Raw genomic sequence first — 60948 nt, forward strand, 5'->3', positions numbered from 1 at the left:
GACCACCATGCCACACGAGTGCAGGAAAGCGTTCACCGAGCTGAAGCAGACCTTCCACTGGCCCATAGCTTTTTGCCCCAAAGTCATCATCACCTGCCTCTTCCCATCATGCAGTTAAAATCAACCAAACCTGACTGAGAACCCTAGGCTTCAGGGAACACTCAGTTTTAAAGGACAGGGTTCTTCCCCTCCAGGAGTTTACAAATTCAAGGCCATCTTCAGACTCACACATTTGAGGAAGCCCATATTCCATGCAGGGGTTCCTCAAGGCCAAATTTAGATCTGGTTCCCAAAATAGATTCACCTCTCCCTATAAACCAATTCTGGGCTCATTGTGCATACCCTAGTCTTGTATAGGTAGCAGGAACCTGCATCAGTCCTGAAGACAGTTCTTGCATACATTCACTCAACAAATGTTTATTAATTGCTGGCAATGTGCTAGGCATTGTGATAGGCACTGGTGAATACAAATGTTTTAAAAAGATAGAACTTAAAGTATCAGCAAAGCAAGGGCATCAAAAAATTAAGAAGGAAAGTCTTTTTGAAGAATTTCATATTTTATATCCCCCCTTAAAAACCATACAAGTAATCATAATAGCAAAAATTGAATTTAGGGACTTCCCTGGTGGTGCAGTGGTTAAGAATCCACCTGCCAATGCAGGGGACACAGGTTTGATCCCTGGTCCGGGAAGATCCCACATGCCGCAGAGCAACTAAGCCCATGCACCACAACTACTGAGCCTGAGCTCTAGAGCCCACGAGCCACAACTACTGAGCCCACATGCCACAACTACTGAAGCCCACGTGCCTAGAGCCTGTGCACCGCAACAAAGAGTAGCCCCCGCTCACCGCAACTAAAGAAAGCCCACACACAGCAGCAAAGACCCAATGTAGCCAAAAAATAAATAAATTTAAAAAAAAGAAAATTTCATATTTTATATCCCCCCTTAAAAACCATACAAGAAATCATAATAGCAAAAATTGAATCTAGGGACTTCCCTGGTGGCACAGTGGTTAAGAATCGCCTGCCAATGCAGGGGACACGGGTTCGAGCCCTGGTCCAGGAAGATCCCACATGCCGTGGAGCAACTAGGCCCATGCGCCACAACTACTGAGCCTGCACTCTAGAGCCCACGAGCCACAACTACTGAAGACCACTCACCTAGAACCCATGCTCTGCAACAAAAGAATCCACCGCAATGAGAAGCCCACACACGGCAACGAAGAGTAGCACCTGCTTGCTGCAACTAGAGAAAGCCCACACACAGCAACGAAGACCCAATGCAGCCAAAAATAAATAAAAATAAAATAAATAAATTTATATTAAAATAATTGAATTTAAAGGGTATATTTTCAGTACTCTGGGTCTCTAACTAGTCCAAGAAAAAGACATTAGTCCCCAGTCTTTATGGAACTGGATGAAATATATGTTAGAAAATGTTTGAGCATGGTAGTTTTTGAGTCAGACAGGACTTGGTTCAAATCCCATTTCTGCTACTTTGCAGCTGTAAGACTGTGGACTAGTCCCTTAAATTATGAGTCTTGGTTTTTCCATCTATATAAATGTGAATAGAAACAACACGCTCTTAGACTTGTTATATGGATTTCATAGAGTAAAGTCAATAAAGTGTATGGTCTAAATCAATATATTTAGATTATATATTTATATCTCTTTTTATGAGATCTTCCTTCTCCATGGTTGTATTAGTTATCTATTTCTGCATTAAAAATCACCATGAATTTAGCATCTTAAAACAGTGCACATTTATTATCTCACAGTTTCTGCACATCAGGAATTCAGGTATAATTTACCTAGGCTCCCTCTTTTGGAGTCTCTCACAAGCTTGAAATCTAAGTATTGGCCAGGGTTGGGGTCCCATCTGAAAGCTCAGCTGGGGAAGGTTTTTCTTCCAAGCTCACTTATGTTGTTGTTGTCAGGATTCAGTTCCTTCTGGGCTATTGGGTTGAGAGCATCAGTTCCCAGCTGGCTGTTAACCAGAGGCCACCTCAGTTGCTTGTCACATGGGTCTCCCCAACATGGCAAGTTGCTTTATCAAAGCCAGCAAGGGAGAGAGTCTGAACAAGATAGAGTTTACAATTTTTTTTCCCCCAAGAGGGGCAGGAATTCAGATGAGATGGCTTTCTCCACCTCTGGCTGAGACCAGGTTGCATTCCAATATCAGACCAGAGCATTGGAACCACCAGCCTTAGGAATCATGGTACATGGAAAAGCAGGAGATGGAAGTAAGCTGAGAACACAGGGCCTGGAGCAGGGGGTGGCAAACTTCTTCTGTAAAGAACCAAACGGTACATATTTCAGCTCCACAGGCCAGACAGTCACTGTGGCACACAAGTGGCCATAGGCAACACAAAAACAAATGGGTATAGCTGTTTTCTAATAAAACTTTATTTACAAAAATAGGCAGTGGGCCAGATTTGGCCCCTGGGCCATAAGTTTACCAACCCAGGATCTAGATCCAAATGGAACAGCTATGAAATCCCAGCTGCATTGTGCTGTGTGTCCTTGTATATCCCCTAAGTCTCTTGAGCCTTAGTCTCCTCATGTGAAAATTCAGAAAAATAAGAGTACCAGCTTCACCGTGTTGCTGTGAGAATTCTCACATTTTAAATACAAAGTATTTCACATCATTCTGGGAACTCAGTACACCAGGATAAAAGTCAGCTGTTACCACTGTCTGGTCTAGACTGCCAAGGTTCTGAACGTGGCTCCACCCCTTCCCAGCTGGGTGACCTTGGGCACGTGATGAAACCTCTCTGTGCCTGAGTTTCCCGTATGTAAAGTAGGAATAATAACAGTCATGAGAATTAAAACAATTAATGCAAAATATTTAGAATAATACCTGTAGAAGCACTCAAAAGTTAGCTTGAGTTATTGTCTTGTTATAATATGATAAATTATAAATTATTGTTTTATAATGTTTCTCACAGAGAAGAGATTGAATCAACAGAGTAAGGGGGAAAATTCCTTCACAAGCAAAGAAAACAGCACCAAGAACCTTGCCTTTCCCAAAAACTCTTTAAGACTTGAGCCTTTCACCGAAGACACTGAGTGTAAAAATGTCTTTCTCTGCACCCACAGGCCAGCCAGGAGAGAGCCACAGTGAAACCAGCAGGGTCAAAGCTGAATAGTATTTATCACACTTTGCTTTGCCTCTAAATTCCTACTAAAGATGAAACACAACATTTAGAACCTTCGTGGGAGCTTTGAGACAAAGTTATGGGATTGGGGGGGTGGGGGGTGACTATTTTACTAAATGGATTATTTTCATCTGGTTTTAATCTTAGTTTCACATTTGTTTCAGCTTTTATTTAGTCTCCAGAATTTGCCGTCAGCTTGTCAAAGACAAGTGATTCCTCAGCAAATATGTTCTCTTTTGTTATTCATATAATATATATGAATGTCTCTTTGGATGGGGGTTTTCCTACCACACACAAAAGCCAACACAATTAACTTTCCTTAAGGAAATTCCATCACCTCTGAGAAAAATGGTTCTTGATCCTCTCCTGCGAGTTGCTGCTACAACACACACACACACACACACACACACACACACACACACACACACACACACACACACACACACACGTCCAAACAGCACTAAAGTAATTAAAGCAGCTGGGATTGATTGGGGTTCTGAGTGACCTTTTGGTAACTTACCTACGCCTGCCATTTAGAGAAAGAATAATTTATGATGCAAGTTGAAGTGCAGAAAACCAAGGCAGACAGAAAGAGAATTCTGATTAGCCAAGAGGGGTGAACTGTCAGGAGGAGCCCCCGGAGCCCCTTGTCAAAGCAGGGAACAAAAGCAGTAAATGTCCAGGTTCGCCCAGACACAGACGCCTGCGGTTCCCAGGGTGCGTCTGCTCCTCTGGTTTGTAGAATCCAAGAATTTCAAGGCTAGGAAGGTCTTAAAGGTCTGACCAAGCCCACTCATTTGACAAATGAGGAAACTGAGGCTCAGAGGAGGGGCTGACTTGCTCCAGATTTGACTGTAGGTCACCTGCTTGTCGGGTGCTAAGTTTCCCACTTTATCTGGTTGCACCCAAACCAGAGGGATCTTCAAACTCCAAAATGCCCTTTAATTGTAAATTATAAATAAGTTTGTGATTAAGATTACAAACTAAAGTTGCAGAATGAAAACTTGACAACACCATGGATTATTTTCTGCTTTCTTCAATACCGTAACCTCAGCACCTAGAATAGCAGCTGCTATGTGGTAGATAATACATTTCTCTGGAATAAGCTTTCAGGAGCAACTGTCCCTGGATTCAAGAGATGCATGTAGTGCCGAGTAGGCTTTGTATCCAAAGTGGTACCCATTTGGGGTACCAAGTCAGGAAAACAAGAGATCTAGAGGCCCAATGTATTTCATTTGCATTAAGATTATTACATGACTTCCCAATTAACAGTCCCAGAAGCAGGGATGACCCCTGATGAATCTCTGCAGCTAGGAGAAGAGACTAAATGGTTGGGACTTCCCTTAATGCACTCCCACCAGTGCCCTACCTTTGTTTCCGCTGTTACTCTCACCTGGGAAATGCTTCACCCACCTCTGAATCTTCACATCCCACCCACATTTTAAAACCCAGCTCGCATGCAACCTCCTCCATGAAGCTCTCTTTTCTTTTTCCTACACAGAAGCAACCCCTCCCTCTTTTGAGCTAACTTCCACACAGCTTTTGGGAACTTAGTTTAAATGCTACTTTGTCAGGGGAGCCTTCTCTGACTTTCTGGATGAGGTTAGATTTTCCTACTTCTTATACTTTTACTCTCATATCACTAATTATGCTTTCTTTATTATCTGTCTTCCCCTTTTGGACAGTAAGTTTCATGAGAACAGAGACTATATCTGCTCTGTTTCACTGCTGTGTCCCTAGAACCTAGCACAGTACCTTGACCACAGGAGGCATGAATGGAAGGATGAATGGATGGATGGATGGATAGAAGGATGGATGGATGGAAGGATGGAAGGATGGAAGGATGGAAGGATGGATGGATGGATGGATGGATGGATGGTTGGATGGTTGGATGGATAAATGGATTAATCAATGAATGGTTGAGTGAACCAATTAATGAATTAGCCAGTGAATGAAACAATGAACGAATGATGAATCAATGGATTAATCAAAGGAATCAATGAATGAATAATTTATATGCTATTTATCCAATCTCTACCATGCTGTTGAATTTATGTTTCAAAGACAGAATAATGCAGTGGTTGAAAGTATGGTTTCTAACAGACTCACAGACATAGAGAACAGACTTCTGGTTGCCAAGGGGGAGGGGAGTGGAGGAGGCATGGATTGGGAGTTTGGGATCAGCAGATGCAGACTGGCATATATAGGATGGATAAACAACAAGCTTCTACTAGATAGCACAGGGAACCATATTCAATATCCTGTGATAAACCATCATGGAAAAGAATATGAAAAAAATGTATACATGTACAACTGAATCACTTTGCTGTATAGTAGAAATTAACACAACACTGTAAATCAACTCTGCTCAATAACATAAACTGAAAAAAAAAAGTGTGGTTTCTAGAATCAGGCTGCCTGAGACAAAATTTTAACTCTTTTTACCACCTGCATGGTGCTGGGCAAGCTCATTAACATTTCTGAGCCTCCCTTTCCCCATCTATAAAGGAGAACAATCATACTGCCCACACCTCATGGGACGATTTTAGGTTTAAATGAGATAATGCACATAAAGTGCTGGGCACATCACAAGTACTCAGTAAATGTTAGCTTTATTGTTCTGATTATTATCTCACTTCAGCAAGAATTGTCAAATTCATCTTTCTAAGGCCCAACGCCTAGCAGAGTACACACATTTGGTGCTCAAAAATATTGAACACTTAGACAACCTAGAGGGATGGGATAGGGAGGGTGGGAGGGAGGCTGAAGAGGGAGGGGATACGGGGATATATGTATACATATAGCTGATTCACTTTGTTGTACAGCAGAAACTAACACAACATTGTAAAGCAATTATACTCCAATAAAGATTTTAAAAAAAGGAAAAGATTGACTTCCCTTTGCTGTTTTAAACTTTGAAAAAAAAAATATTGAACACTTCAATGGATATTTTAAACCTCTCTGCCAGGACACTTCAAAATTCTGAGACTGTCAAACATGTCAGCATCATGGAAGGAAGCTAAAGAGACGTGACAGCTAAATGTAATAGCTGATGCTAAGAAGGACATTCTTGGGTCCATTGACAAAGCTGGGCTACAGATGAAGATGAGATGAAAGTATTGTATCAATGCTAAATTCTCTGAAGTTGACAACTAGTGTGGTTACATGAGGCTATTCATATTCTTCGGAAATATACACTGAAATGTTCAGGGGTAAAAGACCATGATATATGCAATTCACTCTCAAATGTTTCAGAAAAATTATACACATATGAGAGAAAAGGAAAAAGCAGAGTAAAATGTTGACAAGTGACTCCAGGTAAAGGACTATAGGTATTCTTCATTCTATTCTTATTCTTGAAACTTTTCAGTAAGTTTGAAATTATTTCCAGATAGAAAGATTTTTGCAAATTATGGAATGAATCTGGAACCACCAAATTACAGTTCTGGGTTTTCAGATAATAGTTACACCTGAAGAACTATCTAGTGAGCTAATCTCCAGTAGGGCATCAGCAGATAAGCCTGCAGAGGAGGCAAACACATGACTCCCGATCCCTCTTTCGGGGTAAACATTACCAATCAAGATGGCATCTTGAATAGTAAATCCAGACAAACTCAGAATCCTTCTCAACACAGCTACTACCAAGCAAACGAGCTGACTCTCTGGATGAAATAGCCATGGACTTGACCCCTTTCTGAGAGTATTCGGTTCCAATGGGGACTTGTCAAAATTCAAAGCCTTTCTACACTTTTTTTTTTTTTTTTTGGGTCACACTTGCGGGATCTTAGTTCCCCAACCAGGGATTGAACCCAGGCCCTCCGCATTGAAAGCACAGAATCCTGACCACTGGACCACCAGGGAATTCCCAAAAGCCTTTCTAATGAAGGCGCATTAGCCCCTGGAACACCTAGGTAGAGGGTCTACAAACCACCATTCAAAACTTTATTTCCACCAAAACTTAGAATTGATTTTACTTTGGTGAAAGGGGGTTCTATGTGGTTGGAAGATTCTAGCAGTCAGATTTCTTTGTGTCTGATACCATCTCTTCCAACACACCTTCCAACTTGACAAGTTGCTTTAACCTTCCTGTGCCTCAGTTTCCCCATCTCCAATAAGGAACAGACAACCCCCAGGCTGTCAGGAGGACCAGCTAAGGTAATGATTGTGAGCATCTTGTACCCTTTACGGCTAAATTATATGATTATAGTGATCGTGATTATCGACATCATCATAATCATCATCTTTCCCCCTTTTTCTGCTCTCCAATTACCACAGCTAATGGAGTCCTGTTTCTCTTTAAAGTGTAGAAAGCAGCCTCTGCCCAGAACATTTCCAGCTTGGGTTCTTCAACAACCCACAGAGCTCTCCTGCCTTGAACCTGAATCATGCCTGAGTTTCGAGAGAGCAGTTATAGGTCCATTTTCTTCGATTATCAGTGAAAGGTTAAGTGCTCCAGCCCTCAGCCTCAGATGCCCATCTGGGTTTTCCATTATGAGCGGAGGTAGACCAACCGGGTCTGTGAGTTCATTCTCTGGCCCTGGCTCTCCAGCTAATAGAACCTCAGCCACTCTCTTGAATGTAAAGCTTTATCTCCAGGCAAAGCCAACCAATTTAAACGGCACTCACAGCTCATGCCCGCAGGTCATGGGCTCTGAGTACTCCAAGAAGCCCGGAGCAATAAAATCTATTAGGTCTCCTTTGTCCCATCTTGTTGTGAACTTATAAGAAAAAGGCACTAAGAGGATCAGTACCCAGAAAAACCTTCATAATTGTGGCTTCTACACAGCGAACGAGGACAATTACCAAGGCAACCAGCCAATCATTCTGGTTAAGGGCAGAGGGGGTTTAGTCCAGAAGAGGCTGTTTCGAACCTCTATGACGCTCTAATCAGAGAGGAACCAACATTTTAAAAGGCCCTTGTGTAAAAACAGGAGGGACAGCAGGGGAGGAAAAGAGGAGGGGGGGGGGAAATTAATTTCCTCTCATTTCCTGCCTGCTCCATTGATTGCGGTCCAAAGGCAAGGTGATGCACTCTACCCCGCACACCTGGGGCCACAGGGGCTGGCAGCCGAGGCGGCGATGTTGTCTGATTTTATGCGTGTGTTTATTTACTTATTTTCCCCTCTGGATCTGGCATCTGCAGTGTAGATCTCATGACAGGCGCAGCAAAGGTATCAGTAAGAATCTTTAAGGACAGTATATAGAGTCTCTCCCAGTATCTTCTAGTCCCCTGAGAATAAAAATAATAGCGCATCCTTCCTTACTCAGCCTTCATCCCCTCAGTTGCTGGTTTGGGCAGATCATTTTGCGACAGAAGTTGTTTTGCTCGTCAGAGTGTCTCCTATGAAGTTATGTGGGAAATGGGGGCATTGGGAAAACTCTGGAGGCTTCTCCATCTTGGGGACTCTGCAGAGTCTAGCTGATACTGAATTGGGGACTGACTTTTTCCTCCTGGGCCGTGCGAGGTGCCTGGGAGGGTTGAGGATTTGGGTGAGAATTTGTCTTTGGTCTACAGTGTCTGTGTTCTCAGCTCTGTGTCCCCATGATTCCTGTGTCCCCACCTCCAACCACCCAGCCAAGGGCAGCAAAACACTAGATAACCTGCCCCGTGTTTGCTCATCTTCCTGGTAAAATTAACAAAGCCATCCAATGAAATAAGAAGCTACCTTTTCCACTAGTGAGCTCCCCATGACAGGAGGTGTGAAAGGAGAGGTATCCCCAGTTGAAAAAAATTCATTGATTCACTCAACAAACAGGCCAGGTACTATTCTCCTGGCACTGCACAGGAAATTATTTCTATGGTTCTTTCCAACTAGCAGAGTCTATAATTCTAATTACACCAAGATGACAGTAATGAAAATAACAGGAGTGTGATAATGTGACAATAACAAGTGGACTGAGCGTTTGCTAAGTGCCAGCCCATGTGTCACGATCTCTCTGGGATATTATGGCATCTGTCAGGGTCCCAGTGGGACATAGGTGGTACATTCAAAGGGTTTAATTGAGGAGAGTTTAATAAAGGGTCTCTCTTTTTTTGTAGATGTATTGCCATGGTTTTCTTTTTCCCCAGCTTCATTGAGACGTAATTGACATGTAACATTGAATATGTTTAAGGTGTACAAAGTGTTGATTTGAGACATTTATATGTTGCAATAAGATTACCACCACAATGGCCTTACCTAACACCTCCATCATGTCACATAATAACCATTTCTTTTTTGTGGTGAGAACATGTAAGATCTACTCTCTTAGCAAATTTCAAGTACATAATACAGTATTGATAAGTTCTGGGGATCTAGTAAAGGGGTCTATTTTCACAGGTGCTAACAGGGTTAAAGGAACCAGCAAGGGATATTTAATTTCCTGGGGCCAGCAATGGGTGGGGAGCTGGTACCACCCTCAGCCAAATGAAGGGGTGTAGGGCTCCCTGGTGAGGGACCATGGGAGAGGGGCCACCCAACAGGAGCTGGGGAAATAGAATATGCCAGTTGTTCCCTCCTACTACCCTCCAGTCTCTCACCAGTGATTTCCACTGGCCAATTGACTGAGGTTGAATCAGTCGCCAATAGCCAATGAGTTAATCAACCATGCCAATGTAATAAAGCCACCATAAAAATCCAAAAAGGAGGGGGTTCAGAGAGCTTCCAGGATGGGGAACGAGAACACCTCCACATGCTACCATGCCGGGCTCCCATCCCAGGAAGCAGAAGGCAAGGGAAACTAGCCCATGCAAGTCAGTCCCCAGGAGGGAGCACAGAGCAGGGAGAGAAGGGTGGGGGGAAGATATGGGGGTAGGGGAGGGGCAGATGGATAACAACCACCATATCAGTGTCCCCATTTTACAGACAGGTATACTGAGTCCCCAAGAGAGGAAAAAACTAAGAGACAGAAATCCAGATTCTTATGTGGAATCTTGCCCTTTTTAAATGAAGGCAGCTAACACAATGAGCACCACGAAAATAAAGCAAAACAAAACCCCATCATGGGGGCCAGAAAACCTATGTGAGGGCCACGTGTTTGCAATCCCCACTGCAAGCAAAGCCATCCAGGATCCTCAGGTTCTGGGGCAAGTGCCCAGGACTTCAGTCTTGTGTGTCCTTAGGCAAGTTCTGTCCCCTCTCAGGAACCCCGCTTCCTCATTTGTTTCCCTGAGGAAGGTAGAAGATGACAATCCCAAAGACCCTTTTCTAGAACTTCAAGTCTCCTGATTTGACATGCTTTTTCCTCGGAAGTGAAGCTATTAGATCACCCAATCATTTCTGAGAAACTTCCATCGTTACCTTTAAGAGCTGCTCTCCCCAGTTGCCTCCTACCAATGCTCGCATCATCTCCAACTTTGATCACATTTCCCCCCTCTTTCCTTGAGAAGCAAGAAAGTTCACCAAAGGTTATGGAATAGTTATCAGGGAAAGCTTTTTAAGGGCAATCTAGAGCCTCTTCTAGTCCTATGAGAAGAGAAATAAGAGGGCACGTTACGTTGCTGCTTTGGCCAGGACGTTTTGTTACTGAGGTTGTTTTGCTCGTCACTGAATTTATAGAAAGTATGTTGGAAATCGGGGCAATGTTGGTGCGATGTTGTGATCTATAAAAATATATTTCTCATATATATCAATATTGGGTTTTCATCCACAGTTCTGGCTCACAGCTCCCAAAATCTTTGGAATTTCCTGAGAGATAAAAGCAATGGGAGCATCTTTTGTTATAATATTTGGTCTCACGCTCAGTTCCTTTAAAAAATGCTTCAGAGCCTTAAAGGTGAAATGGGTGTCTTGTTTTTCATAACTAGCCCCTTTCCACCTCAACTGGGCTTATGATAATGAAGGTGATTTTTGGAAGCACCTAAGGGTGGGGACTAACTGCCAAGTAACCATGTAATTAGAGGGTTGGAATTTTCTTTCTTTTCTTTTTTTTGAATTTTATTTTATTTATTTTTTATACAGCAGGTTCTAATTAGTTATCTATTTTATACATATTAGTGTATACATGTCAATCCCAATCTCCCAATTCATCCCACCACCACCCCCCCACTTTCCCCCCTTGGTGTCCATACGTTTGTTCTCTACATCTGTGTCTATTTCTGCCTTGCAAACCGGTTCGTCTGTACCATTTTTCTAGATTCCACATATGTGTGTTAATATACGATATTTGTTTTTCTCTTTCTGACTTACTTCACTCTGTATGACAGTCTCTAGGTCCATCCATGTCTCTACAAATGACCCAGTTTCATTCCTTTATATGGCTGAGTAATATTCCATTGTATATATGTACCACATCTTCTTTATCCATTCATCTGTTGATGGACATTTAAGTTGCTTCTATGACCTGGCTATTGTAAATAGTGCTGCAATGAACATTGGGGTGCATGTGTCTTTTTGAATTATGGTTTTCTCCGGGTATATACCCAGTAGTGGGATTGCTGGGTCATATGGTAATTCTATTTTTAGTTTTTTAAGGAACCTCCATACTGTTCTCCATAGTGACTGTATCAATTTACATTCCCACCAACAGTGCAAGAGGGCTTCCTTTTCTCCACACCAAGAGGGTTGGAATTTTCAATCCCACCTCCTGATTTCTGGGGAGGGGAGAGGGGCTGGAGGTTGAATCAATCACCAATGGCCAATGAGTTAATCAATCATGCCTATATAATGAAGCCTCCATAAAAACCCAAAAAGGAGGGGGTTCAGAGAGCTTCCAGGTTGGGGAACCAAAACACTTCCATGTGCCATCATGCTGGGCTCCAAGTCCGAGGAGGACAGAAGCTTCTTTGTTCAGGACCTTGCCCTATGTATCTCTTCTATCTGGCTGTTCCTGAGTTCTATATTCTTTTATAATAAACTGGTAATCTAGTGAGTTAATGGGTTTCCTGAGCTCTGTGGGCTGTTCTAGCAAATTAATTGAACCCAAGAAGGGGGACGTTGAAACCTCCAATTTGTAGTCAGTTGGTCAGAAGGGCTTCTGACCTGGGCTTACGATTGGATTGGCATTTGAAGTCTTGAGGGACTGAGCTCCTGTGGAATCTGATTCTATCTCAATATAGATAGTGTCAGGACTGAGTTGAAACCTTGTTGGTGTCTGAGAACTGCTTGTTGGTGTGGGAAAGTTGGAATTGGGTCCAGGAACCTAATTTAGTTGGAATGCTACTAGATGATATGCCCAGAGGATTCAGGAATATTGGAACCCTGCCCCAGACCACAGGAGGTCCTGAGGGAATTCCAAGGTGAATCTGCAGACTGACCATAAACTCTCACGCCTAACTCAAATGATCACACCTGGCCCGTGGAAAGAAACTTCAGTTACAGTAGCCCTAGAACAAAAGCAGACCAGAGCCCTTTCCATTTATTTCATCCCCTACGTTCAAGCTTACATTTCAGCATCACTACTTTTGATGCAGGGATTCACTCACTGGTCCCCTCCAAGTCTGCCCTATTTCCCACCTGGATCATCACAGCAGACTTCTAACTGGGCTTTCTGTGTGTTTTTCCTGAACCTTCTCTAATGTTTACTAATGCTTTCTTGACATCTTTATTGAGGTATTGACAAATAAAGATGGTATAAGGTATACAATTTGGTATATGAATACATTGTGAAAATAATCCCCACAATCAAGCTAATTAACACAGCCCCCATCTCACATAGTTACCTTTGTGTGTGGGTGTGTGGGTGTGTGTGTTGAGAACACTTAAAGATCTACCCACTTAGCAAAATTCAAGTTTACAATATGGTATTATTAACTACAGTCACCATGCTGTACATCAGATCTCCAGAACTTAACTGCATAATTGAAACTTTGCACCACTAGACCATCAACTACACATTTTCTCCTCCCCCGCCCCTGGAAACCACCATTCTACTGTTTCTATGTTTCTATTTAATGGTGTTTAAATAGTTAAACACCATTCTACTGTTTAACTATTTCAGAGTCCACATGTAAGTGAGATCATGCAGTATTTGTATTTCTGTGTCTGGCTTATTTCCCTTAGCATAATGTCCTTGTGACTTGCTTTGACTAATAGAAAATGGTAGGAGTGACATTTGGGGATTCCAGAGCCTAGATCTTACGATACTTTCAGCTTCCACATTTATCCCCTGGGAACCCAGCACTATGCTGTGAAGAAGCTGGTCCAGAACACTGGAGGCAGAAAGACCACATGAAGAACCGAGGCCCCCCGCCAAGAGCCAGACCAATGGCCAGTTGTGAAAATGAAGCCCCTCAGACATTCCAGCCCCAGCCATGCTCTCAACAGATTGCAGCCACATGAATGACCCCAGCCAACACACCGCAGAGCAGAAGTGAGTGGTCCCAGCAGAGCCCTGAGCCAACAAACGGTTGCTTGTTTATAGCAAGAGATAACTGAAATAAACATCCATCCCCAAGAAAGAGTCTCCAATCAGTGTATTAGAATCTCAGTTATGCAAATCAGTGATTCCTATCTCTGGGGTGGAGTAAAAGGGATTGGGGGATGGGAGGCCCCCTCTTCTCCTAGAAGGGGACAGAAGGACCAAACTTTTTATCTTTCAAGCTCATACATGCCGGTAAAACAGCTCACATGAGCTGTTGAGTTTTTTAATTGTGGTAAAATACACATAACATAAAATTTACCATTTTAACCATTTTAAAGTGTACATTTCAGCAACATTGGGTACATTCACCATATTATGCAACCGCCACCACTACCTAATGCCATAACTTTTTCATCACCCCAAACAGAAACCCCTTACCCATTAAGCAGTCATTCCTCATTCACTCTTTCCCTCAACCCCAGGAAACCACTTATCTACTTTCTGTCTCTATGGATTGGCCTATTTGGGACATTTCATATAAATGGAAACATACGATATATGATCTTTTGTGTCTGGCTTCTTTCACTTGGCATGATTTTTTCAAGGTTCATCCATGTTGTAGCATGAATCACTATATCATTCTGTATAATATTCCATTGTATGGATAGACCACATTTTGTTTATCCATTCATCCGTTGATGGACATTTGGATTGTTTCCATCTTTTAGCTCTTGTTAAATAGTGATGTTATGAACGCTTATCATACAAGTTTTGATCTAATTCGGTGGTTGTCAACAGAGGGCCCTTGTGCCCCAACCCCCCAGGGGGACATTTGGCCGTGTCTGGAGACGTTCTTGATTGTCACAAATGAGGCAAGGTGCTATTGGCATCTACTAAATAGAGGCCAGGGATACTGCTCAACATCCTACAGCGCACAGGACAGCCCTCACCACAGGTATGATCCAGCCACCAATGTCACTAGTGCTGCGGCAGAGAGACCCTGCTCTAATCCAACCTCTCCCAGCCTCCGTGGGCATATAGGGACTATACCACACTTTCCCTTTAGTGGGGATCCTTTCAGAGCCCCCCAATAAATGATAAACTTTATCTCCTTCCCATCTCAGAATTCACAGCCTTGTGGCCAGTTTAGAAACGTGTGATCCTTTTTTAACACCCACCATTTCCAAGAGGGAAATCAAAACAAAACCCTCCAAATCAATTTGCAGGAAAAAATAAAAGGATATTTCTGATGTTTTTCTAAGCTTTTCATCCTTTTTAAAACATGGGGGGGTCAAGTGGCAACTGAAGAATAAAAGCAAGTGTTCAAAAGCATCAGCGACCAAAAGTCCACAGAAAATCAAAACAAACCTGGCTCTCAGTGTGCGTAATTACGGGTACAACCCAGTAATGAAAGCTTTATTAGTTTAATGTGATTCCATCAAGTACCAAAAAGCGGGAAGGAGTGGGAGAAAGAAAGAAAATGGATATGAAAGAGGAGAGGGAGGGGGGAGACATGAAAGAGGAATACGAGAGGGCAGAGCCGGTGAAACTAAGATGCATCTGTAATTAAACTGCACATTCTGGGTGTTGGACCAGCATTTATCCAAAGGAGCAGGGGGAACAGACCTGAACACCTTCTCCAAAATGTGCACCTCTGCATTCAGCCAACAGATCACTTGCTGATGCTCTGAGCCTGACCCTGTTTTCAGTAGTGGGGATGCAGTGATGAACAAAATAGACAACAATCCCTCCCCTTTTCCCTGGAGCTGACACACTCAAGTGGGGAAAACAGACATTAAATGAAATAGTGAGTACAATGCATGGTACCTTATGCAGAGAAAAAAGAAAGCAGGGAAGGGGGATAGGAAGCGTCACGGATGGGGCAAGTGTTGGAATTTTAGAGCAGGTGGCCAAGAAGTGGGTGATAGATGGGCGAAGATCTGAAGGGAGTGAAGGCATGAGCCAAGGGTAGATCTAGGGAAAGAGCATTCCAGGCAGAGGGCAAAGGATGTGCAAATGTCCTGGGGTGGGACGTGCCTGTGGAGGAACAGTGAAGGGGCCAGTGTGGTTGGGGCAAAGTAGGGGGGCCAGTGGGAGAAGGGGCAGATCCCATAAGGCCTCATAGGGCACAGGAAGGCCTTTGTTTTTATCCTGAGTGAGACGGGGGTCCTGGGTGGGTTTTGGACAGAGGAGGGACAACAGGACCACTCTGATAGGGACTAGGGTGAGGCGGGTGAGGCCCTGGAACGAAGGGTCACCTACACCTTGATGCGAGGAATCTACGATGGACACCAACCACCCCCTCCAAGGAAGGCCTCGTAGCCCCACCCACCAGGGGGTGCTGCTGGCAGATGGTCTCCAGTTATTGAGCCCCATAGGGATGGCCCTAGATGCAAGGACCTGCCTCCTCCAGGGACCCACCCCTTCCCAGGGTGTGCTTTTTTTTTTTTTTTCCTTTTTGGCCGCACTGTGTAGCATGTGGGATCTTAGTTCCCCAAGCAGGGATCGAACCCGTGCCTCCTGCGGTGGAAGCACGGAGCCCTAACCACTGGACCACCAGGGAAGTCCCACCCAGGGTGTGCTTTTAAATCAGGATGCTGTTATCTTTCAGGTATGGTAAGGCCAACAGATCAGGAGATGATTGCCATTGAAAAGACAGCTTGTTATACTCACAGATTCGAAGAGAAGGGGCTTACCACACCACACAGGGCCACCCAGGGAAGCACCAGGGTTGGGCAGAGCAGGAGGAAACATGGACAAGAGCCTTTATTGTGGTTTCCACAGGAAGGAACATGGGCGAGGTGAGGCAGAGTAAGCAGGCTTAGGATTGGCTGGTCTGAATCGTTTTGGCAGGCTCTGGGGTGTAAGGGGCTGGCCCCAGTTGTCTGGTAACTGGCCCTGGGGTGATTCCGGCAGGTGGATAGTAGCCCAGAATGGGAGAGCCCCATAAAGGAAGTCCTTGGGGTGTGAACTCTGGACTGGTTGGTCTGCATAGGAAAGGTGAGCTCACAAGTGGATCATTTACTCTCCCTAGGGACTGGCTAGCCCTGGGAGGGACAGTCCCTGCAGGGTCAGCAAGGGCCCAGATGTCAAAACATCAGGATACAAAGACATGCTTAATACAGGGTGACCCACATCCAAAGACTGATAGACACCGGGGTATAAAGGCCTGGGCCTCCCGTTTTTATTGCTGTATAATATTCTTCAGCACAAAGATACCCAATTTTCCATTCTACTGTAATGGACTTTTGAGTCAACAGGAAGGTAGTAAAAGAATTTCTCCAGATGGCTAATAAATACATGAAAGATGCTCAACATCATTAGTTACCAGGGAAATGCTAATTAAAACCAAAAGGGGATACTACTACATGCCCACCAGAATGGCTAATATTAAAAGCTGGAAAATACCAAGTGTTGGTAAGGATGCGGTACCACAGCATTCCTCTTTCATCAAGCCAAGCTGTGTGGTAACCAGGTTCCTGGATGAGAAATTGACTGTGTTCACCAAAACCAAAGGAAACCAAGAACCACAGCAACTGATTACAGACTTCACATCAACCAAGGAGCTCTTCAATATAAACACAGACACCAGGCAAATTCTCCAGCCCTCCCTCTCCTCAAATTTACCATTCTCCCTCCTAAGCCCCTCATCCAGCTTGGTTTTCCCCATTAAGGCTATAAACCCAAGCACAGTTGAATAGGGGCATATATTTTGACCTCAGCACCAAACCAAAGGGGCAGAGATGGATGTGCCATCTCTGATACGGCTGCATGCTTGAATCTTGTGTCTGGAGAGCCAATGGGTACGTGGACAGTCATCTCTCTCTGACATATTGCCCGAACGCAGGTCTGGTTGTTTTGATAGGCATCCAAATGCCTTTCAAAAATAAAAATATTCTAAGAGGTACAGTGATGGATATTGAAATCCAAATCCTAAAAACCTTCCGACTACGGTGCTCCAGGTGGCTCAGAGATATTTTTTTTTCCTCTTTTTAATCTAAATCATGTTCCCAGACAGCACAGAGCCTGGTATAAATTCTCTTCTGCACTAATCTTTTATATACTTTTATGCTTGTCTGAGATGATTGAACATGACTCATTCATGGTTCCGTTTTCCACCACCACTGGTCGCTTCCAGTCGCAACATCTGGTTTTTTGCAGTAAAAGTTTCCCTCTGTCTGTCACATAACTCTGCGGTGTTCTTAGGAGAAGAGTCTACACCAGGGGCTGGTCAAATGCCAGGAACTGCCATGTACGATAGCAGAGCCTGGGTCATCTGCACTATTTATTGATGGTGATATGAAATTGAAAGTCAGCTGAATGAAAACTGCCAGCTCCACAGTGTAGACTGGTGGGTTTCCACCTTTTTTATTGTCTTTGCTGCAAATCCTTTTTTTCAAACAAAATTTCAATAAAATTGTGAAAAACGTTCCTGTTCTGGGGGAGACATACCCTCCCCTTTACTCTCAAGACAATTCCTGGGGCGCCTTCTCTGAAACACAAGTGCTCCCAAAAGCTGCTCGAAAACCACTACGTAGACCAAGTTCATGGCATAGTTCTGAACTATGTAGGTTATGTAGGTTAATGTAGGTTATCTCCAGGCGATTTTGATTTTTATTCTGCTTTTTCTGTATTTTAAATTCTCTACGATGAACATTTATAACTCCATAATCATAAAATAAATTGGAACGTCTCAGAGAAAACTGGCATTGTTTGATATTCCTTAAACATACCCCATAAAGCATCAAGTCAGTTTCTGGCAATCGGTCTGTAAGTATAATAACCAAGTGCTAAATACATGCCAGGTACTGTTCTTGGCATTGAAGATACAGTGGTGAATAGACAGAGAGCAGCTGACTTCAAAGGTCTGACAGTTTAACAGCAGGAAGACTGGGGCAGGACCAGCTCTGCCCACCACGTTCTCCAGCCACTTGCTTGAGGAATTCTCTGTGACTTGGAACTCTGTGGGTCTAGAAACACTAGTGCCCAGAGGGAGGATGCTTCCCCCACAGGACTCAATAACAATCCCACTCAACGCAAAGCTATGGCTGCCTCCTGGTCAACTGGAGTAACACGTGCCAGTCATCCAGAAGGCGAAGCAGACACCATGCTGGCATAGGGCATTGACCTCGATCATCATCAGGAGGAGGGGCTGCAGACACACAGTGGAGACAGGGAGGTAACTGCTTGGTGCTCGGGCAGTTTGCTAGGACATCTCTTGGTGCCTGCGTGCCTAGGAGTAACTGTACGTGGGCGATACAGCTGGTGTCACCAGGGGCTCAGAACCCTCCAGGATGAGGGTCACCTCACCAGGCCAGCCACTCAGACAACCAGAGGGAGAGGGGAACCTGGAATGAGTGGTGGTGGAGGAAGATGATGAGTATTCGTGATGACATGGACACCATCTGCAATAGTGGGGGCTGTCGTTCAGCCCACTACCCCTCCTCTTAGAAACGTCTTCAGAAATTGTGGCCAACCAGAGTCCTGGAGAAACCACACGTGGATGAAATGAACATATGTGAGAAGCAAATGGCTCCAGGCTGTGCTGGGGGTGGAGTGTGGGAAAAGATGTTGGTGCCCCATCCAGATCCTCTTAACTGGACTGTGCACCCATCCCCCAGCTGCACTGTTGTTGGCTCAATACAACTCATAGCTGACTCCTTCTCCAGATAATTGCCCTAAGCCAACATGGAACAACCTCTTCCAGGAAGCTAAGCTACCCGCCCCCCATGCGGGAGACTGACTAAATGACATGGGGGTACAAAATCCCAGCCCCCTTGCCATAAAGAGAGACCAACTCCATGGTGCAATTTATGTTCCAGAGTTCCCCCTGGGATCAGACTGAAGTTGTCTCCAGCTGTTATATTCTTTTGTTTCTTTTTTTGATGCTTCGTATTTTGTCAATTGAGATAAAATTTATATACAGTAAAAAGCACAGGTATTAAAAGTACAACTCAATGAGTTTGACAAATGTCTTCCAATGTAACCAACAACCCAATCAACAATTAAACATTCCCATCATCAGCTCCTGCCCCCTTCCAGTCAATCCCAACCATTGAACAACCACTTTTCTGATTTTTATCACCACAGATTAATTTTGTCTACTCTTGAGCTTTATATATATGGAATCACACAGTATGGATTCTTTTGTGTATATAGATCTCCATCAACATAATATTTCTGAGTTTAATCTGTGTTGTATATATCAGAGGTTCATTTTTTATTGCTGAGTACTATTCAAATGTATGAATAAACAATAATTTATTTTTCCATTCTTCTGTGGATGGAAATTTGGGTTTCCAATTTTTAGCTACTATAGGTTAAAGCGGCTATAAACATTCCTACACAAGATTTTCTGTGAGCACACGCTTTTATTTCTCCTGGGCAACTACCTAGGAGTGGAATGATTGGGTAATAGGTGGATGTATAACTTAACATTTTAAGAACCCTCCAGTTTTCCAAAGTGATTGTACCAATTTACACCAACAATGTATGAGAGTTCTAATTGTTCCACATTCTTGTCAACATTTAGTGTTGTCAGATTTTTTATTTTAGCCACTCTAGTGGGTGTGAAATGATATCTCATTGTGGTTTCAATTTGCATTTCCCTGATGGATAATAATGTTGAGCATCTTTCCATGTGCTTACAAGCCATTCATGTATTTTTCCTTCCAAAATGTCTATTCAAGTATTTGCCCATTTTATTGAGTTGTCTTTTTATCATTGATTTGTCAGTATTTTAAATATATTCTGGATGCAAGTCCACAACTGATATATGTGTTGTATTTTCTCATATCTGTGGCTTGCCTTTTCATTTTCTTAATGGGGTCTTTTGGTAAGCAGGAGTTTTTAATTTTGATGAAGTACAATTTATCTATTTTTTTATGGTTAGTGCATTTTGTGTTTTTTCTAATAAGTCTTTCACTACCCCAAAATTGCTAAGGTATTCCCCACTGTTTTCTTCTAGAAGTTTTATAGTTTAGCTCTCACATTTAGGCCTATGATCCTTCCCAAATTAGTTTTTGTGTATAATGTGAAGCAGAGATTGTGGTTCATTTTTTCAAACATTTATCCAGTTGTTGAAAAGACTTTCCTAATGAAATTGGGGCATTTGCTGAAAATTATGTGTGTGTGAATCTATTTCTGGATTCTGTTGCATTGATCTATTTGTCTATCCCTGAGGTCATATTCTTGCTTAGATTTTTTTCCCTGCTTTACCATCTTTCCCTCACCCCTCATCTCCTAAGAGAATTCTCTTAATAAATCTCTTGGGTAACATTCCCATCACAGGCTCTGTTTTCAGAGAACTAGACCTAAGACCACAGGCAACAGACATGCAAGTTAACTGTGAAATGAGATACTTTCAGGTGCTAATCAGTGCTGGGAATAAGGTAAATATGGAAAGGACTGGCTTGCGGGTGGAAGCTAGCTTAGAAAAGGCCTCTCTGAGAAAGTGACATTTAAGTCAAGTCCAGAGTAATGACAACATAAGTGGATGGTTGAAGGGCAAGGAAAATAATCACTGGAGCCAAGAAGGTCCAGGAACTGAGAGGGAAGAGTGTTGAGTGTTGATCTGCAATGTCATGGTTGAAGCCAGAAGCATGATGGTAAGAGAAGTGATGGAAAGTGTGACAGAGAACCAGCTGCCAAGACAGGCAGGAGTTTATTGCAAAGCCCTTCACATTATCTGGGAGTTTTTATGGAGGAAGGACTAGAGATCATTTCAAAGCGTCAATGGGAAGCAAAGAGGACACCCACCCCATCTCCAGGTGCGGAGTTCCTTGGGAGCTAGGAGGAAACCACAGCCTCCCTGAAGAGTGCTGTAGGGGGAAAGTATCCTCAGGGAGCAGCCAAGATTCACATGGAGCAAGAATTTGATCAGTGGTTCTTGAAACTGAGCATGTAGCAGAATCAAGTGGAGGGCTTGTTAAACTCAGATTGCTGGGTCCCACCCTAACATTTCTGACTCGGAAAGTCTGGGGTGGGGACCCAAGAATTTGTATTTCTAACAAGTTCCCAGGTGATGCTGATGATCGGGTACCAGGGACCACTCTTTGAGAACCACTGGCTTAGACAATACTCAGTCAGGAGACAATCAGTGGTTCAACACTGGCAAGACCACTGATGGTTTCTGTTAATAAAGTTTTATTGGCACACAGCCACACCCATTTGCTCACATGTCATCTACAGCTGCTTTCCTGCTACAATGGCAGAGATGAGTAGTTGCAACAGAGACTGTGTGGCCTGCAGAGACTAAAACGTTTACAATCTGGCCCTTTATAGAAAAAGTTTGCTGATCTCCATTCTATTTTATCAGTAGACTTCTGAAATTTCTTGATGGTGTGTCTGGAGGAGGAGGTAAGCAACGAAGTACCCGAGATAAGAGTCATGATCTTTTGTAACCTAATCTCTTCTCTCCTGCTCTCTTTGAACTTGTAGGTTAAAGGTTATTTAGGGCTTCCCTGGTGGTGAAGTGGTTAAGAATCCACCTGCCAATGCAGGGGACACAGGTTTGATCCCTGGTCCGGGAAGATCCCACATGCCACAGAGCAACTAAGCCCATGCGCCACAACTACTGAGCCTGAGCTCTAGAGACCACGAGCCACAACTACTGAGCCCACATGCCACAACTACTGAAGCCCACGTGCCTAGAGCCTGTGCACCACAACAAAGAGTAGCCCCCGCTCACCGCAACTAGAGAAAGCCCACACACAGCAGCAAAGACCCAATGTAGCCAAAAAATAAATAAATAAATTTTAAAAAAAGAAAATTTCATATTTTATATCCCCCCTTAAAAACCATACAAGAAATCATAATAGCAAAAATTGAATTTAGGGACTTCCCTGGTGGCACAGTGGTTAAGAATCGCCTGCCAATGCAGGGGACACGGGTTCGAGCCCTGGTCCAGGAAGATCCCACATGCCACAGAGCAAATAGGCCCATTTGCCACAACTACTGAGCCTGCGCTCTAGAGCCCGTGAGCACAACAACTGAGCCCGCCTGCCACAACTACTGAAGCCTGTGCACCTAGAGCCCATGCTCCACAACAAGAGAAGTCACCGCAATGAGAAGCCCGCGCAACGCAACGAAGAGTAGCCCCCGCTCGCCGCAACTAGAGAAAGCCCGCGCTCAGCAACGAAGACCCAATGCAGCCAAAAATAAATAAAGACATAAATAAATTAATTAAAAATATATAAAAGAGATTGCAAATTTACACTGAATAAGAAACAAAATGTACAGTCATAGTTTCATGTTTTGTTTAAATGCATAAATAGAAACTTATATTGCAATATACATTCCATGTGATTATCTTCTTAATAGAAGGTTGTTCTTTGGGAGGAACTCTTAGGTGGTGTAATTTAAAGTAAAACTCATCTAATTTATTCCAGCCAATTATTTTCATATCATTGACCGAAAACCCGTTTTCCCCTATGAATGTGAGAAACACCCACAGCACCTTCACTGATTTTTCAGAGTCTTAACTATTCTGGGCAAAGCTAAAAAAATGCAGGAACCAGGCCTGTAGGTCTCTGGCTATTTCTCCTGCCTTCTCACTTCAGGGCCTAGGAAAAAAACAGTGGCTACAGGTGTGAGTTCCAACCAGCAAGGGTTACAAGGAATACATATTTTTTCAACTGATTTATTTTTTTTTTAAATCTAACCTACTACCAGGCACTTTAAGAGCCTATTAAGGTCTCAAAACCGCCATGTGAAGTACATACTACAGCACCCACCTCACAAAGGAGACAATTAAAGCTCAGAGCAGTTAAGTGACTTGCGCAGGAACACACAGCATGAAAGGAGTGAAGACAGATTCAAACCCAGCTCAGCCAGATGGCCAGGCTCACTCACTCAGGATGCTCACTCAGGGCTGGTTCCCTTCTCGAATTTCTACTCCCGATGGGTCCTGCCAGGAGTATGCCAGCTGAGGGAGAAGGAAGACAGTGAAGAGACACAGGCCTGAAATCATTTGGGCTGGAAGCAGGGTCAGACACTGGCCCATCCTTGGACTTGGTGCTACTTCCAAGCACACAACCCGAGTCCAGCTGGGCTTCTCCATAAATACAACGCCCCGTCAGGCCCCCTGGTCCAGGTACCAGTGAAATCCAACCTAAAGAAATGACTCAGGGGACACCAGGCCCCACAGGCTTGATGAGCAGAAAGGGCCTCTAACGATACACGCATTCAAAACCCACTAGGCCAGGTCCCGCGTACCGCTCCCTCCACCCGGCCCTGAGCCTGGAAACCTCTTCTTAAATATTAAAACGTGGCCTCTAAGCTGGGAGATTAACCGAGACGCAGCCTTCTTATCTCAGGTAGGAGTTTCAGAGGCCCTCCTGGTGGAACCGAAACAAGATCCCTCCATGAGGGGAACTAATCACCGTGAAAGCTTTTGAGGGTGGAAGGGAAGCCAGGAGCAGAGAGACAGCCCCACCCAGCCCAGCCTCATCCCCCACAGTGACCCAAAGAAGGGGAAGAAATCTACCTGCTGCAAACCTGGGCCTCAGCCTCCCCGCAGATGCAGAGCCCGGAGCTGTAGACACGGAAGGCAAGCTATGGCCAGACCCATTTCACAGATGGGGCTCGTCAAGTAATGCTCAGTAAGCCATCCAGAGCCCAGGAAGTGCAGGGTCCTCTTGCAGTTGCAGTAACCACCATGGCTGGCCTACCGCCCAATCTGAAAGGTGATCCAGGAGCGTGCTGGATGTGGATGGTTTAAAGAGTCAGGGGTTTTGTGAGTCGGTAGTAGAACAGTTGGTAGCTTGAAATCAGCCAGCACAATCCTTCTCCCAGCAATTTTTTTTATGGCCCAGATTGCGGGCGTCCTTTGAAAGCCCACGTGCCTGGGTTATCATGATATGAAGGCAGAAGGAGGTAACTGAAAGAATTTGAACTTTAGAACCCCAAAGACCCGTGCAGCGTCCCAGCGCCTCAGCAACTAACTCTCTGCAGGTGCTTGATTGAGTCACGTGACTGCTCTGACCCATGCTGTCCCCCTGAGTTAAAGCGAGAGAGGATATCTACCAGCAAGGCTGCTTTGAGGATTAAATGAAATAAATGTTTGTAAAGCATACACAGGGGATTGCTGCAGGGCATGGCGGCTGATGAAATTGACACGGGGGTCATTTTCAGGCCCATCCTCCCACCGAGTTGTGAGTCTTGCAAAGGCAGGGTCTGTTCCTGGCGTAAGATAGGTGCTCAGTGAATTCTAATTAAAGGAAATCAACACCGAGGCATTAACAACTGCCTTTCTCACCTCCACTCTCCCGGCGGGGTGGGGGGCGGGGGCGTCAGCTCTGTTGCCAGCAGCAGAATAAATGTTCTCTTGAGAGGAGCCAGTAGAATGGGCACTCATCTGGGCAGTGCCCTTCAGAAGCTAGAGGCATCACGGGACCTAAGCCACCATTCTAATCAATACCTCTTATCATAAGAGGTACATAGGGGCCAGCTGGTCTGGTTTTTAAAATTATAATCCCCATTTCCCAACGAAACATACACTGTGCCATCTGCACGAGTTTGCCCAAGCCCTTCCCTCCACTCGGAATGCGTTCCCTCCTCTGCTCTGGGAGTCCTGCGCATCCTTCAGGGCCCAGCTCAGGTATCTCCTGCCCAGTGAAGCTTCCCTACAGAGGAGGGAACCTCCCTCTGGTTAGGAACACGCCAACCTTCTCGGCTCAAGGCTGAGACACAGGCTCCAGACACACAGACCTGGGTCCCCATCCACTTGGGTGACTTTGAGCAAATCATGTGATTTCCCAGAGGCTTGAGTTTTTGAAAAACTCCCAAGAACTACTGCAGGCCTTGAACAAAACTATGTAAAGCACAGGACCTGGGGCTTAGTGAGCCCTTGATAAATGGGACTTGTTATTTTTACTGAGGACAAGGCCCATATTCTCCAACTCTACCACCCACTCCCCAACACACACTCAGACACACACACACGCACGCGCACACACACTCACACACACCGTACACGTATGCTCACACACGCAGGCCTCTCTAAACACACGGGATACTCAGCGTGCCCTGGGTGGTGAGTGGCTGGTGGTGTAGGACAGCAGGGGGCGAGCAGCACACCTTGTCTCTATCACGCACCTACTGTGCGCCAGAATCACACACTGAGAAGAATGGGGATAAAGGGATGAGCTGGGGCGTCTGGACGTGAGGGAGGCCGATTTGCAAGGGGAACAGGATCTGTCTGCTTCAGGAAACAGGACCAAGCTGTCAACCATCAAGCTACAGAACTGCCCTGAGTCCCAAACTTCCTCATCTGTAAAAATGTTCTAGGATTCACGTCATGGGATTATGTGAGCATTAAACAACCCACATAAAGTACTAACACAGAGGAAGTGTTAAAAAATGTTAGCCTTTATCAATGTGCTTGTTACTAGTGGTAATAAACCCTGGGAGGTATTAGCATTGGGCACCTTGAAGTCAAGGGAGAAAAAAGTGATGAAAGAAACCCGGGGCCTCGGGCTTTCCTTCTGTCTTCAAACCGGGAACGGACCCGCGCTGGGAAGAGTTGTATTAGTTAGGATGTGCTCAGCTGCAGGTAACAGACTAGCTCGCCTTAAACAACCGAGTTTAACTTCCCAACTAACGAGACAGAGCCAGCTGCCGGGGCTGTTTGGGAGCCCAGGGAGGCCAAGGTTCTGGATCGATGTCACTGAACTCTCTAGACCTCAGTTCCTGGACTCAGCTCTGCGATGGCCCTCACCTGCCAGCCTCCAAAAGCAGTGGGGAGGGGAGGGGAGGGGTGGGACGGTTCCTGGAGCCCCACCCCCCAGAGCTGCCAGCGGGGGTCCCACGGGCCAGAGCTGCGTCACGCGGCTTCCCAGAAGCCAAGGAAGCCCAGGCAAAGGGAATGGGTTTACCATGACTACTTAGGGCCTCAAGGTGAAGGTGGTTCATCCCCTGGGGCTGCACCCACCTCCCCTGCAGACTAGACACCCCCCCTTGTTTCCCACAAGTGATGAGATTCTATTAGCAGGAGCACCAGGGGGAGGCTAGCGGTGCCCACCATGGTCTTCCCTGGATGCCCATGTGGGAAGAGCAAACGGCGGGGGCAGAGGGGATCCCATCCCCAATGCCCCCAGGAGCTGAAGGTCAATCAAGGTCTCAGGTGGGACTTATTAGATGCCTACTGTGTTCCCGGTCCTGGGCCTGATACAGTGGGGGGTACAGGAGACCCGGCTCCTGCCCCTAAAAGGACAATAAAGTCAAGTCTTAGGGACTTCCCTGGTGGTCCAGTGGTTAAGACTCCGAGCTCCCAATGCACAGGTCCTGGGTTCGATCCCTCGTCAGGGAACTAGATCCCACAAACTGCAACTAAGACCCAATGCAACCAAATAAATAAACTTTTTTTTTTTTTTAGAAAGGCAAGTCCTAGAAACAAAACGCACACACAGCTCTCTAAAGGCGGACCCCTTGATTGCTCCAGGTTGGCCAGATTTTGTGGGTCTCAATGCCCAGGTATAATCTTATTTGGTCTACACGACCACCCTACCCATAGGTACCATTAAGGCCCGCATATTACAAATGAGGAAACTGAGGCACGAAGACATTAAGTATCTAGAAAAGCAGTAGGATGGGAGGGGTGTGTCAGTGGGAGGAAAGAATTCTACGTTCCAACGTTGGCTCAGCCAGAGACGCTCTGCGTGATCGATCAAGGCCCTCTCAAGGCCTCAGCTTTCCTGCCTATAAAAGGGATGCTCCATGGGCCAGAAGGTTCTGAGCGGGGGTTCTCACACTTTGCTGCATATTAGAAACACCTGAGGACCTTTCAAAACTCCTGATACCCTCGTCAGATCACAGGCCAGTTAAATCAGAAAGTCTGGGCATGGGAGCCAGGCATCTGCGGTTTTTTGTTTTGTTTTGTTTTTTAACTCTCCAGGTGATTCCTACCTGTAGACAAGTTTGGGGATAAGGATGGAAATTTCCTGGCCTCCTGTGATAGCACAAGGATGGACTGGTATAGAATGAAGATGATTGAGCCAAATTTAAATTAAATATCCCGAATAGCCAAATCCATAGACACAGAAAGCAGATTAGTGGTTGCTGGGGGCTGGGAGGAGGAGGTAATGGGAGAGACTGTTCAATGGGTCTGAGTTTCCAAAAGGACATGAAAATATCCAGGCTCTACATTGGGGTGATGGTTGCACAACATTGTGAAGGTACTAAATGCCACTGAATTGTACACTTTAAAATGGTAAATTTTGTTACGTATATTTTACCACAAAAAAAAGAATACAAATTAAGTAATTCAATTAAAAATAGGCTGTGTCTCTAGGAAGGTCAAAACTTTGTGGGCAAGCAAGGGGAGGAACCTGGTCAGAGCTTGGCCTCTGGAGGCAGACCTAGGTTCAGATCTCTAGTCTGCAACTTGCTGAGTGGGTGCTGTGTGACTCTGAGCAACTGACCTCACCTCTCTGGTCCTCTCTCCTGCCTCTGTGAAACGGAGGTAAGCAAACTACCGACTTCAGAGAACTATCCTGAGGCTCGAAGAGTAAATGCACGCAATACACTGCTTCATGAGTGAAAGTTATTTCTCAGAACCACAGGAAAGCACCCCAGGGGTTTGACGGAGACCAAGAACGCTGGGGCGGGACTTGAGCAGAGTCACCCAGCGGGGTAGAGAGCCAAGGAGCACAAGCCTCCAGGTTCCGAGCCTGGCCACCTCCCTCCACCCGCGGGGCCAGGGAGCCTGACTCACCTGGTCCCCAGGCGCGGGGTGGGGCTCCCGGCTCTCACCTGGCGCTGCAGGCGGCCCACGCCCGCCACCCGCCTTTCATCTCCCCTCCCCGTGGCTCCGGGCGCTGCTTTCCCAATTGCCCAGGTGACGCCAGGGCCCGGGCTCTCGGCTTCCGCGGGGTGCGGGGCGGGCAGGTGCGGCCGCCGCCAGGTGAGGCCGCTGCCAGGTGAGGCCGCCCCGCGGGAGGCCCGCCCACCGCGCCGCTTCGCCTCCTCCCGGTCTGTGGCGCCATCTGCTGGCCTTCCCCGGAAGGACACAACCTCTGCTCTGACTTCTGCCTCAGTTCAACAAATTAATGGGTATGGTGTTCAGTGTCCGGGATTCGCACCATCCCATTTTCTTCAGGAATCTGCAGACTACCAGAAAGTTCGGATGTAGAGAAGACAAGCAAAGAAAAAGATGCAAGTTGCAATCATTCCTTGTTCAGATACAGAATAACTTTAGTTGGGGAGGTACCAGCCCATCCTCTCTGAGGAGATGACAAGGGAAGACTTCAACGAAACCAAGAAAATCTCCATGGAAAGGGGGTGAAAGTAATCCACGCAGTGGAAACAGAATGTGCAAAGGCCCTGAGGTAGGAAGATACCTGGCTTTTTAAAGAAAGTGAAAAGCCCAGAGGCTGGAACATAATGGCTGTGGTATGAATGAAATAGGTAGAGATCAGGTAAGATCCAATATCTATACTCTCACTGTTCCCACGAGAGAACCAAGATCCAGGGAAAGGACTTGCCCTACTTGCAGAGTGAGGCAGTGACAGCCAAGCCTAGAGGACTCCTAGCCCAGAGCTCTTTCCACCACTCCACCACCCTCTCCAGCCTTGACTGCTGTTGGTGTCCGATAATCCATTCATTCATTCATTCAACGAACATTTCTTGAACAGCTATTATGTGCCAAAGACTGTGCTAAGCATTAAGGACAAAATGGTAAATGAGACATATTCCTTGAGATCCTCCTAATATAGTGAGGGCATCAAACCAGTCTAGGAAGATTAGAAAACGTTCCCCATCACTCACAAGAGACAAACCCAAAGGAATGAAACTCTAATGGTGGAAATCTCGGACAAGTAGAGGCCAAAAGAGGAGAGAGCTCAACATTCTGCAAAGCATGCACAGGAACAAATTATTTTAATCAAACCCTATCCCCACCTTTTTGTAGAAGTGAAACATTAGGTCATAGAGGGATTGAGTCAGGATACACAGATGGACCTCTACTGAGATGCCAGAATCCTGGTGGCAGATTCAACTCCGGGGATATGTTAGTAATAGGCATTCTCCCCAGTTCCCAGAGGAGACAGCTTGTCCTCAGCCTTCTGCAAAAGGGTCCTCAACACATAGTGGGTCAGTCAGGCCGATGGGGCTAGTGTGACCCAACCCCATCCTCCTCCTCTTCATCATCATTTGGAATCATCATCATTGGTATTTTTCAGAAATTACTCTCAGCCACCTTCCAATTCTTGATTTATTCAACCAAAAAGACTTATTGATCACCGCCCCTGTCCCAGCATTGCATTTGGGGTTGGGACACACTTAGAAAGGTAAAAGCCGCCCTTGAACAGCTCACGGAAGAGGCAGGTTGATATTTAAAACAAATCATTTCAACCTGGTGTGAAAAAAGTGCTGCAATGGTGGTAGTTTCCACTTGGGAAGAAGCACAGTAAGACCATGGATCCATCCTGCCTGGGGAGGTCTTGAGAGAGAAGTTCCATGTGAACCAGAAAAAGCTTCATCTGAATCTTCAGTCCCGTGTTTCTTCAAACTGTGGTCCTGAAACAGCAGCATTTTCACCGCCTGGGGACTTGTTAAAAAAGCAAATTCTGAATCTGAAACTCTGGGGTGGGTCCCAACAATCTGTGTTTTAACATCCCTCTAGGTAATTCTGCTGCTCCCTGAAGACTGAGAACCTCTGGGTGAGGCAGGAAAATGCAGAGGAGCCTGTAAACCGGTGTTTTCAACAAGCATCCAGGAAATTTTCCATGATCCCAGTGTCTGGGAACAGTACTGAGGTTGAAACTACTGATTTTTCTTTCCACCCAACTTTTACATTCCCTTTTACTTCTCAGAATTATTGTCTCCTCTTAACTCTGTGAGTGTTGTCATAGACTGTCAGGACCACACCAAAAAGAACAAATGTGGTCAAATAGGGGATAGAGTGACCAATCGTTCATTTGCCTGGGACACTCCTGTTTTAACACTGAAAGTCCCACATCCTAGAAAACCTTTAAATCATGGACAAACCAGGACAGCTGGTCATCCTAAGTGGGCATTTATATATATGCTTTACTGTGACTAAATAACCAACAACCCAAAATGCTGAGAGAGTTTTGAATTATAATGTCCTCAACCTTTTTACACCAGTCCTAATCCTAACCCCAATTTTGTAATCATCATGGTCATCTTCATGGTTTCTGATCCACTCTAATTAATTAATCCACTCTAATTAACAATGCTCATAGGCAAAATGGTGTAACATTTCATTTTTATGTGAATATCATTAAAACTTGACTGTAAGGTTGAAAAGTTTCACTTTGGAAAAACTTCTAGAGAAATTAGGTGGAAGAAAGTTAATTGCTATATTAGTTGTCAGTGTCTTGAGATATGGAAACAACATAAGTTATCAACAGGAGGATGGACCATCACATGGTACCAAAACACAAATGAACCAAAGCTATACGTATTTTAACTTAGCAGGATCCTATTGGGGCCTTCCCGGGACAGACCCCTCCCCCATATCCTCTGCTTTAGCTCCTCTCTGAAGTACCCAGATAAGAGTATCTGATGCATATTTCCTGAGTTGTTTTTCAGCTCCTAAAACCACCACCAAATGGAAGAAATTAACTACTTGATGATCATGAGCAAGTAGCCCTCGACCTTCTGGTGTCTAAGGATTGATCACCAGCAACCAATCAGAGAACTGTGAACGAGCTGATCACATACTGTGGGGAGACCCTCCCTCATCTGGCCTTTTAAAATGCTTTGCTGAAATCCCTATCAAACTACCAATGGCATTTTTCACAGAACTAGAACAAAAACTTTCACAATTTGTATGGAAACACAAAAGACCCCGAATAGCCAAAGCAATCTTGAGAAAGAAAAATGGAGCTGGAAGAATCAGGTTTCCTGACTTCAGACTATACTACAAAGCTACAGTAATCAAGAGAGTATGATACTGGCACAAAAACAGAACTATAGATCAGTGGAACAGCATAGAAAGCCCAGAGATAAACCCACACACATATGGTCACCTTATCTTTGATAAAGGAGGCAAGAATATACAGTGGAGAAAAGACAGCCTCTTCAATAAGTGGTGCTGGGAAAACTGGACAGCTACATGTAAAAGAATGAAATTAGAACACTCCCTAACACCATACACAAAAATAAACTCAAAATGGATTAAAGACCTAAATGTAAGGCCAGACACTATAAAACTCTTAGAGGAAAACATAGGCAGAACACTCTATAACATATATCACAGCAAGATCCTTTCTGACTCATCTCCTAGAGAAAGGGAAATAAAAACAAAAATAAACAAATGGGACCTAATGAAACCTAAAAGCTTTTGCACAGCAAAGGAAACCATAAACAAGATGAAAAGGCAACCCTCAGAATGGGAGAAAATATTTGCAAATGAAGCTGACAAAGGATTAATCTCCAAAATATACAGGCAGCTCATGCAGCTCAATATCAAAAAAACAAACAACCCAATCCAAAAATGGGCAGAAGATCTAAATAGACATTTCTCCAAAGAAGATATACAGATTGCCAACAAACACATGAAAGGATGCTCAACATGACTAATCATTAGAGAAATGCAAATCAAAACTACAATGAGGTATCACCTCACACCAGTCAGAATGGCCATCATCAAAAAACCTACAAACAATAAATGCTGGAGAGGTTGTGGAGAAAAGGGAACCCTCTTGCACTGTTGGTAGGAATGTAGATGGATACAGCCACTATGGAGAACAGTATGGAGGTTCCTTAAAAAACTAAAACTAGAACTACCATACGACCCAGCAATCCCACTACTGGACATACACCCTGAGAAAACCATAATTCCAAAAGAGTCATGTAGCACAATGTTCATTGCAACTCTATTTACAATAGCAAGGACATGGAAGCAGCCTAAGTGTCCATCGACAGATGAATGGATAAAGAAGATGTGGTACATATATACAATGGAATATTACTCAGCCATAAAAAGTAACGAAATTGAGTTATTTGTAGTAGGGTGGATGGACCTAGAGACTGTCATACAGAGTGAAGTAAATCAGAAAGAGAAAAACAAATACCGTATGCTAACATATATATATGGAATCTAAAAAAAAAAAAAAAAGGTTCTGAAGAACCTAGGGGCAGGACAGGAATAAAGACGCAGACATAGAGAATGGACTTGAGGACACGGGGAGGGGGAAGGGTAAGCTGGGACGAAGTGAGACAGTAGCATTGACATATATATACTACTAACTCTAAAATAGATAGCTAGTGGGAAGCACCTGCAAAGTACAGGGAGATCAGCTGGGTGCTTTGTGACCACCTAGAGGGGTGGGAGGGAGACACAAGAGGGAGGGGATATGGGGATATACGTATACCTATAGCTTGATTCAGTTTGTTATACAGCAGAAACTAACACACCATTGTAAAGCAATTATACTCCAGTAAAGATGTTAAAAAAAAAATAAAATAAAATGCTTTGCTGTAAGCCTTCAGGGAGCTGGGCGGGGGCGGGTTTGAGGGGAAGCACCTGTCCGCCTTGTGTTTACCATTAGGCTGAACTTTCCTTCACCACAACCAGGTGTCAGTAGATTGGCTTTTACTGCGCATGAGCAAGAGGACCTGAGTTTGGTTTGTAACAATTTGGTAACCAACCTGGGGCTCAGTCGCGCGTGGACGCCTCGCCCTGGCACATGGGCCCCGGCTGGCAGCTTCTCCTGGGGGCCTGTCCAGCAGCTGCCTGAGCACCTTTGTCTCAGAGACGCCCCCAGAACTGGCCAGCGGGCGTCCCTGGCCCTCGGCGCTTTGGATTTTGGTGGTGATGGAAACAAGGCATTCGCACTGGCCAGTGGAGCCATCTTTGGTGAGTAATGGGGCTTGCGGTGTGAAAACACCCGGGTACCCTTCCCTATCGCATTGGCTTTGCCTGCGGCAGAGCATTGGTTGGGATTTTCCCTTTTGGACCAGCCTTGGTATTTCATTCAGCCTCATCGCTGAGGGGCCCTTAGTTGGGGTTCTCCCTTTCTGGGGCTCAGGAACTTTGACCCTGAGAGACAGTGTTGCATTGGATATATTTCATAACACCTGCCGTAAATAGTTAATTATGGGTAATCAGAGCTCTGTTCATCTTAAAATCCCCCGGGGTGAATTTTGCAAAACTGGGAGATCTTCAGCTATGCTCTCATAAATGAAAGAAAATGATGTTTTTATTGTAACATTGTGTGGCCTCAGTGCTCCCTGAGATCTGGAGAACACTGGTCTCTAGGGAGCCTTTTCAATTGCTTTGGCTTTTACCTTGGGGGGGGTGCGTGTGTCTCGGTACCTGAGTCCAAGTCCTGTTCTCTCTTCCTGGTTTTGCTGAAAGTGAGGCATGCGAATGTGAGCAAATGATAGATATATTATTTTCTATTACTGTTATTTGTTTAAACTGAATTGGGTATTTGGAAGTTGGCGGGGGGGCGGGGGTGGGGGGGGGTGGGAATCCTGAAAATGGTCAAGATGGCTGGGCAGTTTTCAAGGAGGAATCTACATTTCTCTTCCTGTGCTTTTGAGATGTAAATGATCTACTTGGGATCTCAGCAACTTATCTAATAATCTGTGTCCCTGAGGCTGAGGGGGAAAAAAAAAAAAGAGGCTCTTTTTCTCTCAAGCAGAAAAACTAAGATCTCTGGTTCTGTCTTTCTGTAAAACTTACCTTGTAAATAAGCTGTATTTAATTGACTTAAAAGTAAGCACTTGCAAATTAAATACTTCTAAGTATAAAAGATGCTAGCCAGAACAAATTTCGGGTTCACATGATCTAGGAAATATTCACTATTAAATTAATATCTGGTATTAAACCTAGCTTAAGTTTGTTGGTATACTCAATACAGATGTCTCTTATTGTACCTAGGTTTACTGAAGGTCAATAAATTTATGTTACTTGTGTTGCAGTTTGTCAGCAGAAAGAAAAAAATTAACTTGGTATGATGAAATTCTTATAAATAAATGCAAATGAGATAAGAGCTTTTGGGTGAACTCTTTAGAAATAATTATGTTTTAGGAATGTCTACTTTAAAATGATCTCTCCAGGTATTTGGTAAGTTGAAATTTTAGAGTTGTGCTACATTAAGTTAAATGGTGGAAGTTTATTGAATAGCTAACTCATTCCCAAACATAATAAGATACTGAAAATTAATTACTAAACATTGGCTTCCCTTTACAGAGAAACTGAAGGTGTTTAGGACTATTACTAAATGTTTGGTGCCACACTGAGATATTTTCTATAAAAAGCACATGTTTTTAGAAATTATTATTGGTATTTATGTTTACCAATTTACAGAATGCTAATGTAAAAGACAGGTTATAATTGCTTCTTGGTTTTCACTAGAAATAAAGGTTTTTAAGAGTTGAGGATTCCAATTTACGTATGTCATTAAAGCTACTAAAAACAATAAAGGAAACATTTCAGTATACAGTAGGAAAGTAGGATATATGTTTTGAGTAAAAGAAGGTATGAGGAATGGAGTTGCATTTTATTAAGGAAGAGAAAGTGATTCGGTCCTAGAGCTGGTTGTTTCTAGATGGGGAAAAAAATATGGGACAAAACTAATATGGATACAGAAGGCTGTGGAAGGTTTGTGTGGAAACGGAGCCCTGAAAAAGTTTTGTGCATGGTCTGGCTGAGATTAGAGTAAACCTAATTAGGTAAATGGATTTTGTTATTAAAAGTAGGCTGGTGGAGAGCTCCAGCAGTAGTGTGCTTGTGGAGGTGTGGTTGGCACGCCAGAATGGGGGTCACCGTGGACGTGCACGAGGTGTTCAAGCACCCCTTCGAGCAGGTGGTCACCAGCTTCCTCCGAAAGTATCTGAACCCCATGGATAAAAATGTCATCTCTGTAAAAATTGTGTAGGAAAAAAAAGGATGTGTCAACAGGGATCATCTATAGAAAGAGGATTGCAGTCTGTCAGAATGTGGTTCCAGAAATTTTAAGGAAGGTGAACATTTTAAGGGTACCTAATATCCAGTTAGAAGAGGAATCGTGGTTCAGTCCTCAGGAAAGGAACATGGCTATAAGGAGTCACTGTCTTACGTGGACACAATATGCATCCATGAAGGAAGAGTCTGTCTTCCGGGAAAGTATGAAAAATCCAAATTGGACCGAGTTCACTCAGAAAGGCAGGATTTCAATCACAGGGGCTGGTTTTCTCAACTGCGTTTTGGAAACTTTTGCCAGCACATTTTTAAGACAGGGCGCCCAGAAGGGAATTAGAATAACGGAGATTCTGCTAAAGGAGCAGTGTGGTGCCCCCTTAGCTGAATAAAGAATCACCAGGAAGTTGTGTTGTGTCTACTTTTTCTCGAGAATCTTTTCTCAGACACAACAGATCCAAAGACACAGTTTTCGAAATACAGCTTTAAGGATGTGGTGTTGGCAGCTTACAGAAGAGGAGACCTTCCTGCCAGGACATGACAAGATACACTCCCCTGGGAGCTGGCCTCAAATAGCGGCTCTGGTGGAGCTGAGACCTTCTGGCTGATTCTTACGGCAGAATCTCTATGATTTTACAAATAAAGGAAAAGTCCCATGGAAGGTGATGCCTGCCTTTCTTCAGGATGTCCTGCTGGTCGCCTGGTGGCGGTGTTGGAGCAGCCAAGGACGGGCCAGAGGCCTGGAAAGTGCTGCTTGTTCCTGTTTGTTCTCGACATCGTTGCTCATAGGATTCATGAGAGGATTCTGGGACAAATAAAGGAGTTAAACCTGATACCTGATTCTTAGGTGGCCTGGAACAGAAAGGAATATACCAGACCTGTGTTGAAGTTAAGCCATATTCATAGTAATGTTGAAGATTCTCACAAATCAGGAGCATTTGATTTCTACCCATCAGTACTACATAACTGCCATCAGCTGACTTTCATAACGTAACACGTGAACTGTGATTGTTCCTTAAAAGAACCTGGCGAGTGGGGAGGTGGGCAGTCATCTTGGCTCCTTCTAACTCACTCTGGGAGCTGGAGCAGATCATGTGACCACTCTGCTTTTCACTGGGCAAAGGGGGATAATTGGGCACAGATCTTTCTACTTGTGATGATTAAACAAGGTGGTTTGGTATGAAAAGCACAGGTTTGGGAGTCAGAGAGACTCGGGTTTGAATTTGAGCATGGCCACACAATAACTCGGTGATCATGTACGTAATTTAAAACCTTTCTGGAATTCATTTTTTAGGTTTGTAAAATGACATTATAGAGTTAACCTTATGAAGTTGTTGGAACAATTGGAGATCATGTGATAAAGTGCCTACCATGTCACCTGGTGCACAGAAGTAAATAGAAGCTATTATTAGTACACGAAACCAGTTTGGAAATGTACTTTTCTAATGTAATGTAACGTAGTATTACTGTTTGAAAATTAGATGACGGTAGTTTGCATTTCCCACGATCGGAAGCCAAGATGTAAATGCACACTACCTAAAAGAAAGCTTGAAGAGGGGCAATAATTTGGAATTCATCTTTTATTTTTTTTTTTAAAAAAGGAATGTAGTTTATTTATTTATTTATTTATGGCTGTGTTGGGTCTTCGTTTCTGTGCGAGGGCTTTCTCTAGTTGCGGCAAGTGGGGGCCACTCTTCATTGCGGCGTGCGGGCCTCTCACTATCGCGGCCTCTCTTGTTGCGGAGCACAGGCTCCAGACGCGCAGACTCAGTAGTTGTGGCTCACGGGCCTAGTCGCTCCGCGGCATGTGGGATCTTCCCAGACCAGGCTTGAACCCGTGTCCCCTGCATTAGCAGGCAGATTCTCAACCACTGCGCCACCAGGGAAGCCCTCATCTTCTTAAAATAAAAAAATTGGTCCATTACTGGAAAGTCTTGGGGAAATCATTTTTTTTAATATTTGAAAATTTTTCCATTTAACGAATTAATGAATTTCAAAGCAATTGTGTTTTTTGTTTTTTTTTTTTGTTTTTTTTTTAAATACAAGCCTGCCACTGTGAGCTCCTCTTATTGTATTTGAGCTGTTGTGCTGCCTGAGTTTTGTGTCTTAGGATAATTTCCCTTCATTTCCTTAGTGTTTCATTCCTCAACTGTGTTGGGGGGAAAATGAACAGTAGAAACCAGAACACCCTTTGACCTCCTTTTCCGGTTTGTAAATGGCAGTCGGTAGGCTTTTGGAATAATGGCGCATTTCCAAAAATAAAAGGTGATGTGAATTATCACAGAGGTGAGAGGCAAGAAATCTGTACTTGGAGGCTGATGTTAGAATGAATGTAACCCTGGGAGTTCCCTGGTGGCCGGCCTGGTGGTTGGGACTCCGAACTTTCACTGCCAGGGCCCGGGTTCAATCCTTGGTGGGGAAATTGAGATCCCGCAAGCCTCGTGGTGCAGCCAAAAAAAAAAAAAAGAATAAACGTAACCCTTCATATCAACAACTTGCATTCTGTGAAGGCAGGAGTTCTCAACCTTGGCTGTCCATTGGAACCACCTGGGAGCTTTCTGCGCTCCTGCTGCCTAGGTTACATCCCAGACCAATAAGTCAGAATCTCTGGGGGTGGAACCCAGACATCAGTATTTTTTAAAGCTCCCTAGGTGATTCCAATGGGCGGCGAACGCTACAGTGAATTCTAGGTGATTTGCAGATATTATCTGATTCCTTTCTTAACACCTCCAGGGTAGGAAAGTATCTTTGTAGCAAGAATTATTGTTAGAAAGAGTGAAGCACAGAGAGGCTGACTTTTTGCCTTAATTCCTTGAAGCCGGGGCGGCCAGTGGAAATGCCTACAGGGGTCTGGCAGGTGACCTGATGCGTGAAGCAGGCTGGCGGCCACTGGGGAGACCCCAGGAGTATGTGACTGGCAAAAGGTGGGCAGCTGCTGCCGGGCTCCAGCACCGTGTTGCCAACTGGCTGGTTTTCCTAGTTCTTCCAATTTCCAATTTTCCAGGAAAAGATAGAATAAAAAAAAAAGAAAGAAATCGCCCGATTTTTATGTGTTGGCAACGAATTCAGGATTGTTTAAAGCATTGTGCCGGCCAAACAAAACATGTTTGCCAGTAGTTTCCAGCCTTTGCTTCAAGAGTGTTAAGGACCAGCTGAAACATCTCAGCCAACTTTTAAGAGATTTTCATTTCCCTATTCTGGATGTAAGCTGCTTTCTGCCTCTCCTCCAAGACTGCTTTTACATGTATTTTGCTCCCCATTCCCAAGCAATCCTCTGAACTTGCATCAGACACTTTTCCTCATTTTTTTCCCCCCTGCAGGCATGCATTACTTCAAGCTTCACATATATGGCTTAGAAATCATATGCTCCTTTTAAAATTAATTAGGGCTTGTTAAACTTTATTATGTGTCAGAATCTTCTTCCTGTGATAAAACATTTAGAAGTCCACATTTAATATGATTATGTATAAAATGTCAGTACCGGGAGTGTAGCCTTACTGGGTACATTAGGAACAAGGGTGAGAAGGGTTAATTCACAGACCTGGCCAGGCTCCTGCTGGCTGGGTTGCTGAACCTACACAGGAAGGTGCAGATGTGTTACAGTGATTCCCAGGCTTCTACTTGTACCAGAAATCCTTGGGTAGGTGGGCTCAGCTGCTGGTTCCCAGGGCCTCCCCCAGAGATTCTGATTCATGGAACTTCATATGGGACTCAGGGATCTGCATTTTAAAACAAGTTCACCAGGAGACTTGGTTGTGCTGTTTCACAGACCAGATTTTGAGAAACAGTGATTTAGGGGAGGTGTTTGTGGCTTCTGTGTCTCCTATCATTTAAGAAGGGTTTATAGTCAGTTGGGCTCACTGATCAATACAGCTGATCACTCAGGACACAATATAAATTTCTCATGCACAGAAGCTGACTTAGGCTATCCCTACATGATTAGGGTGCTTTTACTATGAACGGGCTTTTATGGTTTCAGTCATGGGGATAAAAAAGGTGCTATATTCTTTTGATATAAATTGCTTTGTGTATTTTATAAACAGTACCTGTGTAGTAATATCCCATTTATCGACATCGTGGTGCATGGTGTAGCTGACTCATTTATTCTTTTAAGTCGCACATCTTTTTTTGCTCTATTTCAGCCATTTACACGGAACTTTTTTTTTCACATCTTTATTGGAGTGTGGAGGCTTTGCAGTGCTGTGTTGGTTTCTGCTGTGCCGCAGGGTGTATCGGCTCTACGTATATGTGTATCCCCATGTCCCCTCCATCTTGAGCCTTCTCTTAGTATACATTTTCCTGCTTTTGCAAACAGAATGTACTGAAGATAATGAAATCATTCCAGGGTCATCATTTATGTTTTGAATTCTTTCAGGTCCTATTTAGGTTTGTTAAAGCCCCGCCACTGAATGGCTCTGCTCTTTGAGTTTTGCCATGTTTTTCATAGTTTCTTCTTTTCCGTCCCTGTTCCCTGTTGTTTCTCTCCTCCTTAACTCTGCCTGTCTCCAGGAACTTTGCTCTCCTTTACTGTATGGAGTTGGGAAATGCTGTAATCGCACACTGTACGTCAAGGAACAGTAAACAGGAGCTGAGAGTCTTTGGGAGGCTTTCTTTAGCAGTGAAATGGATGAAAATTGCTGCACTGACTTGGTGACGTTATTTTAGGGGCTCTGCTACTTCCTCTAACTTACTTCCTGATCCTCGTCTGCAGTTGTCAGATCTGTGACCTCAAGATAACTTAGATATTGCTACAAATGATTTACTTTAATCTGTAAGCTGTTGTCTCCCCAGTTGTGTTAGTGTTTTTATATGTACAGTTGTATAATGTGAAACGTAAGTAGGTTACAAATGAACATTTCTGTGCCAAGTTTCTTTGCAGGATAAAGTGTTTTTGACTCAGTGTTATTGTGATTTAGAGCTATAAATTAGTTGTATACCTGTGAAATTCAATCCTACCATCATTCTGAAATAAAGTTGTCACAACTAATTAAAAAAAAAGAAAAGTAGGCTGGTGCAGGACTAGATTTGCTCCTCTCAAGAGAACAAGTATACTTAGAGTGCTGATTTTTTAATTAAATTGTATCTTTTTTAATTAATTTATTTATATTTTGGCTGCATTGGGTCTTCATTGCTGCGTGCGGGCTTTCTCTAGTTGCGGTGAGCGGGGGCTACGCTTCTTGTGGTGCGCGGGCTTCTCATTGTGGTGGCTTCTCTTGTTGCAGAGCACGGGCTCTAGGCGCATGGGCTTCAGTAGTTGCGGCATGCGGGCTCAGTAGTTGTGGCTAGCGGGCTCTAGAGCACAGGCTCAGTAGTTGTGGTGCACGGGCTTAGTTTCTCCGCGGCATGTGGGATCTTCCCGGACCAGGGATCGAACACTTGTCCCCTGCATTGGCAGGCTGATTCTTAACCACTGGGCCACCAGGGGAGCCCTAGAATGCTGATTTTGATAACACATGGTATGAATTTCCTTGCCTTTAAGTGATCTGTATTTGCTTTTTTTCTTAATTGAAGTATAGTTGATTTACAATGTTGTGTTAGTTTCTGGTGTACAACAAAGTAATTCAGTTATATATAGACATACATGTATGCACATATACATATATATCTTTTCATATTCTTTTCCAATGGTTTATTACAGCATATTGAATTTAGTTCCCTGTGCTATACAGTAGGACCTTGTTATCTGTTTCATATACAATAGTTTGTATCTGCTAATCCCAAACTCCTAATTTATCCCTCCCTCATCCCCTTTCCCCTTCAGTAACCATAAATTTGTTTTCTATGTCTGAGTCTGTTTTTGATTATAAATAAGTTCATTTGTGTCATATTTTAGATTCCACATATAAGTGATATTATATGCTATTTGTCTTTCTGACTTCACTTAACCATGATAACTCTAGGTCCATTCACGTTGCTGCAAATGGCATTTTCATTCTTTTTTATGGCTGAGTAGCATTCCATTGTGTATATATACCACACCTTCTTTATCCATTCCTCTGTTGACGGACATTTAGGTTGCTTTCATATCTTGGCTATTGTAAATAGTGTTGCTATGAACATTGGGATGCATGTATCTTTTCAAATTAGAGTTTTCTGCAGATATATGCCCAGGTGTGGGATTGCAAGATCATATGATAACTCTATTTAGTTTTTTAAGGAACCTCCGTACTGTTTTCCATAGTGGATGCACCAATTTACATTCCCACCAACAGTGCAGGAGGGTTCCCTTTTTCTCCACACCCTCTCCAGCATTTGTTATTTGTAGACTTTTTAATGATGGCCTATCTGACTGGTGTGAGGCGGTACCTCATTGCAGTTTTGATTTGCATTTCTCTTAATTAGTGACGTTGAGCATCTTTTCATGTGCCTATTGTCTATCTGTATGTCTTCTTTGGAGAAATGTCTATTTAGGTCTTCTGCCCATTTTTTTATTGGGTTGTTTGCTTTTTATTGAGATATATAAGCTCTTTGTATATTTTGGAAATTAAGCCCTCGTTGGTTGCATCGTTTGCAAATATTTTCTCCCATTCTATAGGTTGTCTTTTCATTTTGTTTATGGTTTCCTTTGCTGTGCAAAAGCTTAAAGGTTTGATTAGGTCCCATTTAGTTTTGATTTTGTTTGTTGATGGTTTGCTTTTATTTCTTTTGCCTTGGAGACTGACCTAAGAAAACATTGTTACAATTTATGTCAGAAAATGTTTTGCCTATGTTCTCTTCTAGGAGTTGTACAGTGTCACGTCTTATATTTATGTCTTTAAGCCATTTTGAGTTTTATTTTTGTGTATGGTGTGTTCTAACTTCATTGATTTACATGTGACTGTCCAGCTTTCCCAGCACCACTTGCTGAAGAGACTGTCTTTTCTCCGTTGTAATTTCTTGCCCCCTTTGTTGAAAGTTAATTGGCCATAGGTGTGTGGGTTTATTTCTGGGCTCTCTATTCTGTTCCATTGAGCCACATGTCTCTTTTTGTGCCAATCTCACACTGTTTTTGATTACTGTCGTTTTGTAGTATTGTCTGAAGTCTGGGAGGGTTATGCCTCCACCTTTGTTCTTTTTCCTGAGGATTGCTTTGGCAATTCTGGGTCTTTTATGCTTCCATATAAATTTTAGGATTATTTGTTCTAGTTCTGTGAAAAATGTCATGGGTAATTTGATAGGGATCACATTAAGTCTATAGATTGCTTTGGGTTGTATGGCCATTTTAATAATATTCTTCCAATCCAAGAGCACGAGATATCTTTCCGTTTCTTTGAATCATCTTCAGTTTCCTTTATCAATCTTTTTCTTTTTTCCTCAGCATATGAGTCTTTCACCTCCTTGGTCAGGTTTATTCTTAAGTGTTTTTTTATGCAATTTTAAAGGGGATTTTTTTTAACTTTCCCTTTCTGATATTTTATTGTTAGTGTAAAGAAATGCAACAGATTTCTATAGGTTAATCTTGTATCCTGCTACCTTGCTGACTTCATTTATTAGTTCTAGTAGTTTTTGGGTGGAGTCTTTAGGGTTTTCTATATATATGGTATCATGTCATCTGCATAAAATCACAATTTTACCTCTTCCCTTCCAATTTGGATACCTTTTTATTTCTTCTTGTTGTCGAATTCCTGTGGCTAGGACGTCCAATACTATGTTGAATAGAAGTTGTGAAAGTAGGCATCCTTGTCTTGTTCCAGATGTTAACAGGAAGGCTTTTGGCTTTTCACCACTGAGTATTATGTTGGCTGTGGGTTTGTCATAAACAGCTTTTATTATGCTGAGATATGTTCCCTCTATACCCACTTTTGGTAAGAGTTTTTTTTATCATGAATGGATGTTGAATTTTATCAAATGCTTTTTCTGCACCTATTGAGATGATCATGTGGTTTTTTAATTTCTTTTGTTGATGTGACGTGTGTTGAACCATCGTTGTGACCCTAAAATGAATCCAACTTGATTGTGGTATATGATCTTTTTTATGTGTTGTTGGATCCGGTTCGCTAATATTTTGTTGAAAATTATTGCATCTGTATTCATCAAAGTTATTGACCTGTAATTTTCTATTTTGGTAGCGTCATTATCTGGTTTTGGAATCAGGGTGGTGGTGCCTTCATAGAATGACTTTGGGAGTGTTCCCTCCTCTTCAATCTTTTGGAAGAGTTTGAGAAGGATAGGTATAAGCTCTTCTTTGTATGTTTGGTAGAATTCGCCAGTAAAGCCATCTGGTCCTGAACTTTTGTTTGCAGGGAGTTTTTTGTTTTCTTTTGTTTTTTACAGATTCTATTTCACTTCTAGTAATTGGTCTGTTCAAACTATTTCTTCATGATTCAGTTTTGGTTTCTAAAAACGTGTCTAATTTTTCTACGTTGTCCAGTTTGTTGGCATATAATTGTTCACAGTATTCTTACGGGTTTTTTTCCTGAAGTATCAGTTATTATTTCTCCTCTTTCATTTCGTATTTTGTTTCTTTGAGTCCTCTGTCTTTTCCTCATGGTGAGCCTGGCCAGGGGTTGTCAATTTTGTCTACCCTTTCAAAGAACCAGCTCTTTGTTTTATCTTTTTTTTTTACTATTATTTTTTTAATATTTATTTCCCCTCTAATCTTTATTATTTCCTTCCTTCTGCTGACATTAGATTTCGTTTGTTCTTTTTCCAATTCTTTTAAGTGGTAGTTTAGACTCTTTGAGATTTTTCTTGTTTTTTGAGGAAGGCCTGAATTGCTATGAATGTTCTCTAAGGACTGCTCTTCCTCCATCCCATAGACTTTGTATAGTAGTGTTTTGTCATTTATATCAAGGTATTTTTAAATTTCCTCTTTGATTTGCTCATTGACCGATAAAATTCTTCATCTTATAGATGAGAAAGCTGGGGCTCACAGTGAAATGGTTTAGCTCAAACCAGCTGCTGATATAGAGGGAGAACACAGGCCCAGCACCTGAGACCCTCAAATTCTCCAGATGGTTCCTGCACTAGCACTTCTCAAAATGTGTTCCCCCGCTCTGTTTAATTTGGGCAGGCCCAGCAGTAAACCTGCACAGCCTTGCCCCAATTCTCCTGTTCTCTGCCCTAATATAGCCCACAGAGACCTCCATTTCCCTGGTTCACTACCTTGAGAACATCATGCTGATTGGATCTGCTGAGCAGGAAGTAGCAAGGTCTTCGGAGGTTTTCAAAACACATGCAAACAAGAGAGAGAAGAGAAACGCCCCAAGCACTCAGGGCCCCGTCCTCAGTGAAGGGTCTGGGACACAGTGGGCTGGAGTAGGTGGAGATCTCTCCCCCAGGGTGAAAGACAAGTTACTGCACCTCCTGCCACCTGCAACCCAAAGCCAGATGCCACGCTTGGCGTGCCCTCTAGATTCTGGAGGCAACAGAGAACATGTGTGAGTGAGCTCCTTACCCATCTACACAGTCACCCAGAAGGCTGTCAGCTTCGAGTGGGAACCAGAACGGGGGGAAGCTCTGCAGAAAGTCCAGGCTGCATCACAAGTTGCCTGCAACCTGGGCCCGTGATCTGGTGGAGACACCAATGCAACAACAGCTGCACAAGAAGGAGACCACCCACTGGATACTGTGTGCTCGTTATGCCACTGAACCAGCAGGGGAAATTAGAAGGAGTTAACTTACTGGCCGGAGTGGTTGATCCCTATTACCAAGTGGAAGCTGAGTTGCTTTGACTCAGTGCGGGTCAGGAGGATGCTGTCTGGAGCCTGGGGGGTCTCTGGGTGCCCCGGCACTTCCAAGCCAGATAGTAAAGGTGGATGGAAAACCACAGCAGCCAATAATGTCAGGATGGTTGAGGACTCAGACCCCTCAGAGATGAAGGCTTGGGTCACACCACCAGGTAAAATATCCGCACCAGCTGGCATTCTGGCTGAGAGTGGGGAGAATACAGAACGAGGGGGTGGAAGGAGGAATTTGTACGTATCTATGAGGGCCTCACAGCCAGGATTACAGAAACGAGGATGTAATGACTTGGCATATCTTCTATTGCTGTGTTTTAGGGATGTATTTGTTTTTATGTGCTAACCATCCTCTTTTCTTCCCATCATTACTTTATACACGATTGTCGGACGTTTAGTTTATGATTTAGCCTGTAGGGACTAGAATATTCAGTGGTGCTGTGACTGAATTTCAGGAGTGATGTATATACAAATCAGTTATACATTCAGTGACCCTTGAAACTGTGCATCCCCTCATTTTGGGGAAAAGAGTGAGAATTTATTTGGAGGAAGCATGGCTGTATCTTGTCAGATAGGAACATAAAGTTGTTTGCTGTGTATAAAATTACAATGTGTGTAGCAGGTACATATGGAAGCTGAGTCGTGGAAGGAGGAGACTGTGCTATTTTCAATTGATTGCCTCTAGTTCCAAATTCACCCATTGTTGCCTGCTCTGTGGAGAGGAATCTGGGCCTCTTAAGCATTTTCCCTTTCCCACGTGGCACGATGTTAAGTGTTGCCAGGAGAGGGCGCTGGAGAGACACTGCAGGAGGAAAGGGCTCTTCCTAGCAGTGATGGGTTGCTCACCAGGCTTCTCCAGCACGCCCCCAGTGGCCGGCTGCTGCAGTGCATGGCAGTCAGCAGCATCCAGAGGCTTCCCCTGACCCCTGTCCCACCCCACAGGGCAGTTTTGTAACAGAGTGCCTCCAGTGAGACCCCTGCCAGTGCCAGCTTTCCCTGGCACCCTGGGAGGGGCAGGTGTCCAGTGAGTTCCTCCAGCATGGCGCCACAGCGCTTCTCTGCCATCTGCTGAACCAGGGCCATGCCCTCCCAACAAAGTCTGGATCTCAGCCCTGTTGGGGTCCAGGGTGTGAGGGTCTCTTGGGTGCTCTGCCTAGGCCCCAGGGGGAGGAGCTAGTCCTTACAGCTGCTCTTTCTGGATTCTTTAGATCTCTCTGTACTTCTTACTTACTTCTCACTAACAACTTAAGGCAAATACAAAGTGCCTTCAAGGAGGGGGGCCACCTGGAAGTCATCTCAGGACTGTCCTCCCTCCACACCCCCTCTTCTACCTTTCTGCCCCTCCTCCCATGCCCCCCATTTCCGTCCTTTCCTCTCTGTGCCCCTGTTCTCCCTCCTCCTCTTCTTGCCTTCTCACCGTCCTCCCACCACCTTTGAAAAATAAACAATCTAATTTTCCTGCACTTGAGATGAAGGTTGCATCAAATCCCTTAGTGCCTGGCAGAGGGCTCCCTTCTTTCCCTGCGATGTCACACTGGGAAGGGGTGGGCAGAGGGCTCCCTTCTTTCCCTGTGATGTCACACTGGGAAGGGGTGGGCAGAGGGCACCAGGCAGCCACCAAGGGCCCTCATGGTCACCCCCCCTAGCCCCGAGGCCCATATAGCACTGACCTCCCTTCAGGCACTTCCTGCCACCTCCCTCTCCAAAACTCCTTCAGTGACTGGATTGAAAAATGTACACAGAAGAGTCTAAGGAAAAACTGAGACACACGAAGACGCCCCAAGGCACGGAGGGGCTGGAAACTTCCTTCTGAAACCAGAGTTCATTGTTCCCCCCCACCCCGCCCCTGTGGGAGTGAGGAAATTGGCAGAGTGCGGGACAGTCAGTGTGCCCCCTACTGGCCAGTTGTATGTATGGACGTAGAGAAACGCGCACATTGTATGTTACGTGATAACGTGAGTTATATGTTATTAGGTGGCTCTTGATAACAGATTGCAGGATACGCTATACCTGTCCATCAACCAGGGGCTGTTGGGTGGTTTACAGGAGACCCACACGTTGGACTGCAAGGCAGCCATTTAAAGAAAGGCCTAGATCTGTGTATTAGCATGGAAGCGTGTCTGTGATGCATTGGTGAGGAAACAGAAACGGTCTGTAAAAGTATATGTAAACATGACATTTTCTATTAAATCTGGAAGGGTTAAGCCCCACCTCGTTAAAAATCATAATCTCAAGGACGAAGGTGTTGAGGAGCAGACACCATCACTTTCAACCTAGGCTCTGGTGATATTTGACTACAATGTGCATACGAGCATTTTGTAATAGAACTGAGATATTTCCAATCTGGAAAATGAATATATGAAATACACAAACAGACTTAAGGCCGGTCGAGTCCCCTCTCCAGGTCTCAGTTTTCTCATCTTTAAAATGGGGATGACCTTCTCTTCCTCACGTAGTTTTATCTATGTAACAAAGATTTGTAGAAACAGTTTCTCTGTGCCAGGTACCATTCTAAGCACTTTCTACATATTAACTAAATCAATCTTTATAACAAGGTAATGAGGGAGGGACTATTATTATCCCCATTTTATAGATGGAGGAACTGAAGCACAGAGAGGTTGAGTGAATTAGCCAAGCTCACCCAGCAAATAAATGGCAGAGCTGGGATTTGAACTCAAGAGGTCAGGCTCCTGGGCCTGGCTTCTTAGGTACCATACAACGTAGCAAAGAGTCAGTGAGAATGTATGTGAAGTGCATTCCGCATAATATGTGTCAGTGATATTTGTGGAAGGTGACAATGCTTCTAAGATCTACCTAAACTGTGTGCTCCCCACAAACTCCTAGAACGGCCCCTGGCCCAAAAGAGCACACAGGACCCAACTGCTGAATTAATGAATGTGTGAATGAATGAATCCACCGAAATCTGGCTTAAAACCTTGCTTTTCTAAGCAGTTTTTTGCATGGCAGCATCTAGCCCAAGAGTTGGCACATAGTAGGGCTAAGAGATGCAGAGATGAATAGTAAGATGAACAGCATTTGGCACACAAGTAGGCTGGCAGGACATGACGGATGAATTACAGCAGGATGGTTTTTCTTCTGTTTCCTACAGCCCCATCCTGACTCCCACTTGCCTGGGAGCTTCAAGCGGGCAGGGACCCTGGCACACAGCCCAGGGCCTGGCACACAGTAGGCGCTCAGGAAAGGCTGAAGAACATGTGGCTGACGAGAGTGGGGCCTGCAGGAACAGAGGGGGTCAGAGCTAGGCGAGCCTCAGTCCTGAGAGCTCAGGCAGGATGACCGCAAGGGGCCAGCCCACAACCTCCGTGGGCAGCTCAGGATGGCGCCTGGCCGCGCCCTGGGTGAGAGGCAGGGGGATCTGCCTCTGTGAGGGGAGGAAAGTGGAGAGGAAGGCAGCTGCGGGGGCGGCCAGAGCCCGAGGCAGGCGGGGCCCAGGAGGAAGCCCGCCGGCGTCAACTGCGGGTCTGAGGCCAGGAAGAGCTTCCCCGCACCATGTCTTCTGGGAGGACCTCCTCCTGGTTCCCTCCAGCAAAAACCATCCTGACCTCAAGGAAAAGGCTCCCGAAGGAAAATACGTGCAGGCTCCCCGCAAAGTCCTCCTTCCACCCCGCAAAGCTCCCATGTCCACCCTGTAAGTAATCCCATGCCAGGAAGAGTCTCCCTGCCTTGAAGCCCCCAGAGGCAGAATTAACAATCCAGCTTCCTTCTCCCTGTCTGCCCAGGCCCCACCCACCCCTCCTGAAACCTGGTCCCTTGCAGCCCCCTTCCACCTCCTGCCCTACTGGGGAGGAGACTCCCGTCACTCATCGTCGCAAACGTCCGTGTGCTGGCCGAGAACGTGGGTCTCTAACTGTGCCGTTCTAGGCATGTCCATTAGAGCTGGGCCGTTAATTGTGTGGTTCCAATCTCCTGCGTTCTCACCTCCTTGTTACACAGCTGTCAACTGCTGAGAGGGGCCTGTGAAAATCTTCCGCTGTCATTGTGAATTGGGGATATGATAAGTGCACCCAAGTTTGAAATTATTATAGCTTCCAGTGAATTAAGTCGTTGGACATTGTATTGTAAGCCTCTTCCTTTCTCACAGTGCTCTTTGCCATAAAGTCTTTTTGGTCAGATGTTAATACAGTCTTACATGCTTGCTCTGAGTATTTTATCTTTGCACTTGTAGTCTTTCTGTGCCCTTATAGTTTTAGCTGCATCTTTTACAGACAGTGTACTGCTGATTATTATTTTTATTTCTGTTGTTAATCCAACATGACATGGCTTCTTCTGGCTATTACTGATATACTTAGAATTACTGTGATTGCTGATATATTTGAATCTAGATCTACCATCTTCTTTTTGCACTATTTTTCATGCTTTTTCTATGCATTTCTTTTTTTCTCTTTTCGGCCTTCTGCTGGACTGACTGAGTTTTCTCTATTTCCCCTTTTATTTTTCATGTTGGAAGCTGTACATCCTGGCCCTATTATTTTAATGTTGACAATGACATTTAAATTTTTCCCCTTGGCTTCAAGCTAATTGTGGGTAATTGAGTTAATCAATATCTATACCTTCCTCTCCAGCAATACAAGGACTTAGATCACTTTTATTCAGATTATCCTGTGAGAGGCTTTATTTCCACATGGTTTTATAACCTCAAAAACACTCATTGTTATTGTTGTTTTCTATAAATTGTGCATTTTGTTTTACCCACATATTTACCAATTTCCCTTCACCACTTCTTCCCGTGGTCCATGCTTCCTCCTGCATTTGGTTTCCTTCTTCCTAAAGCATGTGTCTCAGCCGTTATTTCAGCATGGCAGGTAATGATTAAAGCTCTTTTTTTTTTAATATTTATTTGGCTGTGCCGGGTCTTAATTGCAAGACGGGATCTTCGATCTTCATTGCAACATGTGGGATCTTTTTTGTTGCAGCACGTGGGATCTAGTTCTGTGACGAGGGATCGAACCCAGGCCCCTTGCATTGGGAGTGTGGTGTCTTAGCCATCGAACCATCAGGGAAGTCCCAAAGCTGTTCTTTTGTCTAGTTGAAACTGTCTACTTCAGCTCTCATTGTTGACTGATAGTTTCACTGGGTATAGAATTCCAGGTTGGCAGTTACTGTGTTCTTGGCACTTTGAGGACGGTGACTTTTATCTTCTGTTGTTGCCGTTGAAATATGTGATGTCAGGCCTTCCTTGGCAATATTTCCTTTCAATTGATTGTGATATTTTTTTTGGCTCTGTGTTCTGCAGTCATATTATGTCATAGATTTACTTTTACTTATCCTGCTTGGTTTTTATATATGATCCAAAATTTTTAGGTATTTTGTAAATGCCGGGGTTTTTGGTTTGGTAGTTCACAGTATAGCAGGGGGGGCGGGGAAAGCCAAAATCACTCTCAGAGGTGCAAGTGTGTCCCCAGCACTGCCTGGCCACTGGCCATGGGCAGGTCTGGCAGGAGAGGGATGGAGTCAGAAAATTCCAGGCCTCAGCTCTCAAATGAGCCTGGCCTTCACTTAGCGCTCTGGGTGCAGGATATCAGGGTGGGAATAATTGGCACAAGTAAGTAAGATAACTTGCTAGATACTCAGCAACGTTCCTTTGGAAGGGGATCTCCATGACTGAGAGCAGAGAGAAGGATGAACTCCTGCCACGTGCCAGGGCTGGTCCAGGCGCTGAGAGAACAGGGACAGATGAGGGGAGAACCCCCTTTGTGGAGCTCACAGTGCAACAAGGCCAGGGCTGCTCTAATGTAACATCGGGGTCGGGGGAAGCTGAGACCCCCCATTGCTCCCCCAGTTGTTAGCAAACATGTACCCACGTGGCAGGGGCCTGCTGCAGAGACTGCCTCTCGGCAGCAATGATGCACCCGTGCGACATTCTTCACAGCTTGCAAGCTGCTTTCATCCTCACAGCCGTCTGTTGAGCCCCTCCACTTAAGGACGGGGAAGCTGAGGCTTAGAGGGCAAATAGTCTAACTTCTCTGTGCCTCAGCTTCCTCATCTGTCAGATGGGATAACACTGGTACCAATCTCTTCCGGCTGGTATGAGAATGCAGTGAGTTGATATCTATGAAGCACTTTCAGTAGAGCAGGAGTTAATAGTAAAGGAAGGCACCACACAAGTGTTAGTGATGGATATTACCCACGTCAGCCCAGAATCCACCCCTCCCCACTGCCCCTCACCCCCTCGACCGCAGTGCCCCATCATGGTTTTCTTTGTAGCACTTGCCCCTGTGTGAAATCACACGTTCATTTACCTATGCGCCCGTTTACTGCGTCTCCCACACGCATCACATGTGCCATGAGGGCAGGACCTCACCTGTTTATTCACTGAGTGTCCCTGACCAGGTGGCACTCCATAGATGTCTCTGAGTCTGAGAGTAACTAAGCAACTGATGGAGGCTACATTTCAAGGAATCCCAATTGACCTTGATCCACGGGCCAACCACTCACTCTGAACCATAGAAAATAGCCTCTGAAATGCACATTCCCGGTCAGGCACAGCCACGCTTAGAGTCAATGTCACCCCATCCAGCCCCGCCTCCTCCAAGGGCACCCTCATCCCTGGGCTACATTTATTTTGTGCTCATAATACTCTCTCCTTGGACCTCTATTTGTTACACCCATTGGCAGTTACTGATCCCCTGTAGAGCCGGGGAAGGTTCTCACGGGCAGGAACGAAACCAGTCATCTGAGTCTCCAGCAGGTGCCAGGTATCTGGAAGGTATTCCTTCACCCGGATTCGGCAATTATCAAAGTTTTGCCAACCTTATTGTATTTATGCCCTCCCCCCCACCCACAAGTACGCACTTATTTCCCCCATGAGTATTTTTAAAGCAAATCTCAGACGTTGTATCATTTTATCCAACTTTACAATTCTAAGGGGTTTACACACCCACCGGGTTCTCTCTGAGAGGTGGGTGCTGTAATCCCATTTTACACATGTGGAAACTGAGGCCCAGAGAGCTGAAGTTCTCGTCCAAAGTGACAGAGGTGAACGGTGGTGGGGCTGGCACCAAGCTGTCTGGACCCCCGGTCCTCAAACGCCCCTCCCTCCACGAGGCCCTTGGCCAGCCCTCCTCCTCTTCCCCGGGGCAGGGCTCCCAGGGCCAGACTTTGATCTCTTCCAGGGCCGAATTCCAGATGCAGGCCTCACCAGCCGGCTCGGGCAAGACGATTGATGGGGTGTTGATGACGTCAGGGTTTACAGACAAGCTCCGGGCTGGGCTGGGGTGCTGTGGGCTGATTGTCAGCCGTGATGGGAACCAGACACCTCGGCCCCTGGGCTCCCGGAGGAGAAGGCGAGGGGTCAGGAGAGGGGCCTGGGGCTTCTCACCCTGGAGCAGCCACAGAATCAGGAGTACCTGTCAGGTGACAGCAGGCTTCCTGGTTCCTCGAGGATCTCAGGGTGGCCCTCGAGGTGTCGGGGGTGCCCTGAATCCCCTCCACGTAGGATCTAGCAGGAAGGGCTCTCAACTCAGAGTCCAGTCTCGGCCGCTGAAAATGACCTCACTCCGTCTTTCCCTCTCTGGCCCTCAGTCTGTTCATCAACAACAAAAGAAGGTGAGGCTAGATTGGGGGTCAACACACTTTTTCTGTAAAGGGCCAAATACTTCAGCTTTGGGAACCACACAGCCTCTATTGCCACTACCAGACTCTTCCAGTGTAGCCTGAAAGCCACCAGATACAAGATCTAATCAAGTGGGAGAGGCTGTGTTCCAATAAAACTTTATTTACAAAATCAGGTGGTGGGCCAGATTTGGCCCTCCAGCTGTAGTTGGCTCACCCCTGGAGTAGCCAGTCACTAAAGGCCCTTTGAACTCTGAAAATGTGCAAGTCAGAGATTAGGGGGGCTTGTGGGGGCTGGTAGATAATGTGAATGAACCAAGCAAAAGCCAGCAGAGGCATTAGGGAGTGGTGAGGACTGCAGCAAACTACAGAGCTGTGCCTTGACTCAATGGGGATGGGGTGGGCTATTCCTTGCTCTCGCCAATCATGGCCAGGTCGAAACCAGCTTACTCCCAGATATAGACAAGTATTCAAAAGAAGCTGGAAATCTGCTTGTTAAAAAAATGTGAGTTACCCGATTCTGAACTGTTACTTATAAACTCAAACTTGTAAAAACCATTGTGTGGCCCAAATCCCATCACACAGGCTCACGGGCCATATTAGGCCCAAGGGCCACTGTTTGCAAACTCTGCTCTCCATTCAGATCTCTCCCCCCAACTGCAGATACCGGCTTAGTGTTTGCAGAAGCACAGAGATGATGTGGAGGCTCACCTCGGTGGGCTGGCTTTTTTCTTCCACCCTTGGATGTCCACAGGGCGATGGGAAACTTACAAACACTGATGAGGGAAGAACCCGGCCTCAGCTCGTGGACCTTCATAGGCTTCGGGGCCCTGGACCAAAGAATCCCCTTGGGAAAGCGGCTTTGCTGCCAGCCTGGAAGGAGTGATCTGCCAGGGTTCCCTGCCTGGGACTGGGGGCAGCACGGGGGCTTCTCGACTTGGGAGGGAAGCAAGCAAGGCTGTCACTCCAGCCACCTGCCCCGATGTCCCCAGATGGCCAACCAGCTCAGGCCCCTGGAGGCTTGTCCCTCTGAGCTGACTCCCCTGGGAGGCCCACGCTGTTCTTGTCAGTCGCCGTTCTCCTGCTGGCATGGAAGGGGCCCGGGTCTCCAGCCTGTTGGGGTTTCAGTGCCAAGTGTCTCTAAGGCAACATCCAACCAAGATGTGCGAGTCTGGAAATGGCTGTGAGAGGCGGGAGACTGTGGGCGGAGGCGGAGGCGTGGGGCTGGCCCGGGACGGGGATGTTTATTCTTCCTTCGGGGCCTGTGGGCCTGGGAGCCATTAAAAATGCCGATTAATCTTCCTGCTGGTCTCAGAGGGTAAAATTAGAGCCAGAAATGAGTCTGGAGCTACAAGGACATGGGAAGGATATGCAGAAGCTCTGCCCGTGTGAACTGGTGAGGAAAACAAGACGCCTTCCATTGCCACTCCAGAGTGATCCAGTGGGTCTGTCTTTTCATCTGCCTTTGAAAATCAGGTTTATTGAGGTATAATTTACCTTCCAAAAAATACACCCATCTTGGTGCAGCTCCTGTGGAAAACAGGAGAGGGGAATTCCCTGGCGGTCCAGTGGTTAGGATGCTGTGCTTCCACTGCGGGGACATGCGCTGGTTCCCTGGTCAGGGGACTGAGATGATTCCGCATGCCACGCTGCGTGGCCGAACAGACAAGCAAAAACACTAAAAAAGAGAATGACTGTATGATCCAGCAATCCCACTGCTGGGGATCGACCCCCAGAGAACTGAAAGCCAGATCCCCAAGAGAGGTCCATACGGCAGCAGAAGCCTTCACAGCAGCCAAAGGCAGAAGCAACCCACACGCCCGTGAATGGACGAACAGAACGCCGTCTATTCTAACAGCGGACTATTATCCAACCTTAAAAAGGGAGGAGATTCTGACACACACCACAACTTGGACACACCTTGAGGACATGATGCTCAGTGAAGTAAGCCAGTCCCAGAAGACACATGCTGTGTGATTCCACGCATATGAGGTTCCTGGAAGTGTCAGATTCATAGAGACAGAAAGTAGATGGTGGTTACCAGGGGCAGGAGGGGGAGGGAGGGTGGGGAGTTGTTGTTTAACGGGGACAGTTTTGCAAGATGGAAAAGTTCTGGAGATCAGTTGTAGCAAACTGTGAATATACTGAACACTGCTTAAAAGTGGTTAAGATGGTAAATTTTATGTTGTATGTTTTTCCCCACAATTAAACATTAAAAAATTTTAAATGCGCCCATTTTACATGTACAATTCCTTGGACTTTGCTAAATAGAACATCACCCCAGTCAAAATAGAAAGCGTTCCGTCACCCGGAGAGTCCTTTGTGCCTCACTGCAGTCTATGCTGGTTTTCAACATCCTGCTGAATTCAAGTTTAATTAAAAGGGAATGATACCCCCGCTGCCCTGGCGTCTGGGTCAAGCCTAAACCGCTGTGACTGCTGGGAGCTGTGGCCCACTCAGGCTCCTTCCTACCTGGGCCTCAAACCTGTCTGTGGGAGGGGACGGCGGGGAGCAAGGGAGACACATTTGCTTGGCTTCTGAATTTCTAATCAGCTGCCCAGGTGTTGAAAGGAGCAGCATGAAACACTGGCTCGACAGAGGCAGACAGACACACACGTGGACACGGACACACACACATGAACACGAACACACACACTCCCCCTGGCGGCTCCCCAGCCTTTGCTCGCTGCCCACTGTGCTATAAATTGGCCACGTAGGAACTAGGCTGCTCTTGAAAAGCACCCCTACCCCTGGCCCTGGTGTGCAGCCGGGAGTGTGTCCCCTGGGGCTGTTCACCCAGGCCAGGGCTCCCCTGGGACAGTGAACTCAGACCAGCCTCCTTGAACGCCCCCTCCTCACTGCCCCCCCAGCCTTGACCTCTGGCTTTCAAACTCCCTGACTTCTGCCTGTAAAGATTGGTCAGTGAAGGTCGCCCCCTGGTGGAACATCTGGGACATAACAAAAATTGGTCTCTGCCTTCGTGGTGTTTCGTTGAATTCATTCAATTCCAAATATTTGAGGGGGGAAATAACGACAGTGGAGAAAGCTGGAAGACACCTTAACCAAGTGATCAGGTTCATGTCACCTGGAAGGGGACAGAGGGACATCGTGTACCCCTGACGTGATGCACTGAGAAGGGCACCTCCTTTCTCAGGTATTCTTACCCCCCAAGTCTGTACTACTTTTGCAACTTTTCCGTGAGCCTAAAATTCTTTCAAAGAATTTTCCAAAATTTCAAAATTATTTCAAAATAAGAGTATTTGTGGGCCTTCTTGTATATGTGGAAGGCACTGATCTTTAAACTGGGGATACATGCCTCCATGGAACTAATGTTCTCATGGGAGAGAAGACACACAAACCAACCCAATGGTTGCATCTGTGTCAAGTAATAAGGGCTGGGAAGCAAAAGAAGGGAGGACAAAGGGTCAGGGGTGAAGGGCCGGGGGCAGCTGGTGGCTGGCGGTCAGGGGCAAACTCTCTGTGGAGGTGACTAATGTCAGGGCCCTGAGTGGCTGAGGGGGGCACACGAACTCATTCATTAATCCAACAGATATTATCGCAGAGCCTGCTATGTGCCAGGCACTTGGGGACACAGCAGTGAGCAGATTCTGTGTCCCTCGCAGTGCTTACCTTCCAGGAGGGCAGAGAAAAAAATTCAGTAAGTAACACTGTGTGTCACATCGTGCTCAGTGCTGTGAGCGAGAAGCCCACCTCCGGACCTTTGCACGTCCTGTTCCCTCCACCAGAAATTCTCACTCCTTCTCCTCCTCTGGCCTCTGCTCGCCCATCACTCGCCCAGCAAGACCTGTGTCACACACATGTTCTGTCTGAAAAGCACACGCACCCCCTTTCCATGCGGCCAGCCCCCTCCCCTGCTTCCTGCCCACAGCATTGAGCACGATCATCACACGATGTTACTTATTAATGAATGAGTTTGTGTGCCCCCCTCAGCCACTCAGGGCCCTGCCACTTAGTCACCTCCAGAGAGAGCTTGCCCCTGACTGCCAGCCACCAGCTGCCCCCGGCCCTTCACCCCTGACCCTTTGTCCTCCCTTCTTTTGCTTCCCAGCCCTTATTACTTGACACAGATGCAACCATTGGGTTGGTTTGTGTGTCTTCTCTCCCATGAGAACATTAGTTCCATGGAGGCATGTATCCCCAGTTTAAAGATCAGTGCCTTCCACATATACAAGAAGGCCCACAAATACTCTTTTTTTTTTTGTAAAACTACACGGTCTGGTCCCTGCCTACCTCTCTGACCTAATTTCACATTAATCTTCTTCTTGAACCCATATCTTCAGCTATTGTGGCCTTTTATTTATTTATTTTGATTTATTTATTTATTCATTTATTTATTTTTGTCTGTGTTGGGTCTTCGTTTCTGTGCGAGGGCTTTCTCTAGTTGTGGCAAGCGGGGGCCACTCTTCATTGCGGTGCGCGGACCTCTCACTCTCGCGGCCTCTCTTGTTGCGGAGCACAAGCTCCAGACGCGCAGGCTCAGTAATTGTGGCTCACGGGCCCAGTTGCTCCATGGCATGTGGGATCTTCCCAGGCCAGGGCTCGAACCCGTGTCCCCTGCATTGGCAGGCAGATTCTCAACCACTGCACCACCAGGGAAGCCCCTCTAACTTTTTATTTTGAAATAATTTTGAAATTTTGGAAAATTCTTTGAAAGAATTTTAGGCTCACGGAAAAGTTGCAAAAGTAGTACAGACTTGGGGGGTAAGAATACCTGAGAAAGGAGGTGCCCTTCTCAGTGCATCACGTCAGGGGTACACGATGTCCCTCTGTCCCCTTCCAGGTGACATGAACCTGATCACTTGGTTAAGGTGTCTTCCAGCTTTCTCCACTGTCGTTATTTCCCCCCTCAAATATTTGGAATTGAATGAATTCAACGAAACACCACGAAGGCAGAGACCAATTTTTGTTATGTCCCAGATGTTCCACCAGGGGGCGACCTTCACTGACCAATCTTTACAGGCAGAAGTCAGGGAGTTTGAAAGCCAGAGGTCAAGGCTGGGGGGGCAGTGAGGAGGGGGCGTTCAAGGAGGCTGGTCTGAGTTCACTGTCCCAGGGGAGCCCTGGCCTGGGTGAACAGCCCCAGGGGACACACTCCCGGCTGCACACCAGGGCCAGGGGTAGGGGTGCTTTTCAAGAGCAGCCTAGTTCCTACGTGGCCAATTTATAGCACAGCGGGCAGCGAGCAAAGGCTGGGGAGCCGCCAGGGGGAGTGTGTGTGTTCGTGTTCATGTGTGTGTGTCTGTGTTCATGTGTGTGTGTCCGTGTTCATGTGTGTGTGTCCGTGTCCACGTGTGTGTCTGTCTGCCTCTGTCGAGCCAGTGTTTCATGCTGCTCCTTTCAACACCTGGGCAGCTGATTAGAAATTCAGAAGCCAAAGCAAATGTGTCTCCCTTGCTCCCCGCCGTCCCCTCCCACAGACAGGTTTGAGGCCCAGGTAGGAAGGAGCCTGAGTGGGCCACAGCTCCCAGCAGTCACAGCGGTTTAGGCTTGACCCAGACGCCAGGGCAGCGGGGGTATCATTCCCTTTTAATTAAACTTGAATTCAGCAGGATGTTGAAAACCAGCATAGACTGCAGTGAGGCACAAAGGACTCTCCGGGTGACGGAACGCTTTCTATTTTGACTGGGGTGATGTTCTATTTAGCAAAGTCCAAGGAATTGTACATGTAAAATGGGCGCATTTAAAATTTTTTAATGTTTAATTGTGGGGAAAAACATACAACATAAAATTTACCATCTTAACCACTTTTAAGCAGTGTTCAGTATATTCACAGTTTGCTACAACTGATCTCCAGAACTTTTCCATCTTGCAAAACTGAAACTCTGTCCCCGTTAAACAACAACTCCCCACCCTCCCTCCCCCTCCTGCCCCTGGTAACCACCATCTACTTTCTGTCTCTATGAATCTGACACTTCCAGGAACCTCATATGCGTGGAATCACACAGCATGTGTCTTCTGGGACTGGCTTACTTCACTGAGCATCATGTCCTCAAGGTGTGTCCAAGTCGTGGCGTGTGTCAGAATCTCCTCCCTTTTTAAGGTTGGATAATAGTCCGCTGTTAGAATAGACGGCGTTCTGTTCGTCCATTCACGGGCGTGTGGGTTGCTTCTGCCTTTGGCTGCTGTGAAGGCTTCTGCTGCCGTATGGACCTCTCTTGGGGATCTGGCTTTCAGTTCTCTGGGGGTCGATCCCCAGCAGTGGGATTGCTGGATCATACAGTCATTCTCTTTTTTAGTGTTTTTGCTTGTCTGTTCGGCCACGCAGCGTGGCATGCGGAATCATCTCAGTCCCCTGACCAGGGAACCAGCGCATGTCCCCGCAGTGGAAGCACAGCATCCTGACCACTGGACCGCCAGGGAATTCCCTTCTCCTGTTTTCCACAGGAGCTGCACCAAGATGGGTGTATTTTTTGGAAGGTAAATTATACCTCAATAAACCTGATTTTCAAAGGCAGATGAAAAGACAGACCCACTGGATCATTCTGGAGTGGCAATGGAAGGCGTCTTGTTTTCCTCACCAGTTCACACGGGCAGAGCTTCTGCGTATCCTTCCCATGTCCTTGTAGCTCCAGACTCATTTCTGGCTCTAATTTTACCCTCTGAGACCAGCAGGAAGATTAATCGGCATTTTTAATGGCTCCCAGGCCCACAGGCCCCGAAGGAAGAATAAACATCCCCGTCCCGGGCCAGCTCCACGCCTCCGCCTCCGCCCACAGTCTCCCGCCTCTCACAGCCATTTCCAGACTCGCACATCTTGGTTGGATGTTGCCTTAGAGACACTTGGCACTGAAACCCCAACAGGCTGGAGACCCGGGCCCCTTCCATGCCAGCAGGAGAACGGCGACTGACAAGAGCAGCGTGGGCCTCCCAGGGGAGCCAGCTCAGAGGGACAAGCCTCCAGGGGCCTGAGCTGGTTGGCCATCTGGGGACATCGGGGCAGGTGGCTGGAGTGACAGCCTTGCTTGCTTCCCTCCCAAGTCGAGAAGCCCCCGTGCTACCCCCAGTCCCAGGCAGGGAACCCTGGCAGATCACTCCTTCCAGGCTGGCAGCAAAGCCGCTTTCCCAAGGGGATTCTTTGGTCCAGGGCCCCGAAGCCTATGAAGGTCCACGAGCTGAGGCCGGGTTCTTCCCTCATCAGTGTTTGTAAGTTTCCCATCGCCCTGTGGACGTCCAAGCGTGGAAGAAAAAAGCCAGCCCACCGAGGTGAGCCCCCACATCATCTCTGTGCTTCTGCAAACACTAAGCCGGTATCTGCAGTTGGGGGGAAAGATCTGAATGAAGAGCAGAGTTTGCAAAGGGTGGCCCTTGGGCCTAATATGGCCCATGAGCCTGTGTGATGGGATTTGGGCCACACAATGGTTTTTACAAGTTTGAGTTTATAAGTAACAGTTCAGAATCGGGTAACTCACATTTTTTTAACAAGCAGATTTCCAGCTTCTTTTGAATATTTGTCTATATCTGGGAGTAAGCTGGTTTCGACCTGGCCATGATTGGCGAGAGCAAGGAATAGCCCACCCCATCCCCGTTGAGTCAAGGCACAGCTCTGTAGTTTGCTGCAGTCCTCACCACTCCCTAATGCCTCTGCTGGCTTTTACTTGGTTCATTCACATTATCTACCGGCCCCCACAAGCCCCCCTAATCTCTGACTTGCACATTTTCAGAGTTCAAAGGGCCTTTAGTGACTGGCTACTCCAGGGGTGAGCCAACTACAGCTGGAGGGCCAAATCTGGCCCACCACCTGATTTTGTAAATAAAGTTTTATTGGAACACAGCCTCTCCCACTTGATTAGATCTTGTATCTGGTGGCTTTCAGGCTACACTGGAGGAGTCTGGTAGTGGCAATAGAGGCTGTGTGGTTCCCAAAGCTGAAGTATTTGGCCCTTTACAGAAAAAGTGTGTTGACCCCCAATCTAGCCTCACCTTCTTTTGTTGTTGATGAACAGACTGAGGGCCAGAGAGGGAAAGACGGAGTGAGGTCATTTTCAGCGGCTGAGACGGGAATCTGAGTTGAGAGCCCTTCCTGCTAGATTCTACGTGGAGGGGATTCAGGGCACCCCCGACACCTCGAGGGCCACCCTGAGATCCTCGAGGAACCAGGAAGCCTGCTGTCATCTGACAAGTACTCTTGATTCTGTGGCTGCTCCAGGGTGAGAAGCCCCAGGCCCCTCTCCTGGCCCCTCGCCTTCTCCTCCAGGAGCCCGGGGCCGAGGTGTCTGGTTCCCATCACGGCTGACAATCAGCCCACAGCACCCCAGCCCAGCCCGGAGCTTGTCTGTAAACCCTGACGTCATCAACACCCCATCAATCGTCTTGCCCGAGCCGGCTGGTGAGGCCTCCATCTGGAATTCGGCCCTGGAAGAGATCAAAGTCTGGCCCTGGGAG

The 60948-nt window shown here is 45.7% G+C and overlaps 1 pseudogene across 1 annotated transcript; it reads left to right on the forward strand.

The window, feature by feature from the left end:
• Positions 1 to 32794: 32794 nt before the first annotated feature.
• On the forward strand, positions 32795 to 39106 carry LOC309639880 (PRELI domain-containing protein 2 pseudogene; annotated as a pseudogene). The gene has a single exon. The product of its transcript is annotated as a PRELI domain-containing protein 2 pseudogene (transcript).
• The last annotated feature ends 21842 nt before the right edge of the window (positions 39107 to 60948 follow it).

Source organism: Balaenoptera physalus, assembly GCF_965194825.1.
Source record: "Balaenoptera physalus genome assembly, chromosome: 12".
Lineage (NCBI taxonomy): Eukaryota > Metazoa > Chordata > Mammalia > Artiodactyla > Balaenopteridae > Balaenoptera > Balaenoptera physalus.